At 36.0% G+C, this 72,089-nt stretch overlaps 1 long non-coding RNA gene across 1 annotated transcript; it reads right to left on the reverse strand.

Annotated features, from left to right (window-relative positions):
* Positions 1-19,046: 19,046 nt before the first annotated feature.
* LOC139702118 (uncharacterized) lies at positions 19,047-49,946 on the reverse strand. The gene is made up of 3 exons (XR_011704716.1): positions 49,734-49,946; positions 26,187-26,291; positions 19,047-19,148 (listed from the first exon to the last, which is right to left on the reverse strand). It is a non-coding gene; the product is annotated as an uncharacterized lncRNA (long non-coding RNA).
* Positions 49,947-72,089: the final 22,143 nt, after the last annotated feature.

A 72,089-nucleotide genomic window follows, 5' to 3' on the forward strand; every position in this document is an offset into this window, starting at 1 on the left:
TAAACTCTCCATACCCCGACATGCCTCAGTCTTTCCAAAATGAGGGGGTCCTTTAATTCCTTTATTACTTTACTGTTTTTGTGTAGGGAATGTTCTGGTTTGTGACTCCAGCCACTCCTGTGGCTGTGGCGCTGGGGATTTCGTCCTTATTTTATTATATTTGATCTCCTGAGACCCCAATCTGTTTTGAGCATCCAGTATTAAGTTCCAGTTAAGTCCTCTCTATTGAAATCTTGTATACTTCAACCAACATATTCTCAACCTGCTTCCAAACACCAAAGGAAATTAAATCAGTATTTGAAAGGGATCTCTGCATGCTTATGGTTACTGAAGCATTATTCACAATAGCTAAGATATAAAATCACATAAGTGCCCATCAATGGATGATTGGATAAGGAGACTCTGCAACATCTAATATGTTGCTAATTCCACCATAGTGTAATTTTTATTTCAGATTATGTATTCTTCATCTCTAGTCTTTTTGTGCCTTTGAATATGGCCCATTTTGTCCTCATCATGCTGGCTGCCTCTACCTACTTGAACATATGACATACTGGTAATAACTATCATAATGAGTTTTCTTCTGGTTTCATTATGTTATTTCTTATTCTATTTTTGTTGATTGATATTTCTACTTCTCTTCATTCTTGGTAATAATCTATTATATTTTTGGTACTGTGAATTTGATATTGTCAAATCCTGGATTTCATTGAGTTCCCTTAAATAGCATTGTTTTATTTTAACATGCAGCTAAATTTAATTAGTTGGTATTTCCAAAAATAGTTTTAAAGATATTTAGGGTAGGTCTACTGGAGTCTTACTCCAAGTCTAAATGACTCCCATTAAAATATCAATACCTTTCTAGAACCCTCGTGTGGTGTAGGAGCCAGTTCTTAGCCCAAATATTTTTATGTTCTTGTTCTGGCTTTCTCTATGTGGAAACATAACATTCCCAGCTTTTATGACTTCTAGAAATGACTATCTATTGCTGTTTAGTGGTTTTTCCTCCAGCTTGGGTGATTTCCTGTAGCACAGGAAAAGTGTAGGTGCAAATCAGTACTTAGGCAAAGACTTAAGGAAGACCTGTCTGCAGTTGTCCACAGCTCCTCTTTCTATGTCCCTCCTCTATAGTGTTCAACAAACAGTAGTTTGCTGACCAGCCTGAACTCTGACATACCTCTCCTTAACTGACAGGCTATGAATGGTTACTCCCTCCCTGCACTGCCTCCAGGGACTGTGTTCAGAGAGCACGCCAGTACAATTACAGGACTTGCTTTATTTCCCTTCTTCTTGGAACTAAAGTTCCATGTCATCCTTTTCCCTCTAAAGATTTTAAAAATATATCTGTACAGTTTTAATTGTTTAAAGTGTATAAATCTGCTCATTGTTATTTCATCTTGACCAAAAGCCAAAGTCCCAAAATTATAAGAATTCAAATACATTAAAAATAAAATTTTTTTATAGATGTTATGGTTATTTACTGGAAACTTCAGAAAATAAATAGAAAAATATTTTAGATCTCATAAGGGAGCTCATTCTGGGAGTTAATTAGATAACAAACTGATGAAACACAAATTTATAATTTTAAAAGATCCCATTCACAAGTCATACCAAAACACAGAACTACAAGTAATCTTAAGAAATGCATAGTAAGAAGCATAAAGAAAGCTATATAATTTTACAGAAGAATATTAAGGGAATATCTTGCTTCCATATGGCAATATCAATAGTATAAAATAAATGTTCTATCTAAATTTATCTATACATTTCGCTCAACACTCAAAACAATAAAACCAAATGATTGCCTTGAGTGTCACCAGAGTGTCACAAAACATTTTGCATTCATTCTGAAGCATATGTGTTAAGAATATGCCCATACTGTTTTACCTGATAAACTTGCATGTCTCAACACAAGTGTTTTTATATTGATGAAACACTATATATATGGCCATTAATGCCAGGAATGAAACTAAATTCTTCCCCTTGCTATTTATCATGATTTGTCATAGGCATAACAAAAGTCATTAGTCAATGAATTAGAGAGGAACCTATAGGTTCAAATGAAAGTTATACATATTGGAAAAGGAAATATAAATAAAAATTTAAAAATAACTATGCAGATTATTTTTTAATAAGGAAAGGAAATCAACTAAAATATTGAAATGACTATCAGCTAAAAGACTATCAGTTATGAAGATAACAACAGCATTAATTTTGGATAGATAATATAATAACCATTTATTTTAGTTTAACATCAAGCAAAGAATATATTATTTAAAAATATACACATAGATAATAGAATATGAATAAAGGTAAGGAGATGATATCACAAAAATCAAGTAACTGATTGTCTCTGGAAGGAAGAATGAGGTCATTCTTCTGGAAGGAAGAATGAAGGAAGAATGGAGGCATATAAATGAATTTTTAGACCATTGAAAATATTATTTCTTGACCCTTGTTAGTAGTTAAATAAATGTATGCTTTATAAATAATATATATATATATATATATATATATATATATATATATATATATATATATATTACTTTATTAGTATGTGCTTTCACATTTAAACACGTTTAATTTTTCAATACAAAGTTAAATATGCATATGTATGTATGTGTGTGTATCTCTCATTCACATCACCATATACATAAAAATGTAAGCTTAAACTTAACAATAAATATGCATAATACAGCTATAAAATATGTGAGAATTTTATGAGACCCCTTGACTAAATAGAGAACTATTTTTTTTAAACAAGAAGCTCAGTATTGCAGAGCTGAAATTTTCACTATATCTGTAAGTTTCATTAAAGGCCTCTGAAAATCTTAAAAGAATTTATAATTGGAAGGGGAAAAAATATTCCAAAACCTATATGGAAGACTGAGAATCAGATGGACATGTTCTATCTTCTATTAAGTTTATTTTTAAACACTATTGACAGAAAAGATATATATGATAGTAATCCATCTACTAGAAAAGTAATACCTTAAATTGATGGAGGAGGCAGAGGAGTTATGGCAGTTATTGGGATTTTTAAAAAAAATCCTAATGAATTAATGACTGGCTTCTAGATTAAAAGAAATCACCATGGGAAAATTATTTTTAGTATTTTAGTAATTTTAGGGTCAGAAAAAATTCTGTAGAATAAAGCATATCTGAAAAGACTGATATATTTTCTACATTAATATTTTAAAATTAAGCTCAACAAAATCACCATAATCAAAATTAAAAGTTGAGCAAGAATCATGTAGTAGAAAAATGTCCTAATTATCCTCTAATACATAAAGAATTCTTCAAAAGAAAGATGAACTGTCAAATAGAAAATGGAGGAAGGACATGAGAAGGCAACTTACAAGTAAAGAATAATAGTCTGTAAATATTAAAGAATAATCTCACTGAATCTAAAATACATAATGTGAAATATTCTTTACCTATAGTGTTGGTATAGATTTAAAATGTTATATTTAGTATTGGCTTGAGTGTGAGGGAATGCATATTTATATATACTGCTGATAAAGGCAGGAATCAGTATTTACAAGAGACAATCTCAGACAATTCATTCTCTTACCTAGCAATTTCAGTTTTGGAGAAGCATATAAAAGAAATAATTGGGCAAATGTAAAACATTCTATATAAGAATGTTCATCACAGCATTATTATATAATGGCTAAAAGATAAGAGATAAATTTTCAACAATTGGGAAATTGTTAAGTGTACACAATAGAATATCATTTTTTCATTAGAAATTATTTATGAAACATATTGTTAAGTGAAAATAGCATGTACTATATAGTCTCACTTATTTTAAGAAAATCATATGCATATACACATTGGAAAGGGTTCAGAAGGCTGAACACCAAATTTTAACAGAATTATATGTACCAGTATTTTGAATGATGCACTCCTTCAGCTTTATAATTTTCCATGTAATATAAAGAATATTCAGAAATACAAATGTCAAAAAAAGATACTGTCCATTTATTAAATTGACAGAAGTTTTTTATTTAATTCAAAATTAGTAGGAAAATAGGCATATACATCATTTCATATACTACTTGTAGAATTATAAACCAATAATTTTCCTAAAAGAAAAATTTCACATCTATCAATAATATTGCCAAAGACATATCAAGGAAAGAAAACTTCAGACCAATATCCCTGATTAACATAGTTGCTAAATTCTTAATAAAATACTGACAAATTACATACAAAAACATATGATCAAGTGGAGTTCATACCAGGGATGCAAGGTTGGTTGAACATATGGAAATCAATAAATGTAATTCATCAATTAATAGGCTTAAAGACAAGAATCACATGATTATCTAGGTAGATGCAGAAAAATCATTTGATAAAATACAGCATGCATTCATTTTCAAAATAGCAGAAAAACTAGAATAGTAAGAACCGTACCTCAACATTGTAAAAGCTATTGATGTTAAACCCAAGGTCAGTATCATGTAAATGCAGAAAAATTGAAAGCATTCCCTCTAAAACTGGAACAAGAAAGGGATTCCCTCTTCTATTCAACACAGTCCTTGAAACTCTAGCCAGAGCAATTATGTGAAAGAAAGAAATTAAAGAGATATGAATAAGAGCTTAAACTATACATATTTGGAAATGACATGATTCTATATTTAGAAGACCCAAAAATCTCCACCAGTAAACTTTTAGGAAAATTCAGCAAATTCAGCAAAGTAGCATGATATAAAATGAACATGCATAAATCAATTGTGTTCCTATATACCAATGATGAATTGACTAAAAGATAAATTAGGAAAACTATCTCATTCACAATAGCCTCATAAAAATTAAAATACTTGGTAACAAATCTAAGAAAAGAGATTAAAGACCTCTACAATGAAAACTATACAAATAAAGAAATTGAAGAAGACCTTAGATGATGGAAAGCTCTCCCATGCCCTTGGATAGGCAGAATTAATATTGTCAAAATGGCCATGCTACCAAAGGCACTACACTTATTTAATGCAATTTCTATTAAAATTCCAATGACATTCTTCATAGAAATAGAAAAAGCAGTTATGAAATTTATTTGAAAAAATAAGAGGCCCAGAACAGCCAACAAAATCCTGAGCAAGAAAAGCCAAGCAGGAGGCATTACAATTCCAGACCTTAAATTATACTAAAGAGCCATAATGACAAAAAGAGTATGGTATTGATACCAAAATAGACATGAAGACCAATGGGACATAATGGAAGACACAGAGACAAACACACACAAATACAGTTTTTTTGATACTAGACAAAGGTACCATAAACATACATTGGAGAAAAGATAACCTCTTCAACAAATGGTGAGGTAATACTGGAAATCCATATGTAGCAGAATGAAATTGAACTCATATCTCTCACCTTGCACAAAACTCAACTCAAAGTGAATCAAAGACTTAGGCATTAGACCAGAGACCATGTGCCTAATATAAGAAAAAGTAGGTCCAATTCTCTATCATGTCAGCTTAGAAACCAACTTCCTTAACATGACTCCAAAGCACAAGAAGTAAAATCAAGCATCAATAAATGAAATGGTATCAAACTAAAAAAACCTTCTTCACAGCAAAGGCAATAATCAAGAATGTGAAGAGGAAGCCTAAAGAATGGGAGAAAATCCCATTGCCACCTGCACCTCAGATAGAGCATTAATCTACAGGATATACAAAGAACCCCACAAACTTAATGCCAAAAAAATAAAATAAAATAAAATAACCCAATCAATAAGTGGGCAAAGGAATGGAACAGTCACTTCACAGAAGAAATATGATTGGATTGGTCAACAAATATGGAAAAATGTTCAACTTTTCTAGCAGTTAGAGAAATGTAAATTAAAACCACACAGAGATTCCATCTCACTCCAGTCAGAATGGCAATTATCAAAAAACAAAAAACAAAAAAACAAGCAACAATGAAGGTTGGCAAAGATGCAAGGGGAAAAGTACACTCATATGTTGTTGGTGGAACTGCAAATTGGTTCAACCGCTATGGAAGCAGTATGGAGATTCCTCAGAAAACTTGGAATGGAACCACCATATGACCCATTTATATACTTAAAAGATTTAAAATCAGTATACTACAGTGATGCAAGCCACATCAATGTTTATAGTAGCTCAATTCACAATAGCTAAGATATGGTGCAAAACTAGGTACCCTTGAACAGATGAATGGGTAAAAAAAAATGTGGCAGTTGTACAAAATGAAATATTACTCACCCTTAAAGGTAAATGCAATTATGGGATTTGCCTGTAAATGGATGGAACTGGAGAATATCAAACTAAGTGAAATAAACCAATTGCCCAAAAAACAAAGGCCAAATGTTCTCTCTGATATGCATCTGGTAACACACAATAAAGTAGTGGTGGGGGGGGGGTCAGAATATAAGTTCATTCAATCAGACAAAGGAAAATGAAGGGAAGGAAGTAGGTAAGGAAATAGGAAAGACAGTAGAATGAATCACATATAACTTTCCTATGTCATATGTGAATACATGACCAGTGTAACTCCACATCATTTTCAACCCCAAGAATGGGATCCTAGTTAAAATAAGTAATATTCCTTGTACAATAATATGTCAAAATGCATTCTACTGTCATGTGTATCTAAAAAGAACACATTTAAAAAGTGAAAAAAATAATGCTGAATTTAATATAAAAATTACCAGTTGTATTTAATGGAGTTTGGTTAAGTAAATAATGTAAGAGCCATTCAATGTAAATTTATGCAGCCATTAAAACTGATGATTCATATTTATCCTATCAACATGGGATTACATGTGAAAAATATCATACACAAAAGAGTAAGTTTATGGTATCTAACTATAATTGGATATATAAGTATCTCAATCTTAAAGATGTTTGCACAGTAATTTTCTCTAGGATGTGGACACAAGTGACTGTAACTAAAAATTTTTTGTTTAGACTGTAAAATGAAATATTTATGTTAAAAATAATAATTGCATGTGAAAATCTTACCTATCATCTGCAACTTCCTCTTTGTTCTACTAACAGTGCTAGTCTTGAGTTCAGATTGACATCCAACACCCAAGATTTATTTAGCTTTAAGAAAAAAAATGGGGGAAGGGGAGAAAACAAGGAAACTGAGTAGGATACAAAGCAACAGCAAAAAAAGAGGTGCAGTATCTCTCAGGCAGTATGTCCTGGACATTCAACATTCACTCATGTAATTTTTTGACTCAACATACAAGGCTCATTGTGTGAGATCTCCAGATTTCATACCTAACCCTGTGGTTTGCTCATGTGCATAGCTAGCATTCATTTTTGAGTGCAGATCCATCTTATCAATACCAGCCTCTCATTTCTAAATAAACATCTGGACAATGACATACAGGTGTTTCATCTGACACATAACTCTTAGGGGATGTTCATTCATCTTGGATCTAGTAGAGTTCAACATTTAACAATTTATTGAGTTAATATTCAAGAGGGATTCAAACCCTTATATGTCCCTGGAGCTAGAGAAAAAGCCATAGGGCCAACAATTTGTCTTTTCCTTCTAATGTCATTGAAGTCATTTGAAAAAAAAAATCAGATTTCACTCTTTTCCACATGCCTCACATTCTAGGATGTGCTTAGATTCTGCAGCCATACTTAAGTGGCCAAGAGGTTTTCATGTGGCACACTCTCCAGGAATACCTTTCCCTCCTGTCATTAGCTTGAGTTCCAGCTGACATCTAACCTCTGTGAACCTACCCCATTAAACAGAACACTTCCAACTGCATGTTCCTGTAGTTCTCTGCTCAGACTTTATATGAGAGACTATTTCATATTTTATACTAGTATCAATCTCACAAACCTGGCATATAACTCCACCAATGTTTATTTCATAAATAATGAAGATAACAGCAAAAATAATTACATAAATCCAAGCAATAATGTGCATACACAATAAGGAGTGATTTCAGAAGGATATTGATGGTTCATTGTGTTGTTTTGTATGCATACACAAACAGATTTTCTTACACTCATCTTCACAGTTATGAGTTCTTAAAAGACCCTCAGAGTAATTGTGAAAGATACATTACCTTCCAAGACTTCAAACTCACTTAAGCTAAAGCATAGTAAAAAAAAAAAAAAAAAAAAATACAGAGCAAAACAAAACAAATTCACAATTCATTTGTGTTCTTAGGCTGTGGTTCTACAATCATTATTTGGCCAAGGTTCTATTCTGATTGGAATGAATATTGCAAAATTTGGTCCAGAGAAGGGGAATATTTAGCTGGGGTCTGGAGACTCATGTAATGAAGCAAATGGTGGAGGGATCAGAAATAGGTCGTTATTTTTTGTTTTTAAGCCCTGGCAAATATTCTAATAGTAATATAGTAATGTTATTTCTCTAAACAAAATTTATGATTATGGATCACCTTGGTTTATGTTAGGAACTACTGACCACAGTCCCTGCCAGCCAGTGCTCATACATTCAAAAACACAGTAACAACTGAGAGAAATCTTCAAACTATTTGTTACACAGTGATACTGCCTCTGGCTAGGACAGAAGCAAGTTGCTCTCAGGGGAAATCGCTGATGTTACTCTTTTAATTTGCAAATCACATTTCTCTGAATGATGATGAGATTTTAAATAACCTAGATAAAGCAGATCCCAGCCTACTAAGCTGAAAAATACAAGAGAAGCAAACAAAAAGACTTTTGAGCCTTTTTTTATCTAGTCATGTAATTGAAAAATCCGTTATCCCCCAAAGCATCTTGCAAGTGTAATATCAAAGATACAGGTACTGATTTAAAATGCCATCTAACCTGATTCCCAGTCTAATCCATCCAGGGTTTGACCTTGTGCCACCCAGAACTGAAAGGTAAGTTAAAGGTGGATGATGGCTAAGCATAATGAAGAAATATGCTTTTTAAAAACTCTCCAATTGTAACAGATGTTTCATATGATATGGCTCATTTATTTTGTCTATTGAACTGGAAGATATAAGAGTGTTGAAATATTTTACCTTTAGAATAATAAACAGCTTAGGCAGAACTTTTACATGCATATTATTATTTGTATCATATCCACAAAATGCATATTACACTGAAACCAATTAAACCACAATGGGAAGTAGTCACATTTATGAAATGACAAAATATATCAAGAGACTATTGAGTCCATCTGTCTAAACCTTTGTCGAATGATCTTTGACATAATACCATAAGTAAATCTGCCTGATTTAAATAAGAGACAAAGAGGTACAGAAAATTAAGGATAACAAAGAAAATGTTCTTTGCTTAAAGTTGAACTCTATATTACTCAGCTTTCCATCAATGCAATAAAATACATGAGAAAGTTAGCTTATGAAGAAAAGAGAGCTTTATTTTGGCTCACAATTTGAGAGCTTCCAGTCTGTGTTCAACGGACCTCATTGCTTTGGGCCTGTGGTGAGACAGCATTCCATGGTAGGACGATGTGGCAGAGAAAAACTGCTCATCTCATCTACCAGGAAGCAAAAAGAAAGTGGAAGAGTCAGGGGATCCAACAATCCACTTGTAGGGTATACTCCCAATTCCCAGAAGATCTTCCACTATGCCCAACATTCTAAAGGTTCCAATATCTCCTCAAAGTACCACTTAGACCAAAACTTTTGCACATAAACCTTTGGAGCCATTCAAAATCCAAATTATAGCAAGCTGCATATGCCAGGCACAGCACAACTGTAGCTCATTTATTCTTATAAATAAACAAAAATGAAAATGTATGGACCTGAGGCTCCAATTTTATCATAAAGAAGCCATTCATGATTGTCCATTTTTCATAGATTTAAGGAGATAGATTCAGACACAATCAACTATTCCATGATACCTGACATGTACTTATGATCTTTGTCAGGTAAGATTATTAGATGCTCACTTTCTCTGTTTACACCCTAAACAAACTGTAGGAAAGTTTGACAGCATGCTGTCTGTCCTACATTTGACCAATATTGTCTTGTAAAGCAGATTGTTTCCCTACTGGGAAGAAACACTTTCTACAGTTACCTGTACAATATTTACATGACATATCTTAATCAAAAGTGCCCTTTTCAATATGGTTGGTGCTTTGTTGGCTCTGTTCTGGGAAGAAACATTCCTCAGGTAGAAGCCTCCTCTCCCTTTTCCCAGATTCTCTTCTTAGTCCTGGCATATGTTCAGGTGAAAAGGACAATTGCTTAGCTTCTGTTAGTCTTCATACGGTTTTTCAGCTCTTCAAATACAAAACCCCTGTCATTTTCCTAGCCACTTAAACCAGAAATCACAATTTTCCAACTAATGAGAGGGGACTCTTTGTAGATCCCAAAGTTCTGCTTCATTTAATCACATTACATGGGTTTTCTTATTTTCCTTACTGACTTTTTGCTATAGATGTGGAAAATTATGTCTCTGGAAGAAAGAACAAGTAAGATGGTTGGAGTGTATGCATATGTGTGTGTACGTGAATGCTGATGTATATAAAAATGACTCTGTAACAAACTCACAAACACTGACAATCTTGCTTTCCCAAAATTTCCTACCACTCTCTGGCATTTTCTGGGAACCAGAAACTCCACTCTTCCTACTTTGTGTTCCCTGTATCTGGAATAGCCCTTTTGGAATAATAGAATTCCAAAATTCAGAAATGGCTCTGCATTTATTTGTTTAAGAATCAGTCACTAACTGAAACAGGGAACTGAGAGACATAGCTCTCAAATATAAAAATCAATTTATGTATGATTGCTTCTATAAATGCAGGGTATGTTGCCTGAAGACAAAAATGTGGTTCTGTATTTAAATGAACAATACATTGTCTAGCTCCCACCCTCTCTGTTTTCTCTTGTATTCCAACAAATTTCATAGATTCAGTCTGACCTAGCTTAAACCTTTACTAAAATTACACTTCTGCCCCTTCGGATCTCAGTGTCAAAGGTCTGAAAAAGATGAAGAAGCACCAGTATAGGAAAGAACATGGAGCTACCCAATGGGCTAAGAGACTGTGTTGAGTACAAGAAGTAGAAGGAAATTCCAGGCCATTTCCATATTAGATATGTGGGAGAAAGGGAGCTGATCCTTTTCTTACATCCAAAATATTGTGAGAACATCAGCATCCATCCTCAACATCCACATAAAGAAATATGTGGTATTAAAACTGCTCTTTCTCAAAAAAAAAAAAGAAAGAAAGAAAGAAAGAAGGAAAGGAAAGGAAAGAAAAAAGAGATAAAAATAAAGAAAGAAAGAAGTTTCTTCTCTATGAAAACTATATCTCAAGTAAAAAGCTTGGTTGTGTCAAAGAGAGAAATAGGATTATGGAGAATTTTGAAGACAATATTTATTCCAGAGGTAATTTTGGAAAAGTGGAGGCATTGAAGAAGATAAAAAATCAGGGGAGTAGAGATAAAACAATATTAAACTCAATTTAATAACACTTTGTTTAACAGATTGTGTTTTTTAAAAAGATTTAGATAAAAGACAAGGAATTTGATCCAAAGAACATTGGAGTCAACTGAGAAATGGCAGCAGCGAAAGGAGGCCCCAGATAATACTGTGTTGCAAGAGCTGACGGACGCATGTCAAGGGAGGAGAAAACTCTAAGTAGAGTTCATTGTCCAAGCTCTTCTCCATGAGAGTTAGCTTAGTTTCTGGCTTTCCATCCATACCAGTCAGGGTTTAACCAGTAGATAGAATCGCATGAGCTATTTCAATCAGGGACAGCTTCATGACCAGGACAGCTTTGTGACCAATACACCTGTCCATACTCAGAAGGGTCCCACACTTGTAGCTTAATATTCTGAGGTCACTGTATTGAAAATATCCACAATTGTACCTTTGAATCATTTTTTTTAAGTGAGGTCCAAAGAGACAATAGGATACATTCCAAGGTGTTAGGACCTGGGGTTACATGTGGTCTCCCCTCTTGCCACTTCCCGACTGGGTTCTTAGTTGCCCATTCATTCCTCCTCACTCCAATACCTCAGAGCCTAACTGGCCTCTCCCCCACACTCTAGCTCAATGACTCCACCACCCTCCACTCCAGTTCTGGTCTGGATACAGAAACAAGAGGGTCAGGGTCAAGTGGTGTGTCCCATCGCTTCACAGGGCAGGGCATGATAGCTTCTAGCGCCTCCCTCAGCTGGCACAGCACAGTTTTACTTTGTGTAGGTGGAGGGCTTGAGGGCTTGGCTGGGTGGGCTGAGCCTCTTACACACCCAAATTTAGATACTGTGTTAGCTTTCCATTATTGTGACAAAATACCTGACAATCAATTTAAAGGTTTATATGACTCAGATTTCCAGAGGTTTCAGTTCATGGTTGCTTGGCCTGTTGCTTTTGGGCAAGGCAGTACATCACAAGGAAGCACATGTCAAAGGAAGCTGCTCACCTCATGACAGTTAGAAAACAGAGAGAGCGAGAGGAAGAAAGGGAGAGAGAGGAAGAGAGTGAGAAAAGAAAGCTCTGTGGTTCCAAAATCCCCTCCACAGGCACGCACTCAGTGACCTAACTTCCTATACCAAGGCCCCACATTTTAAGGTTGCACCACCTCTTCATAGTGACATGGGGACTGTGCCTTCAAACATAGGCTTTTGATTGACATTTAAGATCCAAACTATAATAGATAACCTGAGGAGTCACAGGGTTGAGGTCTGAAAGCCAGGCACCTGCTGTGGGTTGGGTGGCATGCCCATAAAAAGGGTGTCACCAGGCTTGGATTTGCCATACTTCTCTGGATGACAAGTGTCATAATTATCTTGATAGTAAGGGGGAGAACCCTGAAGCCATAAAGCACAGCAGGTCCCTGGTAGGTCCTGGACTCCTGTGAAAGTTGGCACTCATCCTGTAAGTTCACCATGGCTTCTTCCAATCAGCTCAGTCCTAGAGATATCTGCTCTTCCTCTTTCCAGTCTTCTTGAGTCTCATTTGAGTTTCTTTTTTGGTCAGCACCAGATATCATCCAGAAGTGAGCCATAAAAAAGATGTTGTATAATGTGAGAAAGTCTACACATGAGTTGAATCCTCTGATATTTATAGTTAAAACTGGCATTATGTAATAGAAAGATGAACAGGAACATTTATGCTAATATTTTAAATTTGAATTTCATTTTTTAAAATGGAAAACTTTATTTTTTAAGATTTAAATTTTTAAAAAATTTTAAGTACTATTTAAGTACTATTTTTACACCATGTGACAAAGAAGACATCATGACAAATTGAGAAGAGACACCAAAGATATCTTAGTATGTACTTTTAATGGCACTTTTAACATACTTTTTAAATAAAAGGATCTATATTAGTCTCCAGATTATGTAGTTGGCCCTGATTTTAAGAGAGAATTTGATGTAAAGAATTGTCACCTACACATTGAAGAACTGAAAATGTAAAAAAGGAATAAGATTATCACAAAAGTGGTAACTATAGGCAGCAGTAACTACCTTTATGGAGGGAAGAACATAAGCAAGAGACTGAAGTTATCAAAATGTAGAAGCTTATGCTGAGAAAGCAGCACTTCTCAGTTGGAGCTGGACAGCTCTGCTCCAAGATGGAACCTCATATTCTGGAAATGATATGGGTCATTAACAACCAACACACCACCCCCAACTAGATACTTAACTTGCTGCTTCTTACATTCTCTTGCAACTCTTCTCAGTCTCCTTGTTCTGACAAGGTGTGGAAAATAAAGAGAATAGAACAGAAACAAACAAAAACAACCAAACCCTGAAGATCTTAAGTGTGAAGATAAAAAAAGGTAACCATTGTATGAGGTGGTCCAGCCTGCACTATGTAAAGTTCCCATCCCTGTTTTTTTCTGAATGACCTAAACCTGATTTCCTACTTTCAAATACAATTTCTTGTGATGTGTAATACTGTGATTAATACTGGGACTGAATTTTATAATTGGAGCATGGTTATTGCTAAAACTCTCACAGCAAACTTAAGAGAGTTCTTGGAAAATTCTTAAGTAACTGGGAACCTGGCTCTGGGAATTTGGTCCATATTATATTGATAAACTATATTCCTTATACTCATAAAACTTATACTATGATTAGAAATTTAGAAATACAAGTAGAAAGGGATTTTAGTTAGAACAGACTTAATACTCTGAATGACACCAGAACAACATCTTAACATGTTTTGCCTTCTTGCAAATTCACAACTAGCCACTTGGGGGAAGGCTTAAAGAGGTCATGCGCCTGAACTGAGGATGTACCTCAGCTCATCTCAATGTGTCCTTAGAGAATAATTAATCCCAATTTTCTTGCAACTGGCATTTTAACTTCAGCAATGTACTTCATCAGCACCTGACTATTAAAACCCTGCGGGGTGACACTCCCATGGTGTCAATTCTTCTTTGAAATAAATATATCTCCTCCTATCTTCAAAATCAGCAATGGACACAGTCATATCTCTCTCCTTTCCTAAAATGGGTCACAAAAACACATTGCATCTCAAGTGGTCATATTAAACTCTGTTTCCCAAAGCAGACAGGAGAAAACAAGACATTGCCCCCTGAAGGGAAAATTACCCTCTTGAACCACACAGAGGTTCTGTTGGCATTTGTGGGGGCCACACAAACACAAGAGATGAATCTAAGCCATGGCATTTTATGAGAAATTAACAATGTTCTAAACCAGGAATTCTACCTAGAATCAAATATAACGAATCAATTTTTCAGTGTATTTTTTCTCAAAAGAATTTCCCCAAAATAATATTTCATTACACCTTATTATTTCTGGAGATCTTATATAAATTAAATCTAGGTTTATAAGTGAGATATCAATTAACATAAGAATCAATTTAATGGTAATTTAAATAGCTAACTGTTATAATTTTTGCATAATGATGTGGCCTCTGGGCTTGAAGTCCTAATCATGTCTAATTAATTTAAAGGATGTTACTTTTTATTATCATTGAAATTTCTGACAGGTGATAAAACATTTAGGGTTGCCATCACAAACTTTTTACATCAGCTCTACTGTAAGTTGACAAGCCATAGATCATCCCTCTGAAAATGGCTATTTAGGAGAAAAAAAAAACTCAAATACATTTTTAAAGTTACAGCAGGGAACTGCTATTTTACTATGAAAAGGAAAGCAATTCTATTCACTAAAATAATAAAAGAGTTGACATTTTATTTTCATGATCTCAATAGCTATAATCAACCTTCATAAGAAATAATCAATTTCAATTTCAGAAAATAATCTTTACAACCTCTTGAGTTTATATAGTACCTATATTTCCAGAAACATTAACATACTTTCCATTGTCGATATAAAAAGAAAAGCTTGATCTTTTGAGGCTCAGATAGCAAGTAAATCTAACTGCAAGCGGATTAGCTAAAGGGCCTGTCACTTCTTTAAAATAGAACATTAAAATATCTACCATTAAAAGAATTCCCAGAAATGTAAAATAATGTGAAGAAAATTATTCTTTGGAGATTATAGATTCTATGCCTGTAGAAAAACCAAACTCAAAGCACAGAAAGCAAAATAGATAAGTCTAAAGCAGATATAGGGTAACACGCAATTCAAGCAATGATGGAAAGTGGAAGAGTCCAGCCAGCATGACCTCAAGATCTGTACTACAGTGCTGTTCTTTCAAAAGGAAAGAAAAGAATTATTTTACAAATCCCCAGGAGGGATTTTATGTAAGATAAGTACAGTCAGAAAACGGAGTGAGCAGTGAGTAGCTATAATCTGAAGGTCAGTCTGCTGGGCAGCATTTGTGAGGATGAGGGTACAGAGTGGAGGAGGAACCATGAAGGAAGCCCTACACAGAGCAGCAGGACAAAGCCGTTAGGAACACGCACTCAGGCTCTGGCTGCGGCACCTTAGGCAGGTTGTTCAACTTGGTGTGTGCCAGATAACTGTGCTGTAAACTGTGCCTGGTGCAGCACCTACTTGAGTGGTTTTGCAGACGTTTAACAAGTTATTACATAAAAGTGAAGTACTTTAGGAGAGCTGTGTGTGCTTACTATTATTATGTCTTTGACTAATCCATTCAGTATAGTCCAAGAACTTCTGGAAATCTCTGCTTGAAACCTGCAGTAAAAACATGCTTTAAAACCATAAAAACAATGCTCTCTTAACTTTGGAGTCAAATGTGATCTACCTAGATTCAGGCTAAGTCTAGACTCAAACCTGAAAGAAAATAGAAGCAATTTATGGTAGTAACAAAGTGAAAACACTTGGCAGAATATCAGAAGTCCTTGGACTGCCAACTTCCTATTATTGTAAGCCTTTAGGATCACTAAACACACACACACATAAACACACACACACACAAACTCACACACATTCACACACACAAGATATTTGGTGTCACGTCAAAGCAAAGTTCAAATGCCACTTTTACCACTTCCACTTGTTTGACTGTGGACAAGGTAGTCCGCCATTTTTCAGTCACCTCATCCATGAAACAGAAACGATGTTTTAGTGCTGCTATAACAAAGTACCACAAACCAGATACTTCATAAAGACCAGAAATTATTTTCTCACAGGTCTGGAAGCTGTGAAATCCAAGATCAAGGTGCTGGCAGCTTTGGTGTCTGATGAAGGCCCAGTCTATGCTGACAAGAAGGCGCTTGTAGCGGTGTCCTCTGGAGAGAGGGAACACTGTACTTTCACAAAGCAGAGGAGTTGAAGTACAAAAGGTGAGTTCCTAGGCCAGCCCTTTTATAAGGTGCTAATCCATTTGTGAGGGTAGAGCTCTCATGACTTACTTCCCAAAAGGTTCCACCTCTTAACAGCATTAATTTTCAACTTTCAAATCTAGGGGACATTCAAATCATAGTACATGATAATACTTAATTCACAAAACTTTTGTAAATAAATGAGTATATTAAACTCTTATCAGAATATTAGACCTGTCAACCATGAAACCTTGATTACCTTCTTTTCCCTTTTCTGAGTCTCAATTTTATCATCTGTAAAAGAGAAAAGTCAATGCCCAAAGTAAGATAATATTAATGTTGATTATTTTTCTATTTCTTTTGAGGTACTGGAGATTGAATCCAGAGTCTTGTACATGTTAGGTAACCCTCTACCACTGAGCTACATCCCCAGCCAAATTTTTCTAATTTCTCCATTGTCTTTTTGAGACTTTCGCTGCGGAAATGCACATTTATTTGGCCCACAAAGTTATGTTTAAAACAGCAGCTAAACTTAGATTATCCTGTGGGTAGAAAAATTCCAGAAAGCCATCCAAGATGAAAGACAGTTGCAATCATAAAGGAAAATCACAAGAAACAGCCTTTTAGGCTTTAATTATCTCAGAGGACATTGTTTTTCTTCTCAGAAGAATGAAACCCTATGTAACCCGTGACTTGCAAAAAGTATGCTTTCTAGGAAAAACATGGAAAGGAAGCCACAGAGAATATTTTCACCTAAATTATAACTAAGTAGGGATTTGTATAAAAAAAAGTGGAAGAGCAATTAGAATCCAAAAAATAAATAACAATATTATGTACAAGAAATATACTTCTGCTCAGTGTTTGTGGTTCAAGATAAAAAGTTTCGTCTTCACTTTCAGAATTGGACTTTGAACAACTGCATATGAACAAAGTCTAGGCAGAGAACGTTTTATAATTAACGTTTTGCTCAGGATAAGTAATGCCTGACCTGAGGGCTTCTGTAATCCTCTTCAGATCCCCTGGCAGAAAGTTTTAGCTGCCCAGATTTTTTCTGCTGACTCAAGTCAGCCTCACGGGTAGCCACCATTCAACTCTGTCAAACTAATTGACTTCCCCACCAGGGCATGACAAGACCAGAAGTTACCAAAGTAGGGGACTCAAAGGAGATAGTGGGTAAGACTGAAACCACCTTGCTGGGAACCATCCTCTCTCTCCTCCTCTCCAGCTTTATTCACATGGCTTCTACCTCCCTAATAGCCCTCGGGTCTCTGAATTGGGCAACACACCATGTGGGTGCTCAGCAGAGGGGAGAGTACTGAAATGATGTGGCATAGGCTATCACAATTCATGCAGAGGAAAAAGTGCTCACTTCCTAATTCACCCAGAAAAGTGAATGGACTACCATGGCATTACCAATCCTGTTGGTCTGTTATTTAGGACTGCAGTGATTCCTGTTTCAGTAGGCTCCAAAATTGGAAGTTGTCCAAGTTGCTCTATATAAAATTTATTTTGAGAATTTATAAATACTTTAATGCTCAGGCCACATCCCAAACCTGTTAAGTTTGAATCTCTAGGGGCATATTTTAAAAAGCTGTCCAGGTGATTCATATAGGCAGACATGTTTAAGAACCAGAGTTCTTAATGGCTCCTTGCCTCTACTTTATTATCTTCATTGTTATGGTTTAGGTATGAGGTGCCCCTCCCAAAAGCTCATGTGTGAGACAATGCAAGAAAGTTTAGAGGTGAAATGATTGGGTTATGACAGCCTTAACCTAATTAGTGCATTAATTCTCTAATAGAGATTAACTAGGTGGTAATCATGGGTAAGTAGGGTGTGGCTGGAGGAGGTGGGTAGCTGGGGAACATGAATCTGAGGTTTATATTTTATCCCTGGTAAGCAAGAGGTTCTCTCTGCTTCCTGGTTGTCCTGAGCTGTTTCCCTCACCACACTCTTACTCTAGGTGTTCTGCCTCATGCTGGGACCAGAGCAAAGTTACCAGCCATCTATGGACTGAGAGCCCTGAAACCATGAGTGTCAAATGAACTTTTCCTCTTCTAAAATTGTTCTGTCTAGGTCTTTTGGTCACAGCAATGAAAAAACTGACTAAAACACTGGTTTTATGTCCTCCTTGTTATTCAAGAATAAAGAAATTCACTTCCAAAATATCCTTTAGACATCTCGCATTCCCTAGGGCACTGGTCTCAGAGAATGGACTGCAGACCAACAATATAACTTGGCTTGCTTGTTAAAATACAGATTCTAGTCTCAACTTGAGACTTACTAAATCAGACTGGATTAGGGGAAGTAATTTGTATTATTAATATTTATAACAGAAATATTGAAGAATTTTAAATTGGAGAACCAGTAATCTCCAAAATAAAAGGCAAAGATCTCAGCATGGTGAGAAGGTACTCCCTGGTGCAATCCTTACCTGCCATTTCTGCTCTGTTTTGCTGAACCTTCTCCACTTGGCTCTCTTCTCAACATCCAGTGTTCTACCAAACCCAAGGTTTTCCTCTCAACTGGTTACTCCCTTCACCTGGAATATATTTAGGCAAATTACTTAAGTTCTCTGAACATGTGTTCTCATCTGTAAAATGCGGATTATAATTGGAGTTTTTTGAAGATTAATATGAATAATTAATTTAAAATTGTCTAGCTTTGGGTCTGGTTCAAAGCAAATGCTTACTATCATCCATTCATTAATTCTAGGACTTGTAATGGTAGAAAGTCTGTGTGAACTCTGCTATATGATGCTAAAGAAGCTCAGACTGCAGAACCTCTGCCTGAACACAAGAATGACAATCCTACTACACTAGAGTAAGCATATTTGCAATATGAAAAAAAAAGTGGGGGGAGAAATTGCTGTACTCAGGATTTCACAGGCCACCCATCAAATGTACTAAAAAAATAAAATAAAATAATCCCTCCCCAAAAAATGGGATGCCTGATCTCCTTAGCTCCAAGGCAGCTTATTCAAGAGTGAAGTTTTAAGACTGAATAAATAAATGCCCATATTAAACACTAGGTTAAATTCAGTCTCTGGCCTAAAGGTCCTTGCAATCTAAAGGAAACAGCATACACCGATGGACACGTGCACAAGGGGGAATTTATAAAGTTATTTTTTCAAAGCTTTGTTATTTTCTCACTGCATTCAATATTATTGACTGATAAGGAGAAAGTGACAAGGGGAAATTTTCTCCTGGTCCTTATGTATCCCACATATTTATTTAGTTTTCATTTCACACACATCAACACTAATTTATCATTGTATCTATTGTTTTGTATTCCTGTAATCAATCACTGAATCTGAGTTTCTTGTTGTTTTTGATGATGATGATGACGATGACGACAAGGAGGAGAGCTGATTTTGAGCATTTATTAGGTGCCAGACACCTAAGTCCTTTCAATATGTTATATAATCTATAGGACATCAGTTTGAGATAAATATGCATTTTGTCTGGTCAGAAATGGGAAACAAAGATAAGTTATTGAACTTGTCTTAGGCTTTTGTGCTGAAGGCTACTACCTGTTTAGCCCTAAGATCCAAGCTCCTAACTATAATATAATTTACATCACTTCTAGCAATACTGGTTTGATTATTTCCATCCAAAAAACTGCTTTAAGTATAGGCAACTCCTAATCACCAGAGGAAATCACTTCCTTAACATGTGAAGACCTGACATTTGCCAAAGGCCATAGATCTGCCCCTGGCTAGCTTTGGTCTAGATATCAGTACACACCAGGTAGGCTGCTTCTTCCCAAAGCCCTCCAATAACCCATCACAGTCTGCTCAAAAGAAATACAGTTCCCATTCCCCTTTGGGTGTCTTTAAATTGGATTGAGAAGTTGGTTTGGAATTGCTCAGAATAGGAGTTACAGTTGGCAATACCATGGCAATACCCCTTCATATTTAGTGAATTATTATATATAAATTTTAAGAAGCTCTTCAAACCCCTGAAAAGCAAGAATATGATGGGATCTTACTTATTTTGTCTTACATCTTACATTACTATTCTCTGAGAAGCCCATAAAAATGGCCATAGAACTGACAATTTTTTTCAAACAAATTAATTTCAAAGAATTTTCTTTGCACTTCCTATTTATTCAACATGAAGACTGAGAAGTCCAAGTTGACTAAGCTGTGGCATTTTAAATAGCTTAAAATTTAGCAAAGAGTTATGTTTATACAATTAACCATACCTAATGTGATAATTTCTTTTTAAAAAATATTTATTCTTAAGTTTTAGGTGGACACAATATCTTTATTTTACATTTATGTGGTGCTGAAGATTGAACCCAGTGCCTCATGCATGCTATGTGAGCACTCTACCACTGAGCCACAACCCCAGCCCCTAATGTGATAATTTCTATAATGATGCATAAGACAATGTCTATAATATCACAGTAAAAAAGGAAATTCCCAAGAAGTAATTTCCAAGATTATAAACAATAACATATTAATAACTTATAATAATGACTTACATGAGATGAGTTTTTATTTTATTTTTAGAATATCAGTATGATTTTGTCTTGTAAAGGTGAGAATAGAGTATCTGAGGTAGAGGAATAAAACAATTCAGGTTTGTTCTGATAATCCAAAGGGTTACACTGGAAACAATGGGTAAATGTTGTAAGGAACAGGAAATGTAAGAGATTGTCAACACAATTATTAGCAATAAGGCAGAGGTTGATGGTTCATCACTTGGTAGTAATGTTGTAGGGAAAATTCAAATATCAGATGATAATTGATGAGATAAATTCATAAAATTTATAAGCCCAAATTTTGCTAAGTGCTACATCAAAGGAACATGCAAAATCCCAATCTTCAAGGGAACACCCAATTTTTCATGACTCTTAGATTCATAATATTGTACATCACACTCCAACTTAGGAAAGACAATTTTCTCATATTATCACACCTTGAGTTCCCTGGACTATTTATTATCCATTTCCTTAGGCAAGAGAACACAAATACCAGCAACCCAAAACAGAGAGTTTCACAGCTGAGAACAATTTACATCAAAATAAAAATAAAACAACAACTGAAAAAGAAAGCGCCCTATAATCCAATCCTGCTCAGTTCCTCTATTTGGATTCTTTTGGCTACTTGATCACTTTAGAATATATATTACGTAAATGTAGCATTATTTTCATGGTCTTGTAATATACACCATTCTCATGAGAAGAGGCATTGCTTTCTTTCTTGTTCAGCTTTTTGTTAAAATGCCTACTCTAGCTTACCATTCAGAAGCTGATAATCATTTAAAGACCCTGAATGCTTGGTCTGTAGTATTTCCTGATTAGGAATTTCTAAGATTACTAACAATAACATATTAAAAACTTGTAATAATAACTTATATGAGATAAAAGAGTTTTTATTTTATTTTTAAAATATCAGTATCATTTTTGTCTTGTAAAGGTGAGGATAAATTATCTGGTTGATTACTGAGCAGAATGAGGTTTACGTCATTTCTGTGAAGAAAGAATCTTGAATCCATGAGTTTATAATCTGGATTGACACTAGAGCTTTCAGGAGAGGGACTGGAAGATGTGGCCACCTCTACCCTTCCCATATCAGAATAACAGAACCTGAGCACTGTTTTAAGTATATTTACAACCTTTGAATTCTGTCTTCCTAGAGGCCTTTTTAAGCTACACACTGATAACCCATCATTTTTATTTATTTTCTTCTACTTGTTCTAGAACTATTGGTTTACTTAGTCTTGTTTGTTTATTTGTTTATTTAATTTTCATTTGTCCAAATAAGAACAATTACATATTGATATTTCAGAAAAAAATATATTATTCTACCAACCTTATTCTAATTATTAGAATCAACAAAATAAATCATACCCTAAATTAATTACTGTTATTTTAATGACAATTATCAAATTTTTGCACTTTATATCATCTCTTATGTAAATATCATTTAGGAACCATCATCTTCCACAAAATCAACCTTTTCCAATTAATAATAATAATAATAATAATAATATTTACTTGTATATTCAGTAGTATCATATTTTAAAATAATTATATCTAATAGTAAATCATGAGCCTGATTTCTCACAATTTGACTAGTAGAATCCATTTCAGTTAGCAACTTTGTCAATCTTGCCCTGACATTTAAAACCTGTCCTTGCTTTCACTCACTTAACTCCTTTATAAAATCCCATTTCAATGATAAAGGTATCGGAAGAATGGAAAAAAAAAATGATGAGAGATATCTACAGAGTGCTTGAAGTTGAGAGGCAGATAGATTCACAACCTCTCAGAAGCAACTCTGCATTTGTGGATGTGGCGATGAGGAACCAGCAAATCAGCCAATTCATGCCTTAATGCCCTGAAAAAAAAAAAAAAAAAAAAACAGGACTTTGAGATGCTCTGTTTCAGGAAGGTGTAAGCAGGACCAACAAGTAGATTAGTTGAAATTTCACATAAAGAAACTGGAATATTAGATACCTTCATTCATCCAATAGAGTGGGTTCAACATGTGGAGAGTCACCCTGTTAAACCAGAAGGAGTTTGGGCAGAAACAGGAGCACTGAGGGAGCTAAATGGCTAAGTGAAAATTTTTACATCCTGATGTTGAGAATGCTAGCCTCTTCTCCCTTGGCCCTGAACCTACAGTCATTCTTATTCTTCTCAGGTGAAACTTCATGGGATGTCTCTTTGAGAAAACTGACCTCTCTAAAGGAAAAGACCTAATAATAACCACTCTGTCACTTAATAATGAGCTCTCTGTGTAATGACCCCAATATTCCCATTTCTGCTTACTCCTTTGTGCTTCACACTTTACTATGAACAGGCATGGATGCATACATAAGCATTTGAGGAAGAGACCAAAATAAACGCATAAGGGGAAAAATGAAAAAAATAAAAAAGAAAGAAAATGGACAAAAGAAACAGAAGAAAACTTCAAAACAAAAAATGTAAGAGTCTCAAAGAAAAGGAAAGATATTGCATTTATGAAACAAGAATAGGAAGTCTTAAACAGAAACAGTTAAAGCCATTATGGAAAGCAGTATGGAAAGTTCCTCAAAAAATTAACCATAGAATTACCATGATATCCAGTAATCATACTATAAGGGAAATGAAATAAATATGTTGAAGACACCTGCATTCCCATCTGCAGCACTATTCACAGTAGCCAAGAAATGGCGACAACCTAAGCATCCATCAGCTGATGATTGGACAAAGAAAATGTGTCACATGTAAACAATGGAATAAAAAGAACAAAATCCTGTCATTTGTGACTCTGTGGATGGAACTGGAAACCATCATGTTAAATGAAACAAGCCAGGCACAGAAAGATAAATACCACATGATCCCACTCATACGTGGAATCTAGAAAAGTTATCTCACAGGGATTGAGAGTAGACTGATGGTTACTGGAGTACCAGGGAGTATGGGTGATAGAAAGTTTGATCAATGGGATACTAAGGTACAGTTAGATAGGAGCAAGAAGTTCTGGCTTGCTAATACCCAGCAAGGTAACTATAGATAATAATAATAATAATGTACTGTACCTTTCAAAAAGGATTTTGAAAGTTTTTTTTAAATATCTTTATTTTGTTCATTTATTTTTGGTGCTGAGGATCAAACCCAGTGCTTCACATGTGTGAGACAAGTGCTCTGATAATGAGCCACAACCCCAGCCCTGAAAGGTTTTACCATTAAAAAATTATAAAAGTTTGAGGATATATACATTTAATCTGAAATAAACTTTGCATACATGTGTTAAAACATTACAGAGTAAACTTTCAATGTGTACAATTTTATGTGTCAGTTAAAATATAAATTCAAACAATAAAAATCATTGGCCTTGAGGTATAGCTCAGCAGTGGGGCACTTGCTTAGCAAACAAAAGGCCTTGGGTTTAATCCCCAGCACTAGAAAAAATAATAATAAAATAGGAGAAACACTCAAAAATTCTGAAAGGAGTTTTTGAAATTAAAAAAATAGAAATAAAAGCAGAAAATAAGGATGGAGAAATCTCAAAGAAAGTAAGACAAAGCAAAAATCTAGAGATTTTCTTTAAAATATTTATTTTATTTTATTTTATTTAGCTTAAAACAACACGAATGCATTATTTCATGGTGTCCCTGAGTGAGAATTCTGAAATGAAAGAACAGAAAAACAGGAGGAATAAAATGGCTGAAGAAAAGGGGAAAAAATTTCTAGAGCTTAAGCTTTGAAAATGAAGACCCTACTGAGTGAATATCATGATGATACATTCATACACACATATGTTGAGCCACATTATTATGACGTTATGACATTTCAGAAAACTAAGGATAAAAAGAACTTAAAACTAATGACAAAAAACTTACAATTAATTTCTAATGAGAAAAAAATACAAAATGCTCTAAGAATTAGAATGGCATCTGACATTTCAATAGCAACATTGGCAATTAGAAGACAATATAAAAATACCTTCACAATTCTGAGGAAAAGTTTTTCTGTTTTAGACTTTACTTTCCAGCCAGATTCTAACCAAATATGAGGGTAGAAATAAATATTTTTTACAGAAGTTAAAGGTCTAAAATATATACTACTTGCCACAGGCATCATTTTCCAGGAAGCTACTGGAAGATATGCTCCAGAGAAACAAGGGGGAAAGAAAGACTATTATATGAGAAAAGAAATACACACATAGGATGCTTGGTGTATATCTATATGTCACAATGATAATACTAAGCATTGTATTAACCAAAGATTTGATCTAATCATTATAAGAAGAAGGTAGAGAAAGTATTAATGGAATAGTAAAAATAGCTAAATCCTACGCTCCCCTAACAAGAAATTTAAAACAACCTCTAAAACTAAAAAGCATATAGACAGCCATATTAATGTATTACTCAGAAATATGAAGGTTATACCAAAAGGAAGAGTGAAAAAAGTTAAAATTAATACTTCTTGAATAGGGATCAGAGTTAAGGGGAGTGCCAAATTTGATTGCTATTTTTTTTAAGTAAATTTCTATAGAAAAGTATCCTGCTAATTGCCCACTAAAAAACAACATCAGCAACTCAGTAGTGAGACACAGAAAAAAATAACTTTTTTTTAACCTTAGAAATGGATTTTAGTAAAGATATTTTAAATATCTAGATATATTTTTATTAAAGTTGAGGAAACTATGTTCACTGTCTCTCTTTCTTTAATATCATACTAGGGATTTTAGGCAATCCCATAAGAAAAATAAGTAAATATTATAGAGATGGTTAAGGAAAAGATAATCTTTTTTCATTTTTAGTAGATGACAATATTGTCTATGTAGAAATTCAATAGAAAGTCTAATTAAATCTTTGAAATAAAGGAGATAATTTATGATTTCTGAATAAAATGTCAGCACTGAGAAATTTTCTGTCTCATGGCCTTGATACTCACTATTTCCTCTGCCAGAAGGGACCTTCCCACAGGATACCTGGGGAACTTTCTTCCTTATGGCATTCATGCTTCTGCTCAGAGAGACCTTTTCTGAATTGTCATGATCCCAAGATCATGTATTTTTCCCATTGTACCATGATTTTTATTAGTAGTATATATGCATGCCTGTTATTAGACATCTTACCTCACGGCACTATAAGCTCCTAGAGGGAGAGATGTTGTGTCTTGTTGATTGCTGTATCCTCAACAACTGCTATAGTGGTTGACACAGAGCTGAGGCTAAATCAACCTATGACAAATGAAATACATGACTTAATGATGAGCATACAACATGGATGCCAGCAATAACTGATTAGAAATAGAATAGTCACAAAATTGATTATGCAAAATCAAAAAACTTGACCCAACAATATATTTAGTATAGATGTTTAATGTCTTTATGGAGAGATTAAATTTGTTTTGAAAATTTTTACCAAATTTCTAATTAAGTAACAGAATGTGTCATGCTCATCTCTCATGTTCAGGAACAAGCATTGCATGAAATTCCAATGTAAATCCTTTTGGGATCTTTCATGTAACCTGCCAAAATAATTTAAGATTCATTCAGGAGGCATAAAGAACTAAAATATGTAAGATATTCTCTATTAAAAACAGAGGTAGTACCCTGTATGGTCAGATAAGAAATATGTGTTAAAGACAGAAAATTAAAACAGTGGAGTAATGTGTAAATATATAAATAGAGTAGGACAGAATGTTGAAAAACAGGACCACCTTTGAAAGAGATTATGTTCTTCCAATCTGGGGAAAAGAATGGATTTCGTCAATATGTGGCTTTGAGAACAAGATGGCTTTCCAAAATATAAAGTAAAAAATCTTTGTTTTAGCTTGAATGCCCTTAATAGCAGACCCAGGATAAGAATTTGAGTGCAAGTTATAGTTATTTGGCAGGGAACTTTTTGAAGTTCAAGTAGAAGAAAGTCAGAAGGGTACAGAGAAAAGTCTATAAATGGTATGTGAATGAATAGATTACTGAAAACATGTGTCACATTCCTCAGCATTGTTCCCCAGAGGCTGGGAAAATGTCGCATTTATCCACGGAGTCCTTTGCTTTTGGTTGCCCCAGAAACATTACTTCCTCACACCTGCTTAGGACCCAGGTCCCTTTCTTGTGTCCAAGACAGCTCCCCAGGCAAAGAGGAGATGCAGAGACCATGACAGAGGCAACTTGCAAGAAGCCTCTGTGGCTCAGAGGGCTCAAGTAGATTAGGACGCTGGTTGGGGTATCAGTAGCATTGACAACACACACCACAAACAGCAAACCCAAAGTAAGGTTCAGAGATATAAAAAGATCTAGATGTGGAAAATATAACTTTTAAAACCATTGGAAGAAAATATTGGAGAATATGTTTAAGAAATCATAGCAGGAAGAATTTCTTAACACATCAAAACACAAATGATAAAATATTATATTGCTAAACTTAATAACATAAAAATGTAAAACATTTGAATAATTAAAGATATAATGAGAAGAATGAATGTGCAAAAAAACAGATTAAACAAAGGTAAAGCATTTGCATTTCTAATATTACAAAAATCCTCCAAAATGACAAAAAAAAAAAAGCTGACCTGATAGCTTTGGCTAAATTTTATGCCCAAAAATGTACATAAAATTCACAGCTCAGAAACAGTCATTTTTAAAGCACTCAATCACATAAGTTGTATTTGTCATGATAGGCTAGATAACTACCTCAAACAGTCTTTCAACCTTACTAAGTACATACAGCAAAGGTCTATTTCTCACTAATATTCCACATCCCCTTGCAAATCCATTAGGGTTCTCTTCAAGGCCCCAGCTACTAAAGCAGCCAACACTGCAAATATTACCAGTCACTACAGCAGAGGGAAAGAGTGTCCTGGAGGGCTTCTCTTCAGAAATAATTTTCTGGCCAAAACTAGTGACACAACCCACCAAATCAAAAGATGTACATTCAGACATATTTCGTGAACAACCTAAATGAATATCACCTATTTATCAGGGAAAATTCACATCAAAAAGTCAACTATTATTTCATGCCTACGGCATTGATAAACATGTTACAGTGGGGCAATATTTATGCTCATGAAGATGCAGGGAAACAGTGGCTCACATACTAGAGGTGAGAGTACAATACAGTGTGACATTTCTGGAGAACACTTCATCAGTGTCTAATAAAGGTAACAATGTACAACGCACACACCTGAAACCTAGAAATTCTACTTCTAAGAACATTATGTAGAAATCTCAAGTATTTATATAAAAAGGTACAAGGAGATTATTGTGACATTGTTTTTTATATAGTAAAAATTTAGAAATACCTTTATTGTCCATTCATGGATTATTAAAAAGTCCTATAATACTCATGTGGTAGAATAATATTCAATGGTAAAATAAACAGCATCAATCAATAGAGATCTCAACCCTATAATAATAAGGTTAAGAAGCAAACAGAACAGTACTGTGTATCTTTAGATACCAATTATGTAAATTAAAAATATATATATAAAACAGTTCAATATATGGTTGATGCATATATTTGTGGTAAAGGGTAAAATCATGAGTTGAATACACAGAAAGAAAAGAGGGCTTAAGAGGGGAGTGTAAAGGACTTTGACCTTATCTATAATAGTTCTACTGTATTACCTGTTTAGCTCATAAGGCTGTCCTGAATCAAATATGACTACACAACAATGTTGTCTCAAATGAGGGCGACATATCATTCACACAGGTGCTGTAAAAAGACCCTCTGTACCTGTTTGTTTTGCTTGGGTATAGTTTGGTTCAGGCTTTTGATTTTGGTCTTCAAAATTTAAAGTAAAATGAAAGGCAGAACAATAATGATAGAATCCTAGTCTCAGGAATGAGAGTACAAAAAAAAAAAAAAAAAAAATCAGGAGGCAAAGAAGTGGACATAAGAAAGAAGAACTGCTTAGGTAGATAAAAACCAATGGAGACCTGCTCTAAGATACAAAGGCCTGAGAGCTGATCTGAGACAATTTCTGCCACAATTACAACTCCCTGGTAATTAGCATAATTTTATCATCTCCCTATTTATCTTGAGCCATCAAACCATGGCCACTTAGAGTGTTCTGGATGTTTATTTTTTAGGAATCGACCTTGATGTCCTGAGCAGAGGGCACAACTATGAAAATCAAAAGCAATTACAAACTATTTAGTGGTTAGCATGAGCTTTGCAGTCCCAGAGTCTGCAGAATGAATCCAGCTCAGCCACTTCATGGCTGAGCAATTTCAAGATGGCTTTTGCCCTTTGTAAGTATTAGTAATAATACTGTTTCTATATTATTATTATTTAGGGATGATAATATTTTCTAATTTATCATATTGTACAAATTAAAATTGATCATTCTTTCAAAGCTTCTTGCACAGTGCCTCACTCAAAGTTAATAGTACAATAACAGAGATTGTTTTTATTTCAGTTCATCTAGTGAAACCATTGTCTTTTCCAACATTTTGTGTAATCTGAGAACATGACCAATATTATCAGGCAATGTTTTGGGATAAACATTTTGGAATCTCAAATATATCATTGATCTGTGTCTGCTAATTTGTTCACATTTGAGTAGTGAATTGGATTGTCTGATGTTTTAGTCAGCTTTTAAGCTGCTGGGACTAAAAAGACTTGAACAGCACAATTTTAGAGGAGAAAAATGTATTTGGAGATTCATGTTTTCAAAGGTCTTAGTCCATAAACAGTCAGAGCTCAAGGTGAGATAGAACATCATGGTGGAAGAGTGTAGTGGAGGGAAGTGGCTCACATGATGATCAGGAAGCAAAGAGAGAGACTCCACTCACCAGAATCAAAATATATACCCCAAAGACATGCCCCCAAGGACCAATCTTCTGCAGCTACACCCTATTCACTTACTTCCCATTCAGTTAATCCCATCATGAAATTCATTCATTGGTTGTGTTAAGGCTCTCATAATCCAATCTTTTGTGAACCTTCTTGCGTTATCTCACATATGAGCTTTTGGGGGACACCTAATATTTAAACCATAACACACGATCAGTACTCTTAGCAATTGCTTCCACAATTACAAATGCACAATCCATCCACAAGATTTTAAAAGGACCTGACACACAGGAACAAAGTGACTCCACCCTGTGGCCATAACTGGAGGGCCAATCAAAGCAAATATAGGCAGAATGTGAGAAGATAAGAAAAGAATCAGACACTCCATGAATGAAAAACAACCCAAAGTGGAAGACTTTTGAATTCTTGACCTCAATTCATTCCCTAAGTTCAGTTGTATTCTTATATTTGAGTTCCATGTGAGACACCAAATTCCCTATATCCACTCATATTCTTACTTTTAGTATTTTGAGCTGGTTTTCTGTTATATATCACCCACAGAGTTCTGGTTAATACAAAGTGAATGCAACCCAGATAATTAGAGCTACTTTCCTACTTGTTCATGGCTTGCAAATAATAGAAAGATGGCTTTCCACTCACTAACAGAGACTGGAAAATACATTCCATTTATTTACAAAGCTATGTTATACATGTAGCTCATGAGTTGAGCATAATTGGAAAATTTAAGAGAAGATTCAGAAAATAACCTATAAATGAGTAAGGAATGTGTCTGTGGATTGTCATCTCATCCAATTCCATTTATTTAGACATCATAAAAGCACTTATAAAATAAGACAGTTCTCCTAGATTGAAAAAAAAGGTAACAGAGAAATGACATGACTTGGCCTAAATACAGTTAAATAATACAAGGAGACAGAATGCAAATGAATATATTTTGTGTGGGGAATAGATACGCTGCTAATTGTGTTCACTTATTATCATAGAAATGACATGTTTTCAGCTTTAGTTATATGCCACCACAGTTAATAATTGAAACACAAACACATGAAACAGTAATTTAGTGGAAGATTTTGTAATTACAAAAGTGTAGTAAGGGTTTGTTTTGTAAACATATGTGAAACTGCTTTGTACATGATGTAATTAGCATGAACATAAAATATAAGAAAAGCTTAAAGAAGAAATTCTGCCATCTTCTTACTAAATCAATCATCAAAATAAAGATATGCAAGACTTCATGGACTTGAGTGTTTTAAAAAATCTCTTCCTTGGGACAAATGAACTATTTAAAAGGTCTTTAAAAATGTAGTTATGTTTTGAAATATACACATAATATTTATTTTACAAATAAAGGCTACATTTCTGTATTTTGAGTGGTCCTGACTGTAATCCCAGACTACATTTAGCTTCTCTGGTGAGCTTGGCAGAGCAAAATGGTATCTAAATCAGACACTGCCTTCAAATTCCTGTTCTGCCATTAACTCTGTTTGGTCATGGACAAGGTCCTTACTGTCTATCAGCCTTTGTTTTCCCATTTATAGAACAAAAATAGATGAAGAAGGAATCATTTAGATAATGTATACTTTTGGGAAACAACAACAACAAAAAAAGCGTGCTCCCTTGGTTCCCACAAACATATTAGGTTCTCAATAAATTAGTAGTTATTATCAAGCATAAATATTCCTTCTGAATAATTATATCTCATGCCTAGAGGCAACATGTTTTGATTCATTAATTTATAATAGTAATGAAGTCTGTATCTGAATCCAGCTGATTTTTCTTGTCCTTACAAACTCAAAACACCAAAGGTGTATATACCTTACAGTTTAGTCTACTAGACTCCAGGCTAAGATCCTTCCCTCCTTCCTTCCTTCCTTCCTTCCTTCCTTCCTTCCTTCCTTCCTTCCTTTTTGGTATCAGCAATTGAACTCAAAAGCACTTAACCACTGAGCCACATCCCCAGCCTTTTTTTTTTTTTTTTTGATTTTATTTTGTGATGGGATCTCACTGAGTTGCTTAGCACCTTGCTAAGTTGCTCAGGCTGCCTTTGAACTCAGGATCCTTCTGCCTCAGCCTCCTGAGGGATTACAGGTGTGCGACACGGCACCTGGCTCAGGATAAACTTCTTAACAATTATCTCATTGAATTCCCACAACGATTCCATCCAATGATCATTATTTATTCCACTTTATTAATGAATAAAATAAAATAGGTGGATAACTTATCTATAATCAACACAATAACTGATGGAGCCAGAAGTTGAAACCAGGTAATCTGAAAATCAAACAATTATAAAAATGTATTCTATTCTCTTTATACTAGTGGTAATCACTTCATAACACACACTAGGACCACTCAAAAATATAAATTTATGTTCATATGAAATAACATGATCTGGAGCAGTGATGTTTGCCTTAAAAATAATGAGGGGGTGATGGAAGAGGGAGAAGAAAGAAAGATATTTTGAAATTGAGATTCATTGGAGTAATTTGAAGATGAAAAAAGGTAGAAGGTAGTATTGGATATGGTTATCTTCATTCTGTGTGGCCCAAAAATGGTGGGATCTAATTTCTAAAAAAACAAGTCTAAATACTTAGCCATACAGTGACCTGGGTTTGCCTTTGAGACTGTAGAGGATTGGTGGGGCAGTCAGGCTAGTAACTTATTTGCCTGTCCTTACTGCAAGGCAAGAGCCAAGCTGGACTCTGCCATCCCTGGCCTAGCCCAATAATGCCCAAAGATAACAAGCCTAACGAGCAACACATGAATCAAGGTAACAGCGCCTGTGAACCATCTATGTGTTATCTCAGTAGGAGAACACAGAGGAAAGGAAAAGCGTCAAGGACAGTAGATGATTTTTTTAGCTAATCCAAGCAGAGCTTGCTATTATTTTCTAAGAGACGAATATTAGCAAAGGAATGTTTGGGGAACCTGAAAAACTCTTCATTTGCTTTGGTGGGCACATGCACACATCTTAACTGTGAAAAGCGCAGAAATCCCTATCTCCCAGCTCTACATTTCCGAACATGCTCAACAAAGGGTGCACTCAGATGAAACATCAGTTAGCTGTTTCTTTCATTGGGAATGTGCTTATTAACTGTTCAAATAGTTTGTAGACATAACAGCCCCAGGAGTGAATGTGGCTTTGTATTTACAAGGTAGCCATTTGTTGTTATTTATAGTTCTTTTAATTTTTACCTTTTTATATTTAAATGTTCTTCCAAAGGTTATGATTAAAATAGGCTCTACTTAAGAGAGGGAAAATTTCCTTTAATGTGCATTTTTTCCCTTAAAGGTTTTCAAGCTTCAGAATGAATCCAGGGGTGCCCAATTTGTTTCTTTGTCAATTTTATGGACATTTATGATTTGTTTCCAAGACAAACAATCAGAGCATCATTATGCAAAACTAAGACAGAAGCCTCTTTCAGTGCAGGTCATCATTCTAAACAGATTGCTCCCTTTAATCTTTTAGCTAAATTGTTCAAAATAAGAGAAATAAAGGGGACCAACCTTTATTTAAAGTGTTAACAGTACAAGACTCTGCTGGTGGATGGAAATTTATTTTCATATGCAAATCTTAAACCAGTAATATCAGAATTATAGTAGGGCTGACAGTATAGTGAAGAGATGACTTTCATGTTATATGCATTTGCTTTTGCATCAGAACGTTCAATTATCATCCATATACTCTTAAACATGTTACTTATAATCTCACTTTTCTTATTTTAAAAATATGCAAAATATAAGTACATATGGTAAAAAACAGTATAAAAATTGCATGAAGGAATGAAAGTACAGCTCTTAATACAATGCCTACTATGTTTACCTTTTTTTTTTCTTTTTTCCTTTTCATCTTTCGGTACCGGGGATTGAACCCAGAGGTGCTTTACATTGAGCTATATCCCTGGTCCTTTTTGTTTGTTTGTTTGTTTGGAGACATAGACATAGTCTTGCTAAATTTCTGAGGCCAGCCTCAAACTTGAAATCCTCCTACTTCAGCCTCCCAAGTCACTGGGATTATAGGCTTGCCCCACAGTGGTGCCTGGCCTTACTAATTTTTTTTACTAGTAATGAACTGAGAGATGAAAACTGAGGCCTAAGACTCATTCAGCCAATAAATAACTGTATCATTTTTATTCCAAAAACTAAATATCATAGTAGGATTGGAGGTAAGCAAATGGGCAAAATATGATACAGGAGAACAATAACATTTAGAGTAGAGACAGGAAATTCGGTCTTTTATTTTCCCTAGAAATTACCATGCCAAGTGCAAAATGGTCACATCAGGTTGTTGTTACAAATACTAGAAATTTATTCAAAGAGTCATGACTCCAAAAATACTTCCATACACACAAAAGAAACCCATATCACTGCTGAGAATATTTTCTTGAAAGAAAGAGAGTCAAGGGCAGAAGGAGCAAAATTCCCCCACCCTGTGTTCCCACCAAATACTCACCCCATTCCACTGGTGAAAAAAAAATGGCTCCTCTTTACCAACTCAGTATCAGTCATGGAAACAGCTCTTTGTAGTCAATAGTCCTTCAATAAGCTAGCATGCAGAAAGGATCTACAAAGGCCAATTTCCATGAAGAAACCAAATCCAGTAAAATACATTATCTTCCCTCATGGTCTGCACACATCTACATCAGAGTAACTTTCAGATATTCTCCTAATCTTTCAGCCATCATTAGGACCAAAATGTATGCAATGAGAAAAACCACCAGTATACCCTTTGAAATGCACAGTAGTATTTATGGAAAGTCTGATGTTGTCTGTTTAACATCTAAGGAAATTATTTGAGATATTAAATAGAGTCATTGAGAAACCAGTTAGATTTTTTAAATTATCTGACTATTTTTAAAGACAAGAACTTGAATAATCCCATCATATCTCTGCATTCAGATTTTATCTAGTTTATCATCCACAGCAACAGCATCCATGACGAGCAACACTGCAGAAATAGAGTTGGCCACAGTTTTTTTTTTTTTTGAAGCTACAAATCATTGATACTTTTCAAATGAATACATTTGTCAAGCAATACAATTTGATGGTAGGTATGTGCATACCCAGTACATGTGTATGACAAATAGAAATAAAGTAATATTTCTACCAGTTGGGGACCAAAAATCTCTGCTGAAGGAAGAGGTGAAAAAATAAAGAGGAGGAGTGCTAAGGGAGAGATGCATTAGCTAACCTTCAAGAGGTGCCCAGTGACCCCTTCCTCCTGATAGTCACATTTCTGTCTAGGGTCTTATTATATAATACCAGGATTGGTACATGATGGTTTGTCATTTCTGAGGTTGGTTTATAAATGATACCACAGCTTCCATATTTTTTTGCATCCTATAATATGAATATCATAATATTTTTTTGAATTTTAAGTTGTCATATATGACAATAGAATGCATTACAATTCCATCTTAATGATCCCCCTCTCCTCTCTCTCCTTTTCCTTCTCTCTCTCTCTCTCTCTCTCTCTCTCTCTCTCTCTCTCTCTTGCTCTCTTTCTCTCCCCTTGATTTGAGGAAAGCCATGTGGTGAACAACCAGCCCTATGAAAATGACCACATGATAGAGAGCTGAAGCCTCATACCAAAGTCACATAAGTGAGCTTGGAAACAGATCCTCCTTTTGTTGTGGTGTGAACTGATAAATATAATCAATAAGAGTGTAAGTTAATATAAGATTTTGATAAGTGAGATAAGATAATTATAAAGCAAGAACTGTCATAGACAGGCCTAAGACTCCACTTTTTTTCTGCCTTATAAATAAAAATACTGTTACAAAAGATGCTTCTGAGAAACTAAAATGAAAGCTGTTTTCTTATAATATATTGTTTTCTGTACTTTGTACCCCCCAAACTGTACTCAAACCCAGGATATGGTGGTCTTGGTGACCCAAGACTTTATAGTAGATTCCCACCCCGGCTAACCACCTGCTTGAACTCAGGATATGATTGTCTAACACCTGCTCAGACCCAAGATGTGGTTAACTGAGTTGCAAGCTGATTGCTTTTTTTTTTTTTTTTGCTTCTGTAAATTGCTTGCTTGCTAGCTAACTGGAAAATTCCAGCCTTGCTTAGGTCCCACTAAACTTCTGTGATTGACTTGCTTGCATGACGCTAAGGAAAGCCCAGGAGTTGTGGTTTTCGTCTTTAAGTTCCCAGGATACAGGCCAGGAAATTGCTGTTCTCTCACAGAGCTTCAGTCTCTATGGGTGGGTGACAGTTCCTGGCCAGGTAAATGAAGCTCTCTTTGATTTGAATTTAGACATACAGTGTTTTCTGAAGTGGTTCCCCATAATACTTCCCCAGTTGAGCCTTCAGATAAGTACAACCCTGACTAACAGCTTGACTTCAACCTTGTGAGACAACCTGTGTCAGAACAACCCAGCTCAGCTTCTCTAAGATTCCTTACCCTCACAAATTGTTGGAGATGATAAATGTTTGATGCTTCAAGTTACAAAGGTCTGGAATAATTTGTTGTATGAAGGCAGATAACTAATACAAGAGAGGAGAGGAAGAGAAACTAAAAGATGAGAAGATTATACTAAGATATTCCATTTAAGAGTGGAAATTGTAAAAATTATTTGCTTACGTTTCCTCTTTCATTCTTATTTTCTTACTGAATTCCAATCATATATATTCTGACCTAAGTGGTAACTGATTTCTGACACAATCTTTGCCTACACTAAGACAAACAACTGTGGAGAATAACAATGAGAGTTATTTATCAGAGAGAAGATATATAACTTGTGTGTGTGTGTATCTGTGTATGTGTGTGCATACATAAGTATAGGTACATGCAGATCTATGTGTATGTCTCCTTCTCAAATTTGGAAATGTAAAGTAAAATCCATTTCACAAAGAAACACAAAATTTTACAGGAAATTCCTCCACAGAACCCTAGGAAACTTTAATTGAGATCAATTAGACACCCCTGCTCAGACATAAATTTCATTTCTGTGAATGTGAATTTCTTGAGTGAATTGATCATTGGGGTTGGGGGATTAGGAAAAGGTAAAAAGGTACAGTATATGCAGTCAGTAAGCTGGAAGGCTATCACACTTCATTTAGAAAGATGAAAAGCCATGTGAACCCTAGACCAGGAGACCTGTGTGTGGGCCACCAAACCTCATTTGAATATTCTCACTGCCATCTATGGGATTGATTGCAGTGTCTTCATGGTTTAAATGTCAAAGTTAAATAAAATGATCTTAAAGTGCCTATCTAAATCAAGGGCCTATGCTTTTGTATGAATGGAGAGGCAAGCGAGGTCAGAGTGCAGAAAATTAACAGGAAAATGGAGAGATCCCTTCTACATATAAGAGAAAATGCACTATGTATTAAGGAAAGACGTGCCCTCCACACTCACCTTTAATAGATTTTGTACTGCATAAGAAACTTAAGGCTGTTATTTTTTTATTTCATTATAGTATTTAGTTTAGCTCTTCTCTGTGTGCCCAGTCATGCAAGGTCCCACAATGGATGTATAACAATCATAGGCAAGTTTCCTTTACCCAAGAAAATCTTAATCTCTTTTGGAAGCCACGTCTTCAGGAATAAGAGAATCTTACCATTCAGTATGCAATATATTGCCTCAGTGCAATTTATAAAAGGTCATAGAAGAGATTATTGGTGATGGCACCATAGAAAAAAATAATCTAGGTCTGAGCATGGTGGTACATGCCTGTAATCCTAACAACTCGGGAAGCTGAGGTAGGAGGATCCCAAATTCAAAGCCAGCCTCAGCAATTTAGTGAGGCCCTAAGCAACTTAGTGAGAAATTGTCTTGAAATAAAAATAAAATTTAAGGGCTGGGGTACCTTAGTATGGTACATTTTTCACTATTAAACACTATCTTCTCAAGTTTTAGTTCCTCTTCCTTTCTTGTATTAGTTATCTGCTGTCATGTAACAAATTATTTCCAAAACTTTATAACTTGAAGCATCAAACATTTATTATCTCAGTTACCATTTCCTCTGCCCTCAGTGGAATCCCTACTATCTCTCAGTGGCTCAGTGTTTAAACACTCCTGATACCAAAAGAAAAAGAAAAAAGTAACATAAGTAGCCTCTGAAAAATGAGTTGAACTTGGAGTGAAAGAGGATAGAAAGTATATTTTGGGTTAATATGGCTTTGCTCTACCTGACATTTCTGCTTACAAGAGGCAAAGTTTCTGTGGGATGAATGTCAAGTTCCTCCATCATGATATAAAGAAGCTAGGAGCATTTTGCAAATGATAAGCATTTCAGCTGGTGGAAGGGCCAGGAGGTCCAGGAGGCTCCACATCATTCCTCTTCATCTTTGTTTTCATTCCACTCTTCTGTTATTATTGTCAGTACTAATAATAGTAGCACCCGTTCCCATTTGTTGATCACCTCCAATATACTCTATGTGTGTATTTCACTTAATTCCCCAAATTACCTTGATGTGTAGGTTTTATTGCCCTCTTTCTGCAGAGTAGAAAACCGAGGGATAGAAGCATTGAATCACTTGCCCCCAAACTACATGATAGTAATTTCACATCACCAACTGATTCCATGGCTCATGCCTTCCTTCCAGTCTGAAGACCTTTTCAATGTTATTTCTTTCTCCCCTATGTCTGTTTCTGTCAACCAGTTCCACCAAGAACAAAAAAGTGAAAACAAACCAGGTGGTGGAGAGTGTGGTCAGGTGATCAACGACTCAAGCATATCCAACATATCCCACCCTAGCTGGCCCTAAAATGGCAGCCAGAAAAGAAGCTGGTTAGAATGGAAGAAAGGTTTCTTTTTCATTTTTTAAGGTGGAATGAGAAAACAGGCATCAGCCTCAGGCCTTTTCATAGGGCTAACTAAAGAGTAGGAATTCTGCAGAGCTGTGGGGTCTGGAAACTTCACCTGCAGCCACAGTCTCCCAACTCATCAAAGGGAGTAAAGCAGGCCGAGACCCCCAGTGGCTATATGCCCAGGATGTGAAGGGACAGACTTCCATAATTGGGGTTTCCTTAAAAATATGGAACATTTTTCACTATTAAACACTATCTTCAAAATCCTAGGGCAATGTTCCAAGAGCTTTGATTCACCCTGAAATGATTTGGTTCTCAGAATGTTTCAATTTCTGGATTTAGCAACTCTGAGCTGTGGTGCAGAAAAAATATATTTTGAAAAATCCTTGAAGCTAAGGGCTCAGAAGAGCCAAGTAGCCAGTCAGAAATTGCAAAATATTCCATTTCATTACTTTTTTAGCATGAGGATATCTGCATGATGTGCATCTAAACAAAAGCAGGACAAATCCCACAAATTAGATATCAAGATTCAACCTTTTCCATGCATACAATTTTTAACATAAAATGAAGCTTCTGTTGGTGTTTTATAATTACCATTTTCTGCATGATCCATATGATCTGCATTCTCATTGTACATATATTCATGCCAGAGCAGTTCCTGGTACATACCAAGTGCTCAATAAATAATAAATGTTAGTAGCTCTTTACTATTAAAATAAGTCTTTTTTTGCAGCAAAGAAACATTAGTTCTTACTAAGCAGTGGAGAAGAAATATGCTTTTTCTTTGGGGGGGGGGGCAAATTTTAACTCTGTAATTGAAAAATTGAGTTGATTTTACTCATCTATTCAAAATTCCTCTTTTCCACTTTATAATCAACTCATTACCCTTGTGGCAGTGTCTCTATCACTTACCAAAACAGCTGTCTCAAAAGGCACTAACAATGTACAACTTGAAAAATCCGATCTGTGACTCAGACATAGAACATAAGTATTAGAAAATGCTCCTTAAGCATCCCTCTTCATTCACAAACCAGTGATCCCCACTACTACCACCAGCTCACTGGACAGTTGGGCCTTAATTCACTCTTCCCAGTCTAACCTCTCCTTTCAGTTACCACTTCCTCTGCCCTCGATGGACTCCCCACTATCTTTCACTAACTAGGCAACCAATTACAGTAGTTGCCTAACTGATCTCCAGTCTTTCTCCTTTCCAATACATACAAATATTACCTCCAATATTATTTTTTGCAAACATAAAACCAATGTGCCTTTCCTGCTGGGAAGCTTTCAGATGACCTCCTTTACAGATTCCATAGTGTCCCACCTGCTCAACTTACTTAACATGGCCTTTACCTACCTATCTCCACTTAACTGTCAGTCTGCAGAAATTTTTCTTTCTGTTTTTATAAAATAACCTTATACACTTACTTTGATGTCTAGGTGGTTGGTTGGCTTGAATCTCTCAGGAAGGCCTTGCTGTGTTTCCCCATCCCCCTCCCCTCTTGTGAATGTATGTTATTTTAGTTTAAATTCCAAGTCGTCTTCTTTCAAGAAGCTTTCCCAAATTCTTTCCATTATAATCTCCACATACACTTTCACAATTGTCCTCTTTCTCTCCTCTCATAGCATTTCATTTATTATTACAGTGTCTGTCTCCTTTTAATAATATTCTTAAATAAGCTTGAATCAGAGACCACACTGTCATTAGCCTTCAAGGCAAGAACCAAAACACACTCCTTCCACAATATCCATTGCTGTATCTGGAACTACGGTTTCTCATGAAATATTAATGAATTAAAATAAGCTTGTATTATTAAAACTGAAGGTCAAAATTTGAAAAATGTGGATCCCCTCTCAAGTTGAAGTTCCATTGCATAAGGTAACCTGCTTGTCATCTATATTTTTTGTGTCTCTTGCAACCATCACAAAATTGGCCAAATAATAAATATACAAATATTTGTTGAATAAATGGCTGACTGAATGAAAAATGAAAAATTAAATAAAATGAGAACCTAATATAAATCATAGAATGACTTAAAATAAATATGAATTGTCTCAATTTTATCCATTCATGTACATCCTAAATCAAAATTTAATAATTTCCCTGCAAAAAAAAAAAAAAAAAAGTCTAATTAAGAAAAATAATGCCAAAAGGAGTACTCAGAGTGGTTTGTTTTTAAAACTTTATTTGCTGGTAATTGCACCAAAAAACCCTGAAAATCTATTGGCAGCTCAGAGAATGAAGAAAGCAGATATATTGTGGTCCTTTCTAGGTGGTAGAAGCCTGGGTCTCTCAGGAAACAAAGACATGTATCAGGGGGCCAGTTTCAGAAACCAATATTTGGCATCACTTCACTGAAGGAAGAGGAAGCTCATCCAGCTGCTCTCCTGAGAAAGAAGACCTCTGAGAATAAGTTGAGAGCAAGAATAGAGTATGCAGCCGTATCAATGCACCATATATACACCTCCTGGCATCCTTCCCTAAAAGCACCTAGTGTAATGCTCAGCACAGAGAGAGATAAAAGTGCTGTTGATTATTTGCCTAGCCCTGTTCTATGTGGCCAAGAAAGGTGGGCAGCCACTGGAAAGGATTCAAAAAATGTCTTTCACTGCCTGAAACTGTAGGAATGATTCCCTGGAGAAACACAGATGTTCAGTCCACAACTGCCCAAATTTTACTATGAGGAAGGTATGAATCACTTCTTACATTTCTTACTTTTGTTTCTTCCCACCTACCAAAGCCATTTCAGTTGGCCTAAGTGTTTAAGATTCTGAAGATTAGTGGATATTTTAAAAAGTCCTTCCCTTGGTGATCAGGGTGGCATTCAGTTTGCATACAGCTTTGATATGAAAGTTTTAAGGTAGGAAAAAAATTAAAGAAATAATCACAAAGACATGTCAGGATGGAATGGATGGGAAAGGAAAGAGTGTACAATTATTAGGTAAACAGAATATTTTTGCATTATTCTTTCACACAGGAAGCCTCTAATATAATAAATCATTTAGCTGAAAAAATTATAATTTATCTCTTCTTATTTTTTCAATTTCTTAGAAATACCAAATACATAAGTTGCAGGAACATGTTTGTGAGTAATTAAGTGATATTTCTCTATTTCATCTGTATTCCATATTCCAAACAATATTTTTGCTTATTTTCCTCTAGACAATAAAAAGTTTGTTTCCTCCTCTTCCCCTCTTCTTCTTGCCTGCTTAAAACAGAGTTGAAGATGAATACAGTGATAATATCCATGCCAAAAAAGGTGATCCTGTAACAAGGTCAACACAACTATCAGGAGTAAATCTTCAACTTAACATTTTCACTATTAAGATGCACTGGTGATGAATAAGGTCATACCCCATGCTACCCACAGCACTGTAGACAGACTCCTAAAAACCTATCACTTTGTTCTAAGATATGTCTCTTCCTCTATCTCTCTCTTTTACCAAGGCTGCTTCTTGGCAAGATTTCCTTTCCTTAAATCAAAATTTCACCTTTCAGGGAACAGGCAACAAAAGAATTGGGAAATATTTTAATTGCAACCTGCCCAATTTCATATCCAAAAGGAAACTCAAAAACAGAATAAAGAGGCTCTTAATCTCTTTGATCCTAGTTACAGTTCCAGGGACTGTTTATTTCTGCTCTAATATTATGAAATGCCACAAAATTAAAGCACATAATAGCATGTGGGCCTACACAAAAGTTAAATTTTCACTTTGATCAGAAGAATCTGCATGCATATTAAATAATATATATTCTGTGATTTCTTGATAGGTAAGAAGACAACAGGGAGTGTGGAAAGGTGCCACAAATGTCTGCCTTAATGAAGGTGATCAGAATGACAGGAGGTTCTGGGTTTTGGAATAGGGCAGTGAAACTTACTTCACTGTCTATGAGAAACTCCTATAACTTGATGGGAGAAGTTGCTGCAAAGGACATCACTTGTAGGGGATAAAGGTGGTGGAAGGATGATAGATCAAGACCAAGAATAAGGCACACATCTGAGCAGAGCCCCAGGAAGCCCTTCACAGTTAAGGCCCTCCAAGTGCATCTGAAAATTCTTTCTGGTAATGACACAGTACATGCCCTGCCTATTTTCCAGAACTCATGAAGCAATTAGATCCATAAAGATGGCAGATTGTTAAGAGCCAAATGTAAGTTATAGGCTATGAATAAGAAAAGTATGTAATGTATTATTTACCCTAAAACCCTTTTGAGAGAGAAAAGAAATGTTAATCAGATAGAAGTTCAAGACAACAGACAAATCTGGGGCTGTAGAAATAATCAAAGTATATGACCACTCTAGTAACAAGGACCATAGTCATCAGACAGGAAAAAGCAATGAAAGCAATGGGATCCTGAGAAAAATGGGAAAACTTCATGTTTTATAAAGGGGCTAGGATTTGAGCTAGATCTTTGAAAGACAAGTGAAACTGGGAGAAGAAGAAGCAAATGATTCAGATAAGATTAAGACCTGGCAATGCCAAAAATGGGTTTCATCTTGTGTGTCAATTCAATTTGAATAGCTGCTGAGAGCCAATACCTGTTCTCAGTGATAAATTGTGACATAATCAGCAAGTTACACTGGCCATGGATGCAGGAAGAGAACACAGCATCCCACCTGCTATTTATAATAGTCGTTGTCCTCTAGTTGGTTTGACCTATTGGCATTATTAGGCTTAGGATAATCTAAAAAACATTAAACTTGATTTCATGTAAGCCACTTGTTGATGTTGTATGATTATTAAAACAAGAATCAGCCAAAGGTATTCTTTGGTGGTAGGAGAGAAACCATTAAGAAAAGCCCATCCAAAATGACCCATATTGCATTTGAAAAATTAAATTCAACGGTAAAACATTCCTAGAAAGACAAAAAGTAGTTGGGGGAGAGGGCACAGGCTGGCATATGATGTTAAAATATTAATACTGGTAAACATTCATTTGTTTAGATTTAATATAAAGCATAGAAAATAGATTGTAGAAATAGGCAGGAAACTCTGCCCCTAAGGTAAAATGCAGTTTTATAGTTATGAAAATTTAATTTGACTGCTTTCTCAATAATTGCTCATATTTGTAGCAGCAGCATGCCAGCAAGATAACGGTCAATCAAACGGACATCACCCTGTAAATGCTCTTAAAAATCCTGCACTGTGTTTCCTGATGGGAGAGTGGTGTTGCTTCCAATTGTTAAAAGATGCCCAGATGAAAAGCAAAATAAGAAATTGGACAGTAGGAAATCTTTATATATTACCATTTCCCTCCCTTTTCTCAAGTTAAATTCCTGTTGGAAGCTGGAAATATTTTTTTCCTTGTGAAAATGGAAAATCTGTCACATCATAAACCAAACCTTGAGCACAGAATGTGTGAGGTTCTCTTTTTAAAATTCTGTTTGTGGCCAGGAAAAATTAGGACATGCTACAAATATGGGCTGGGCAAATATTTCTTTCATAGGTGAGTGAAGGACAGCAAAAGGTCCCTCAATGCATGAAAAATCTCCCTGAATCCTGGGTGAAGAACAGCAGCAGAGAGATTCCTCTCTGTCTCTGTCTTGCCTGGAGCCTTCTCTAATTCCTCTCTTCCTTTTGTTCTTTCTCCTTCCCTATTTCCCACACTCTTCATGACCGTTGAGAAAATGCCATTAATAACTGGTACAAAGAATCGTGCTCGGTGCATGGAGATAAACTGGGGATGACAAAATATCAACTTCCTGCTGCTCAATTGAAAGCCCTATCTGTACAACTGGTAATTACTTTTAATTTAATTAGGACTCCTGGTATTGTTTCTATCTCATAGATTACATTATAACATGTAATGTGTTAAAGCAACAAGACAAATTGAGGCGAGAAAACACAGAAAATATTACCTTTTTTGTCTATAAATAATACCACAGTTTAACTCTTTAAAAAAGCCCTCAAGTAGCTTTACTATGGGCTAATTATTATTTTCCATATTCCTTTGGCTTGAGTAAGCAAAAATCTTATATAATCTAATGAAAAGCTACATCTCATGGGATTTTTGAAAAGAATTTTTTCTTAACTCTACATTTTTCTCCTTTCTTCTCTCATGCAGAACAAATAAATGATTTATGCCTTTGCACACTGAAACAAAATTCACAGAACTAGAAAGAACAATCATTGGCACTAGAGAGAGAGTTTAAACTTGGGGATGTAAGAGCTGCTTGGGAAGGCACCATTTTTAGACAGAAACACAGCCAGTAAGTCAAGAAAACCTATTTAAGGTATTTGCTGATTCAAAGGTATACGAGGGATTCGTTCTTTTGTGAAAGATAAACACTTAATTTGGGTTTCCATATGGAATTCACAAATGCATCATTAACTACAAAATAAAATCACTCAATGATCCTCTCAATAATTAAATTATATAATATAAAGTAATATAATAAGGGGTGATCATTAGGACCCTGACAATTAATCTGCTCATTTGTTAAACTACAGAAAAGATCATGGAGTAAAGGAGAGGAGTGGGAGAGAGAGAGAGAGAAGGAACACGAACTGTGGAGTTACCAATGCAAGGAGACAGATGCCTCCTTTGGAAGAGTCCCCACACTCAGCTTGCAGTTGCTGTCCAAATAAAAAGTCTGAATAAATGGCAAGTTAAAATATGATTGGAAATTCCTCTAGTAATATTTGATCTTTTTGTCTAGTTAATTAGACCCAGATATTTGTAAGTTAGATTTATTGGCTTAACAAAAACTTACTCTGAAAATTTCACCACCCACAGAAAACAAACAGACCACCCCCTTGAAAAGATTGCCCTTTTCTAAGAGAAGAGCTACGTGCTCACTGATCATATTAGTGCCAAAAGACCTTAAATGTTATCTGGCCAAAAAAAGCCTCATTTTATACGTGGTAAGACCAAATTTTCGAAAAGGGATTTAGAATATGTATCTCAACAAGACGGAGCAAGGATGAATTGCAGTTCTCTGCTTGTTTAATTCAGAGTCATTTTCCCTATATGACATTGCTATTTTTCATGGAACTAACTAGACTTCAAACAAGTAAACTTCAGAGGCTTAACAAAAGTTTTATGAAATTAAATAATATCTATTTTTGATCTTTTTTTTTTTCCTTTTTGCTAGTCCAAGATATAAAAACACTTTAGTTACGTGGCTGGCTGAGCTGATTATCATAGGATCTGTTTCTAGAACAATGCCTCTTTGGCAGCCTCGGATCAACAGCCTGGTATAGAAGGGACAGCTGTTGCCCTATTTGCAGCCCAAGAAATCAGCACTGGCAGCCAGTTTCTGCAAGACAGAAGACTTTTGGCAAAATGGCAGTGTTCTCTTACAAAAATAGCAAACCATCATCTGGGTAAATTCAGGAAAGCTTATGACTTCTGGCACAGTGAAATTTTACAGTGCTGATGGCAAGTTAATACTACATTGGGACAAAGATCTAGATAAAGGACAATTTAGACTTAAGAAGATGTGAAGAGTGTTGGGTGATATTTTTAAAAATTCCTTAGGCAAATGATGACATTTCCTTCAAAAAATATTCAAACAGCTCTTATTAAATATACAACTGCAAAAATGGTGTGTTTAAAAGTATAATAATATTTTAAAATAAGGCAAAATAGCTATACAGATACTTCTGGGGAAGCTGCATACCATTTTACTAAGAAGGAGATTGGGAAGTGGGAGTAAGAGGGATGGAGAGGAGTGGGATTAGAGACAGAGCACAGTTCAGTATTGCTTTCGAAAGAATAGCATTGTGACTTTGATGCCCCACAGATCTGGGGACAAAATAAATATAACAAGTACTCTCATGAAGCTGAAAGACAGCAAAGTTGAATATGTAATGCTGGAGGTAAAATGATGCTTATTAATTTATAAAAGTCATTGTCATAATAACTGAGAAGAAAGACCTCATAGAACATGATTCTCATAAAGTCCCACAAAGGTTTATGGAACTAGAACCTAACTTGGAAATACATCCTAATTTCTTCATGTGAGATTGTGTACAAGTTATGCCAAGGATGAAAATGAAAGCCTCTCTATGTTTCTTGTTGCTACTTGGGAACTCAGTGAAGTTTTCACTCCTCATGTTCTAGGAAAGGGAAAAAGATTCCCCACTGAGAAATCAAGAGTGATATTAACCTACAGTGAAGCAAAGCAGAGATGTATAAAGTCACTCAAAGGAGAAAAAAAAAATGACTCCAAAGTCAGCAGAGCTGGACTGTGTCCTGTTTGAATAAACAAACATATCTGAAAAAGAAAATATCAACTATTAGACAGTCGGTCAGCAAAGAAAGCACACAAAAGGAGAGTCGTAGAGGCAAACATTGGCAGTGCCTACTTAAGCTCTGTCCAAGAGAAAGGGAGCTTTTGGATGTCAGTCCATCCTCTCCAGATGGATTGAAACACCATCTCTTGCATGGAGATGAATGCGTGGAGTTAAAAAATCAAAGGATTTGGCAGACTTTCGGTTCCATTAGCAGTACAGTCCCTACCCTGAAATGGATGCATCAGAATTCTTTATCTTGATTTATTAAAAGATTCACCTTATCTCCACATCTTCTTCCTCTTCCTTTTCTATCTTCACCACATGACCTTCTGACACACATTCAGAATGCCTGGAGGGATAGAATATGTGATATACCAATCAGGGGTTCCCATTTGTATGACTATTATTTTTCTTCCACTCTCCTCTGGCTTTTTATTGATCTACTTTCTTTATAAGTATAAAAACTTTTGAAAAGCCAAGACTGTGATAGGAATGTTTGGAAGAACAATGGTGGTTTAATCTGTGTTTGGTGAAAATAACCCAGTCTTTCCTATATATCCTCATATCAATTTATGTCATTCAAGACCCTATAATGGTTCCCTACCACCTAACATAGATTAGAATCATAGTGCCAAAGACACTGATAATCATCCAGTGTGAAGCATCACTCTGTGAAAGAAGACACTGAGGTATAGACAAGCCAAATGACTTCCTGTTAAGAGTTCTGATCAGACTAGAACACAAGCCATTGTTCATTTGGTGGCTGATATGGCTGCCCTCAGAGCCCATTTTATGGAGAAGAAACCAAGCTGAGGTCAGGGCAGGTCTTTGTGTGAGGTGATACAAGTTGACATTGAACCTGCCTTCTAAACTTCTAAATCAGGAAAATAAAATGATCTTTTCTTCAGCATTCCAAAGGTAGGTCGATTTCTCTCTCTCTCTCTCTCTCTCTCTCTCTCTCTCTCTCTCTCTCTGATAAAAGTAGGAATTTGACCACGGAACCCCTATTGTGAACCAGGCAGGGTGATGCCTAGCACCAGAAAATTACTGATTGGTTGAAAAGACTGGGATCAAAGAAGGTTTAAGTGGAGAAAGGCTCAGCAAGAGCATTGAAGGAAAAAATTCTAGGGCTAAACATGGACACACTCAAACATGCTGCCTGGAACCATTACCAAGCCTCACTTAACGGAGAAAGAACGCTGTGAGCTCAATTGTCTCCTACAGGGGAAAACTAAGAGCTCCAAGGAGAATTGCTGGGAGCATGGGAAGAAATAGACCCATCTAAGGAGTGGGATGTGGCTGAGACTTTAAAGCCAAATTAGTAGTTGATCATGGGAGAGAAGATCATACGTTAAAGCCAAAGTACATTTTAATCCTCATGAGTTCACAGTAGAGACACAACACAACCTAATGAAAACCAAGTTTTGAGTTAGAGTAATATTCAAGAATATATTCTAAATATACCACATGAGGACAACAATCCATATATATGACTTCCAGGAATATCTGTAGATGATGTTAATTTAGTTCTGACTACACAGATACATTGACATAAATACAAACAGTCCAGATTCATCTCTACTGGATGGGATACTGTTGAGAAAAACCTGCTGGCATTCATTATAACAAAGAATGATTTATTCTATCACATGGTGCTTTGTTATGACATAGTTCTAAAGAGTTCTACAGTAAACACACAGAATTCCTAACATTGCGGGTCCTCTGCACCCCAGGCCACTCTTTCATTCTTTCAGAGAACACTCATTCCCCAAATCAAGAAGTTATTCCTCTAGCTTCAGCTTCTCCATAGCAGGCACCCACTGTCCTGGCATTCCTTATATGTTCATGTACTACTTACTGATTTATGCTATTTTTTGTTACATTTTTAAAAAGTTGTTTTGTCCACTGAGTCAGTGTCACCAAGTTAAATTCAAATTTTCCTAAGACTCCCGTGTCAAATGCAAGAGCTTTAATGATCTTATCTCACAACTCAAATCATGTTTATTTTCTGTCCCTCTGACCAATCGGATTACCTTCGGAAAAAGCTGTGATCCTAAGAAATAGCCTCTTTATTTCCTTCCACCATGGCAAAGCCACTTCTGAGATTGGCCTTCTTATGCATAGATGTTGCTCCAATTCACCGCAGTACCAAGCTCCCTACTGAATTACAGCCTACTGGCCTTGCTCATTCATGTTACCAGCCAGGCCTTGTGGGCATTTGAGTTTGTGATCCTTGGTCTCTTAGACAGAGCAATGATTTTCAAACTGTGCTCCTCTGAAAGTACAGCCAATTGGCACACATTCATCACCTTACCAGTAACAAAAAAAGAAAAGAAAAAGAAAAACACTAACAATGATTGTCTTGCTAAGAGCTGTCTTTTATGTAAAGGGAAAGAAGCTTGCTTCAGTTTCAAAAGCATTATTACTCTCAATATTTTGCATTGACTTCTATCATCTGATTTAGGTTAACAAGGGCAAAAATAAGGATAATTAAACTAGTGATAATAAAACAACAATAGCAAAAACAACTAACAACTGCTGATTCTTTTTTGTGTATGAGATCCTAAGTATTTTCTAACTCATTTAATCCTTTTGAGAACCATATAAGGTAGTATTATAATTATCCACACTTCACAGATGAGGAAACTGCATATAACATATTGCAATTTAAATTGATCTACAAGTACTAGGCTGTTCTAAGCAGGCTACTGGTTATTCATACCCTAACAAGAGAATGATTCCCCTGTGAATTACCATAGTCATATGTTTATCCCTTATCAATAAGCTCAGATAATATTCTGAAAAAAAAAAGAACGTTTTGATAGCTGGCATTGGAAGAAGAGCTTAAACCTACCTGTTCCTGTTGCTCTGAGACCTCACACACTTTCTTCTTTATGGCTGAAATTTATGGTCCCAAATGTGGTAGATTGCCAAATGGCCACAGTTTTTCTTCCCTACGTCTGTGTCTTTAGCAAAGCAACCTTGCCCCTTTTCCTAATAAGAGGTAAAATCCATTTATTTTCACTTCTTCAATCTGAGATGTGATTGTGACTTTGGCCTGTAGAATAAGGGACAAGTGCCAGTATGCCAGTGCTGAGTCCAGACCTCAAAAGACTTTGCATGATTCCGCTCGTTCTCTTGGAACACATTCCAGTGCCATGAGAATAAGGCTCAGCTAAGTGTCTACATGAGGAGAGACCTGTGTCCTAGTAACCCCCAAAACCCTAACCAGGAGCTAGCCAAATGAATGAGGCCATCTTTGACCTTCCCCAGCCAGTCTCTGCCAGCCAACTGCAGACTCATAAATAAGCTCAGCTGCAATCAGCTAACCCTGGCCCAGATCAGCAGAACCATAAACTTATATACAAAACAAGTACTTATTTTAATAAGCCTCTTAGTTTGGGGGTGTTTTATGTACAGTGTTAGAATAGCAATAGAAAACTGATACAGCAACCTACAGTTTCAGTACCATCACTGCCTTAGGATCAACTTTTATCCTGAATAGATGAGTATGTGGAGCTGCCAGTTAACCATGACTCTGGGTGACTAATCACACTTAAACTAGTTTAGCACCAACCTTGGTCGAAATTAGACCTCTGATCTTCCCTGGGTTTAAGTTCCTTTCTTTGTAAAATTAGCTAACCTGTTGCTCTAGGTCTGAGAACCAAGTCTGCCATTTTCCACAGCTCAGGAGCAGAATCTGATTGGAATCACACAGAGTTGCAAACTGAAGCCAAGTTAATCTCAATGCACCATCTGCCCTCTTGAATTTCAGTGTGTCTTCTCCTCCTGAATTCACTGTCATAAATTTTCCCATGTTTCCCAGCCATTTGACATGGGGAAGAACTGCTTTGCTGGGTTGCTTATTGCCTTCAATTTTGTTCTGTGGACACAATGCCCTACAGGCACTGAAGCAGGAGAGATTAATCTTTATAGCCTGCCCTGCCCATGACACTCACTCCACCTGTATCATCTCATTATGTTCCTTCTCAGTCCTGTCCCAATGATTCACAGGAATTATGTAATTCTCCTTAAGAAAGATAGCTCTGGGTAGGGAATAAGCTGTTGAGACAAAAAAGAAAGAAAGCTCCAGGGTGACAAATAACCTATTTTGTAATTTTCTAGAATTCCTCAAGAACCTTGTTTTATTCATCTCTGTACATATGTAAAATAATTCTTTGTGCATGTTTTATATTAAATAACCTTTTAAAAATAAAATTGGCCAGTAAGTCATCTTATGTGAAGGAGAACATCTTCTGCCAAAGAGTATCATATTTTCTTTGTAAAACAAAAATGAGACACACAAACTAGGGCTTCTACCTGGAAAATTACAAAGATCTACAATTAGCTTAGAATTTTCTAGAGACTTACGTGCAGAATCTTAAAAAGTTGAACTCAAGACAGGTGCAGTGGCAAAAGCTTATAATCCCAGTGGCTCAGGAAGCTGAGGCAGGAAGATCTCATGTTCAAAGCTAGCCTCAGCAGCTTAGTGAGACCCTAAGCAACTTTGTGAAATCCTGTCACAAAATAAAAAAATACAATGGGCTGGGATGTGGTTTAGTGATTGAGTGGTGCCCTTGAATTCAATCCCTAGTACCAAAAAAAAAAAAAAAAAGTTGAACTCAAGAGAAGCACAGAGTAGGACAGTGGTTACCTGGAGCTGGGAAAAAAGGGGAGACGCGTGGAAGGAGAGATGTTGGTAAAATGGTACAAAAGAATATCAATTATACAAGAGAAATTAAGTTGAAGAGATTTATTGTATAACATAGGGATCATAGTTAAGAATAATGAATACTTGGATATTATTACGAGATTAGGTCTTAAATGTTCTGACAACAAAACAGTAATAAGTATATAAATGACATGTTAATTTTGCCAGATTTAACCATTTCACGTGGTGCACACACACACGCACACGCATGCACATACACATATCTCAAAACATCACATTGTACACTAAATAGATGCAATTGTTATTTGTCAACTATACTCTGATGAAATAAAATAAATATGTTAAAGTCTTCGGATTATTCAATTTCAACAAAAATTAAATGTAAACAAAACAAAATCAAGGAAGAAAGAATCTTTAAGTCACTTGCAAAACAATACATATTTTCTTTTATTCTTTCAATACAAAGATGAATAGGGCATTATTTCCACCAATCAGAAACTCACAAATAATATAGGGGAGTGAGATTAAAAACAACTATAAAATTAAATGTTTCTAACTTAATCAAGTTTCTCATCATCTTTTGCCAGCCAAATAGGAACAATAAGAATTGTTTCACAGAATAGTTGCCATGATTAAAGGAAACTTCATGTTTGAAAATCATGAAAATCACTTAGTTGGTATTACTAGAGTAGGTTTTAAGTGTGGCTGTGGAGATGAAATGCTTAAAAATAAGAAAGAAATAGGTGTATTTCCAAGTTTAGTTCAGAAATTTAACTTGGAACTTCCCTTGGATATTTATTTTGTCATCTTGTTTATTATAGCTTTCACTAGTCATGAAATAGTCATGAGATTAGAAATGTGCTGCCTTGTCTTATTTCTCTGGAACAGGTTTTATAAATGTAGAGACATATTACTTGGACAATTCTGCAACCTCACATTTCTACAAATACATTTATAAAACTTAATTAGGAACAATATATACAGTTTGGCAGGTAGTTACTGAAACAGCTCTATAGTTTTATGAAATATATTAGATTTGGTACACAAATAATGTAATCATTTAATGGGTCAATTTCAATTACACTTTTCCACTTGGCACCCTGGAAATCGATTTCTTTAACATAGAGACATTAGTCTTTTTCATGTTCCTACATATATTTTGGTCTCATAAATAGAATTGAAGCTAAATTTAATAAATCTTTTCTTCATTTTCAGCCAATGTCATCCATTTGATGGATATTAATGACAAAGCAGCTTATGTCTATCACAAAAATTAGAACAAGATACTTTGTTGTATGTTCATGATATTTTGAGAGGACTTTGAGATTCATTAGAGTACTAATCAACTGCAAACTTATTAAAAAGTGTGAAAATTCTTCTCAAAGGAGGCCCACATAAGACCTTCTTCAACACTTCCATCAGTTTATAAAATGAGAGCTGGGTGTGGCTGAGTATTTGCCATGAATAAGTTTTAATTAGGGTCTTGGGTAATGAAACAGTAAAAACTATAAAGTGTTTTTGTTTTTCACTCAGTTTCAACCCTTTCAAAACCAGGATGCAGCTTTCTCTCTCTCTTTATTTTTATTTATTTATTTATTTATTTATTTTTTTTTTGCACTATGGTGTGAGGCTTTGGAAACAGGGAATAATGAAGAGGAGGCTACTCATGAGTTAAATATGGACAGGTTGTGTTAAGTTCCACCAAAGAACTATGCAGTTTGTCTTTTTCAGAACACCCAGGGAAAGAGGCATTAGTCAAGGTTCCATACTCAACAAAGGAAAAGAAAAAAGAGAAACATGTTTACTTTGGCTTTTCATTTTCATCTTTATGAGTGTGTGTGTAAGAAAAAAAAGAGACTCTTTTTTGCTCTCAGACATATTCTGACATTGGAGGTAAATGCTCATAAAAGAGGCTTGGTCCAACCCCAGGAAATCATTTGGGGGTAATTACCACTTGGCACTAAAGCAACATTAAACAAGCTTGCCTTTTTCTACTGAAAGATGAAATAGTCAAGCATGGCTTTCATTGGATGCCAAAGTGGACTTTCCTTGATCATGCAGGTTTTTATGTTGGTCTAAATTCAGATAGTTGGGGTGGCAACTCGGGAGGTAAGAATATAGCCTTGATAACAAAGTAGAGAATATTAATTTAACTGGTATTTTGCAATAATGCTGTGTTTGCCATAGTATGGGAATACCTGCCTTCTCTGAAGAAGACCAAATACAAAATTAAAAGTAGAATATTGACATGTCAGTTGAATTAACCACATGTATTGAAACTTACATGTGTGTGAGAGACAAACACATGTATGGCTCTTTATATGCTCATTGTTCACTAATTTGAATATATATATATATATATATATATATATATATATATATGCATATATATTAATTTATTATATTAACACACAAATATGTTAATTTTTGGACGTTCATGGATCTTTATTTTATTCATATATTTATATGTGGTGAAGAGAATCGAACCCAGTGCCTCACACATGCTAGGCAAGTGCTCTAGCACTGAGCCACAACCCCAGCCAGGGCTGGGGATATAGCTCAGTTAGTAGAGTGTTTGCCTTGCATGCCTGAGGCCCTGGGTTCAATCCCCAACACACACACAAAGAATCCATATATGTTTCCTCCCTTGAAATAGGTTTCTGGGTACTTTTTGGTTATTTGTAAATGTAACTCTTAGGACACTAATAGAATCAAAGTTGAGCTAAGTAGATAAAAGTAACAGGGGGTCCCAAAAAGTGATCAGAAAAAGACATATACTCTAAAGGCAAGAAGCATATGAACAGAGGTGGAAAGCCAGCTAAGGTTACATGTTTTTCAAATGTACACAAAAACCCAAAGAAATCGTGAGACTGTGCTTTGCAGCAAGTCCAGCTTGAGGATGGCAGAGACTGAATCTCTGAAAGGTCAAGTATTCAAAATCAGATGCAGCTAAACAAGGAAAACACTATCTGTTGCTTGCTATTTGCCAGGGAAGGGCTTCACAAAACCCAGAAGCTATGTGCAACACAGGAAGATGTATGCTTATGTAAGCTCGCATGCTTGTGCCTATGAGGAAATTGTTGTATCTAGAGATTTCCTTCTCTGGGTCCACAGCACCACTCCCTTCCTCTCCACCTGCCCCCATCCAGATATGCGTCTTTCCCTTTCCTGCTCTTTGAAAAATGATGTTTAGGCAACATAGCTGGTCAGTAACCAGGAATGGGTAAAGAAGCTTGGAAACTCGTTTGATTTCATCATTAACTTTTTGAATGGGTACAGGTGAAGCTATGATTAGATTTTCAATTACAGTACCCTCATTTTCAAGTATTTAAAAATAACTCAGCCCAATTTTTTTTTAAATTGATTGAACTGGAGCTTGCCAATCAGTCATAGACAACTGTCAACCTCCAAATACACAAACAGCTACAACAACAATGAAAACAATATCAAAGTTGGGAGAGAAACATATAAACCCACAGGTAATTTTTTTAAAGCTTTTTTATTCTGAAAAAAAATCATTTGAGGAATGCAAGCCAATGAATTTTTGTCAGTTCTGTATAATCATTTTTACTTGTCACTTTGCAAAGACCCCAAATAAGGGAAAATATTCAATTTCTGCACTTGCAAATAACTTACCCTCACAGATGTGCGCACCCCCCCAACACACACACACACAGGCACACACACCACTCCTCTCTCTTCATATAAATCCATCAGAATTCAATGGCCTTTTAGAGGTTGTTTAAGACATATACTCAAAGTCAAAATGGGTGTTTTGTGTTGGTCTGGTCTCTAAGGAAAATCCAAATAACTTCACAAAACCTCATGAAATATCGTTTTTTCCTCTTTTTTTCAGCTTTAGATTCAAGGCTATTTAAGACTCTCCCCAATTTGCCAATTCATGGCTGTAGAATTATCTGAAAGCATAGTCTCTTTTCAAAGCATTCAGTAAGTTACATGGGAGTTCAGCAGGGGAGCCCCTGGTGGGGATGCCTCCTTGGACCTGCAGCACAATGCTGCTATTTTTCTTTCTTCCCAGGCTCCTTAGAGGAGGAACTGGTCTCTTGACCCATCCTATGACTTCCAGATTCCAATTTCCTAAAGCACTACAGCCTCTTATTATTGCATGTGAAAGATTTAAAGTATTACTTTTCCTCATGCCAAGGAACACAATGATGCTTTCAATAAAGTTAAGATCTATGTGAGCTATTACTGTTTACAAGCATATTCGTTATACAGACTGGTATTTCTGTCATTTGGAAGGTCATTTGTTAAATAATCATCCTTCGTAATGGAGGTGTAAATACTCACCCAAAACAAAGCTAATAAATTGGGGAACAGAAGGAAAAAATAGGACAGGAAGTTGGTAGAGTAAAACTTTATTAAATTGTCTGACGCTCAAATAGAATTCATTATATTATGTCTTAGGTTAGATCAAATGCTGCTGTTCATTATTGGTGAAGAAAAAACTTGCTATGAAAATAAGACTAGAACGGTGCTTGGGAGGAAGGAGAACAGGCAGGTATATTGCACCTACCTACAAAACTTCTGAAAACCTGAGTCTCCTAAAATAGAAGGCTTTTGCTACTTGCTACTCACTCAATAATACTCTTGCACAAGGTATTGGGATCCAGTGAAACAAGGTGTAGAGTATTTGGAATCTATTGAAACAAGGTAAAGAACAGCTTTTAAGGGGTTAAAATTCAGTTGACTCTAATATACCATGGGCCTAAATGGATTCTGATATTCAGATGCAGGCAAAAATTATCTCTGTCACTGATTTAAAAGGAATTTCAAGAGAAGTCAGTTTGAGTATTAAGTAGAAAGTAATACTACTGCATTTAAACATACAGAATATGTAACACTATATATGTACACATATGCACATGTACACACAATGACACATAGAGACAAAAATAAATAAATGCCCTCAATGTACTCTAATCCCTCTAGAAATTATTAGGAGCTTCTCTGCTGCTTTGGTTTCCCTCCACATAAAAATAGATTACTATAATTTTCAGACGACACTGTATTTGTCAGTGTTCAGCCCAATTAAAAAAAAAAAGAAAGAAAGAAAAAGAAAGGCAAATTCCTAAATAACTCCCTGTATAAAGAATGTCTGCCTACTGGGCGCGGTGGCACACACCTGAAATCCCAGAGTCTCAGGAGGCTGAGGCAGGCACTCAGTCAGACCCTGTCTCTAAATAAAAAACAAAATAGGGCTGGGGATGTGGCTCAGTGGGCAAGTGACCCTGATACCAAAAAAAAAGTCTGCCTGGGTTAGTCCAACCCTCTCTGTTGACTAAGGAGTGTCATGCCATTTTGGTACTCCATAAAAATGTGATTATGGAAGTTTGAAGATTCTTTCTAATGCCTCTCATGTCATTGTTGATGTGATTTTTTTAAACCTAAATTTGAAACCAGGTATGTTTTCATAAAAAATAACTATCAGCTTTTTTTTACAACTTTTAAATTCATATTTTTTTTAATTTTTAAGACTCTAGATTGCCCAGTGTAACAAGTGAAAATATTACAGTGAATACTTAGTTTATTTCAATGCTTTCATAATTGCTCTATTTAGTTCTCTGATTTTTGTGTAGAAGTAGGGGAGCAAGTGATTCTTAAGTGTTTTTAGGAGGTGGGGTTTACAATACACTGGAGAAGCACATGCATTGTTCCTAGCCACGGGTGCAATCCTGGGCCAAGAGTCTGCTTGCTCCACAGGTCTTGTGGTGGCAAAACGTTTCATCTCACTTTTGTTATTTACTATGATGCCTGTGTTATCTTCAAAATAAGGAAACACACAATCTTTTCTCCTATAAGATTCTCTGTGTTGAATTAGCATGGATTGGGTGCACCTTCTTTTTGAGCTCTGGCCATTGCCATGTCACCCACCTTGCACTGGGAAGTCTGTGCAACTGTCCCTGGATCCTCCTCACAGTGATAATATATGCAGATTTGGGGGGCCTATGTTGCCAGCACAATTACAGCTCTCACTGGAAGATCATGGGAAATCCAGAATTTCATACCTTAAAACCTTTATATCCAGGCTTCATCTTTAATGCAGTAAAGGAACAGAGAGGAAATGAATACAAAGAACACTGGGATAGGGATTTGGACTAGTGCCAACTCTATCACATCTTAGTTCTCTAACAAAACAGATAACCCAATCAATAAATTGGCAAATGACCTGAACTGATAACTCAAAAAAAGTACAATGGTCAACATGATATGAAAAAATATTCAACTTCTTTAGACGTCAGGGAAATGCAACTCAAAACTACACTGAAATTCCATCTCACACCAGTTAGAATGGCAGTCATGAAGAATACAACTAACATTAAGCTAGCGAAGATATGAGGGAAAAGGAACACTTACTTATACACTGTTGGTAGGAATATAAATTAATATAGCTACTATGGAAATCAGTTTGCAGGTTTTTCCAAAAGCTAATGACCATATGACCCAGCTATATAACTCTTTTGTATTTATCCAAAAGAAATAAAGTCAGCATACTTTAGAGATGCCTGTATGACCATGTTTATCTCAGCACAATTCTCTATAACCAAATTGACCAAACTGAGATCCAAATAGATAATTGTCTATGTATTAATGGATAAAGAAAATGTGGTATATATAAACAGTGGAGTTTAATACAGCCATGAATAAGGATAAAATTTGCAGGAAAATGAGTGAAAATGAAGACTAAAAGTTTTAGTGAAATATGTCAGATTCAAACAAGAATCTTATGCTTTCTCTTATATGTGGAAGCTAGATGGGGGGGGGGGGAAAGAAGCAAAAAAAGGGGGTTGCCATCATAAAAGTAAAAGGGGAACCATCCGAGTAGAGGAAGAGGATCAGAATGAGGGAGGCTGGAAGGGTTGGGAAGATACTGAAAATTGATCAAATTACATATTTATATATAAATGTGCCATAATAAAATACACCATTCTGTATAAATAATATGCTTCAGTTTTAAAAATATGTATGTTTTTTAAAAAGTGAGTGATGTGGAGAAACAAAAACACATAGACTCCACCTTTTGGCGAGAGTGGCATTGACATCCAGCACTCAGAAGTTCTGGAATCTGGTCCTCAACAGTACAAGTTACAAGTCCATGACAGAGGTGTTCGCTGACCACCTCGGGGGTGTAGTTTCAGCATTACTGCTGAAAAAAAAAAAAAAAGCCCACCACTCTGGCCCTCTCAGATTTGTGAGCTAAATATTTTTCTCTAATAAACTCTCTCTGCCTGTAAGAAAAAGAAAATTATTTAACATGTTCATAAATCTAGTTGGGTTAGAAACTCATGGTAATAAGAGAAACAGCTACAATTTCTTAAACAGCCACACTGTGCCAACACCCTCATAAGCACTTGACATAAATTAACTATTTTATGCATATTTTATAAATGAGGATGCAGAAACTCAGAGAACTTAAAATATCATTCATCTCAGATAACTAGTAATTGGCAAAACCAGCATTAAGCTCAGGTCTGTAACACTCTAGACTTTTTGTGATTCTCATTGTGACGATATCTCTTTCCTATCTTCACATCATTTCTACTCCTCCTAAAGGGATGAAAATAATGAACTTTGTAGTAGAGTGTCCTCATCTTTCTCCTACCCAGGATCTATTTTCCAGTTTATGAATTATCAATGCCTTTCATTGATCTTTCTCTTTTATAATATTTACTTTTCATTTATGCAATGGCTTATTAGTAAGTTTTCTGAACCATGAAATGGGGAGGACTGAAGTTTGAAATGAGCGAATATTCTTATTCAAAATTGTAAAACAATTCTAAAATAAGAGAAGTCTGAAGGCAAGGTCTAGAGTGAGCTCTGTTTCTGGACTCCTGCCCTTGGTCCCTTTCCTTAGATACAGAGAGTTTATTATTGCTTTTGGTGTGCCAGATTCATCTTAATTAGTGCATGCACATACACGCTCATTTACTGTGTGTTAGACATTATTCTAAGAACTTTACTAATATTAATCTATTTAATCTTTATACTAACCCAGTATAGCAGGTACTATTATCCTCATTTTTCAAATGAGAAAACTGAAATTCAGAAGAGAATGTTTTGCCCAATATTGCACAGCCATCTATTGGCAGAACTGGAATTTGAATGGATGCATTCTGGCCCCAAAGTCAGGTTAACACTTAGTTAAAGCATAAAATAAAACATAAAACTGATAATTCACTGACATCCTCTTCTCAGAATACATAACCGATGAATCCTCCTGGCCTCATACTGAGGGTCATGGTGATGGCATTTTTGCCATCATGTAATGTGTAGGAGTAATGTTCATGTCACATTCACTGTTTTTAGAAAATGGATGATACACCGAAGACAATATCATCTGCTCATCATTTGCTCAGGTGGATCTTACCTGTTCCATGATGCACTACATAAGAGAAGGGAAACATCTGACATCAGCATCACCATGTTTCTTTCTGGCTTTAATATTCTTCCATTGTGCCCATAAAAATTCAGGCTGATAGCTTCAACACGGGATGAAGAGTTCATCTAATTCATCCTTTTATTTCTAGTATTTAGAACAGTTCTTGGCTCATAGTAGAAGCTCAATAAATATTGATTTGAAATGATGAATAAAATTAGGTGATAATCAAATAAAGGTTATCATTCTTAAACTTACTCTTGTGGTTTTTCATGTGAGATGAATTAATCTCTCTCAATTATTCACCAGAAATAAAATTCTATAATGTTTAATGAGTCAGAAGTCATATCATATACTGCCAAACTCTTGTACCATTTTTCCCTGTCCCTGGAATTTTCTTGGTTATTGCTGACATTTTACCTATTATAATATTCTCCACAAAGAAAACAGAATAGACAATCTGCTGTTAATAACTCTTGAAGTGAATCAATTTATTGTCATAGTAACCAAAATTTACAAAACAGATCAATTAAGAAAAGATTTAAATTCAAGCTAGGAAGTGAATGTTCCTAAAAAAAATAAGGTAAATTCTTCTATTTTTCAAAAAAGAACAAAGATAAGTTTCTTTCTGCCTCAGACAGATTTTCCAAAGAGTACAACCTATCCAGAGTCCAAATAGGATATAGGAGGTTAAGACAGATGAAGAGATGATAATAATACTCATGTATCCAGCAAATGAGTTGATTAGAGTTCCTTCTCTGTCCCACGCCTGTTAGAGTCTGTAAACAAGTCAAAATAACACCTGGCATTTTGCCAGGGGAATGTTAGAGTTCGTAAACAAGTCTGGATGGTGCCTGGCAAAATGCCAGAGGGAGTGGTTTGAGAAGTAACAAAAGTGAGCCATTAAGTGTGGAGATTCCTTATTGGTTGACTGATGTATCTAGTTTATGCTAATTAGATAAGCTGTGTGGAATGTATAAATACTGCTCCTATCCTGCAATAAACGGCTTCCACTCCTGCTGTATCAAGGTACACAAGTTATTCGTCACCCCCTGGTTATTTTGCCCGGCCGGCCGGCCTTCGGCACACGCCTGCTTAATTCCCACTCATCTTCAGACATGGAATCATCCTTCAGATTCCAGAAAAGCCCTCCTTGTTGGAGGAGAGCCACTTATCAAAGCACGGCACTGTGTATATCTTTTCTTATGTCATTTGTCCATTTGTGCTCATACTCTGATTTTATGGTAACTCAATTAATGTTTGTCTGCCCCCTAGAAAGTGAGTTCTATGAGTGCAATGGCTGGATCTGACCTTCTCACGGTATACCCAGAGATATCACAGGAGCTAAAAAACATAAGTACTCAAAACATATTTGTTGGAAACATGGCCAAGAGTGTCCTCAGCAATGTTTATACAGCACAGGCAGTACCAATGTAGTATTTTTCCTCGTGTGTCCTTAAAAAAGAAACAAACAAACAAGAAACGTGGAGGGCAAAAATGATAAAATGCCTGTAAACAGAAGAAATTCCACTACAAGCTAAAGTACTATGGTCCAGTTATATAGTCAAGCTACACTGAGAAGCTTTATCTGAGGATGGAATTTAGATGTCTAAAGTGCCTAAAATGATAGTACTCATGTTTTAGGTGGGCTTTTATTAAAAACTGACGACTTCACCATGTTCTAGAAAGCAGTCATCCCAGAGTGATGCATAGGAGAGTCTCCATCATGACACATTCCCAACCTATACCAGACTGTGAGTAATCCCATTAATCACCAGTCATTCCAAACTTTTCTCTATCTCTTAAAAAAGCCAATTGTCCATAAAGTTAATTAGAGTGTGAGTGACTTTGTTGTAAGGAGATCCTTGGATCTGATTTAATTCCTCAGGAAACACAACTGCTTTACAGAAACAAATCATTCATATCACACTGCCCAATCAATGATGATGCACAGGTGTGTCAAAATGATTTAGTGGATAATGGCAACCCTGAGGTGGGTTCCCACAGCACCCATAGGAAAGGCCAGAATTTTATTCAGAAGGGAGCTTTGTTTTCATTCCTAACACGTTAATCCAAAATATTTGTCAAATTTATTTACTTCTAACATAAAATAATTTCCTTGGAAGGTTGGATACTCAATGGGAAGGCAAGAGAAATGACTCAGAAAGGAGCAAGCCTCGACAGACCTCTTATTGAGCGAAAAATGAAGAGAAAGTTTTTTAATTGTAATTTTATTTCTTCTTCCATCCCACTTTGCCTGAAGCTCAAAGTCCAGACAGAGCCCATTGATTTATCTTGGGCCACATGCCCTTACGGATTAGGGAAAGGCAAAGTGGTCTGATTTCTAGTATCACAAAGAGCACACCATGGGTGAGAAGAAATTCCCAAATGGAAATCCTATTGGTGTTGCCAAAAGAAAGATACATGAATGTTGACGGTCATCACCAGAAAATCCAAACATATGCCCAGTCAAAAAAAAAAAAAAACAGAAGAATGTTGTTCTAGTGCTTCTTTGTTACTCTCTTTACATGGTCTTTTTGGTCAAACCCCAACTCCTTTCTCCTGACTTTATTGAGTGAATCAATGGGAGGAGATTAATTTCCATTCTGTCATTTTGACCATGACCTTACTTCTGGGCCTCCCCTCCTATCCGTTGTGGGTGATGCTTTCACTGTGTTTCCTGAACCTCTTTCCATATAGACAGATTTCTCAGAATTATGAACTGAATCTCTCTCTCCAATATTCTGAATATCCACATGCTACCTAAGAACTGTTCTCTACTCTGGAGGATTCCCTGAAACTGACTGAAATAAGAGTTGAGATTTACACATACTCCCATTGCCTATGGACACTGTGTCTAATGACTAATGATTTATAACCCCAACATTTTATAAGGTATATTACTAACATATCATCAACAAATAAGATCCATTAGTGGTATTTCCATGCCTGCTATTGCTCCCTGGTGAATAAACCTGAATAAATTATTTTGAGCTCAACTCCCCATGACTACATGAGTTATGTCTAATTACATCCAATATTGTAGGTCTGGGGTTGTGGCTCAGTGGCAGAGTGCTTATTTAGCACATGTAAGGCAGCAGGTTCAAGCCTCAGCACCACATAACAAATAAAATAAAGGCATTCTGTCCATCTACAACTACAAAAAAATTTTTAAAATAATAAATAAATAAATCCAATCCTGTTAAATTTCTATCTTAACAGGCATCAGTCTATTGTTCTATTTGGTAATGTTCTCCAAGATACTGATTCTATCACCATTTGTATTAATCCTTCATTCAAGTCTCTTGTCACCGTCAAATCACCATTTGATGAGAAATTAGCTAAGATAAGAGAGAAAGAACCCAGTTGCACCATTACAGGCTTCTCTTTAGTCTGGCCTTCATCTTCTGGTAAATTCTAGCCTGGATGCAGCCTTTCAATCAATGTAAGCTCCCTCTAACCATATTATCATATTTTCTAACCTTATCCCTGAAATATCATAAGCGATATTCCAAAGCACTATGCCTAAAGTTTCCCTCATCATTTCCTATGATTTCAGGAGTATATTTGAAAATAACAGCAATAAGAAGAATTTGAGGTTGTTTGGGTATGATTTCTAATTTTCACTGATTTGTTTCTAAATGTCATGAATAATATATTTAATAATTCATTCCAGTGTTTCCCTAGGTATTGAATGGTATATATCGAATCCATGTTCTTCCCTTTAATATATAGAATCCAAACTCTTTGAAAACTTAGAATAAGTCCTCTATCATTTCTTCCATTTTTCATCATTCTTTTGACTTCAACTTAAACTCCTCTTGAAATCTTTAGAATGAAGTCATTTAAGGCCAGGAGACTCATTTCATGAGTTTGTGTAATATTTAAGTACTACAACACTCACAACCAGCATAAACCTGGAAGAAAACAATAGAATCTTGGGATGCAGGCAGCTCTACCTGTGGGTTTGCCCAGCATGTAGGAGAACACTAGAAAGAGCATAGGAACTGTAGGCCTTCGGTGGGCTATAGTCTTCAGCCAGGATGTTTTTAAAACAGGATGAAGATTGCCATTAATCTGGCATGTCATAAGGCAGAGGTCAGTTAGGAGAACTTCTTCTATAACTTTCAAATATTTCTTTTTCTGATTCTTAGCAGTTTTCATAAGCCTCAGCATTTTTAAATGTTGTTCTACAATGCAATGGAATTCTTGCAGGGCTCTTCTATCCTGTCATTTTCCTTCTGCGCTATGGGTACTTAAAGATGGAGACTTTCTTATCGCCAGCACCCCATCTTCCTTAAAACTGTCCTCCTTATCATATCATCAGATTTCCAGTATTGGTAAATGAACTTAACCCTATTTAATTAAACCACTCTTGGTTGCAGGTTAATTATGTACAAGTCACTGGGCCTCTTTTCTTTGAGCAGCTTCCATTTCTGATCTTTAGACAATGGAAATACTTAAATGTCTTTTATTCATTTTTTACAATTTATTGTTCTAGTCAGTTTTTTTACTGCTATGACCAAAAGACCTTACAATAATAATTTTAGAGGAGGAAATATTAATTTTGGGGCTTGCAGTTTAGAGGTCTTAGTCCATAGATGGCAACTGAATTCCTTGGGGCTCAAGGTGAGGCTGAACATCATGGAGGAAGAGTTTGGTGGAATAAAGCAACTGGGAACATGGCACCAGGAAGCAGAAAGAGCTCTGCTCACCAGGGACAAAATATAAACCCCAAAGGCATGCCCCCAGGGACCCACCTCCTCACATCCTACCTGTCTACAGTTACCACCCAGGTAATCCTTATCAGGGGATTAATTTACTGCTTGGGTTAAAGCTCTCACAATCCAATCATTTCATCTCTAAACCTTGCATTGTTTCACACGTGAGTTTTGGGGAGACATCTCACATCCAGACCATAATATTTATCATCCTTAAACATGATATACATCTGGCCATTCTCTTCTCATTTTCCTCTCTTAATATTCTGGTAAAGAATCTTTTGGTCTCAAGTGCTGGAAGTTTCTATTGGTTTAGTGAGAAAGAATAGGCAGTGTGTGTGTGGCCTTTTGGGGTACAGAGGAACAGCAACACCTTCTTCATTCTGTAGCTGAAAGTCCAGGGATAGGACTAGGACTTCCCACAGGGACTTACGTCAGATTTTCACAGTGTCATCAGGCCTCTAGCTCTACCTCCCTGCAGCTCCTCAGCTTTAACATCAGATCTCTAAGTCCACATCAACAGAGGCTGGCTCCCTCTGTTACTGTAAGTTGAACCTCACTCAGTGAGGTAAGTTCCAAGAGCCCCGGGATTTTATCTTGTTTTGTTTATGCCTCTTTATGCCCAGTATCCAGCCTGAAGTCTGACACAAGGTAAGTGCTCATTAAACATTTTTGAAGGAATGAGTGCACCCTGAGACATGCCCTAGACTAAGTGCTTTGCAGCTCCTTCAAATTGTAGATGAATTTCACACTAGAACTTTGCGACTTAAAAATAAATGTCATTTTAAAACATTACTCTGAATCAAATTGTATTTTCTTCAAGCCCCCAACATTTCAGCTGATGAGGATTTCAATTTTAATCATTGGGGTGCCCCTCACCCCTGTTTTGTACCATGTAGAAATATTGAACATAAGCAATGCCAGACAATTGGGCAAGAAGCAGCTTCTCTCACTCATGGTTGGTACATTCTCAAATGTCTTGGTTCACAGAACACAGTAGAGCATTTGCCAATGCTATCTGTCTCAGCCAACACCGTTCCAGGTGGAACCTTAGGATCTGACTTCCTGACTATTAATTCCATCTCTCCACCTACACTCTATCTGAGGCTCTTTATGCCACTGGCCTTGGCTCTCCCATCCCAGGCTGAGGAAACATAAGCTGTGCCCCAAGTATCACCACTTCTAACACCTGCACTCAAAGTTCTCCCGTATGTCTCTCCTCAATGAGCCATTCCCGGGCAAATAAGGAACTAATTCAAATTACTCATTTTTAAAATTACTATCTTATTCTTACATTTTATGAGTTGGTGGTATATAGAAGCAGTTCCTCAAAATGAGGGCAAAAAAGAAAATTGGCCTCTCTGGCCACTCACTCACTCTCTACTCAGCAAGTTGGTGCATGAGTTCATCTGTTTCCTGCATGTTCTCCACATTCTGGGTCAGAGCAAAGTGTGAAATGGTCTCCTGCTCCCATTTTTTTTTTTTTTGGTCTATATGTGTTTTTTTTTCCCCTGCTCTCAATAGAGGGGGTGAGATTAAGCACATCCACTCAATTAACTTGGGGAAAAAAAAAAAAAAAAAACTTGTCAAGTGTTCTCTTCACCCAGAATGCATGACAGTGCTAATGTGCTTCAGTCCAACTGCAAGAATTTGACTGGTAGCTTGGCTTCCTTATGTCATATTTTTCTCCACTAGTCCTTTAGCTAGTGGAAGCTCTCCCAAGCTCTGTTTTACCCCTCTGATGATGTATGAGTATCACCTACTGTTATGATACCACATACAGTAAGAGAACCTGTGTTCTTAATCACAGGGCTAGCCACAAAATCACTGGACCTTTGTTTTCCAGAAAATAACTTGACATGATCTTCTCTCCCCTAGCAGTGGTTCTTAACTCAAAAAAAAAAAAAATCTGCCTCTACACCTTTAAGTCAAATAGACAGTATATGAAGCCACTGGCTAATGATACCCAAAATATCTTAAACATTAATTTAGAAAGCAATCGGAGTCTCAGCTGTTGGTTGTAAGGTCTGGACAGGTTTACAAAGCCATGGGGAAGTAGGCAGCAATCTGGTCAATTCAGGTCAAGGTAGCAGCTGTGTAAACTATTGTGTATGAGCCACCCACACTATCTAAATGAGCTGGATAATCTGTTCAAACCGGGGTCAAGTTAGGTACAGACTTGGCTGACATGCCTGCTGGAAACAAAACAGAAGAGAAAAAATAATGATGCCCGTGTTCACAGAATTGGTTTGGAATATGTTAGACTGTCTTAGAGGCCACCATTGGTGGTGATCTCTCCTTCCCCTTGTTCTGGAAAGGCTTCGAGAAAAGTTTTTTTCATATTATTCCAATACTTATAATATGGCCTAGAAAAAAGTGCAGAGGAAGACAAAAATTAGATAGATAACATTATAAGTTCAATCCAAATTTTAGAAACTCAGTCTCCTTTGGTACCAAGGAGATATCTGCTCTGTCCTATAGCTCACTATGGTTTCCTCTGTTCTAGTTCTATGTTCATCAGTATGCTTTTTAAAGATTATTTTATTTTTAAACATAGAAAAATCCTTTGGGGTGAATACCAGCAACTTCAGTAATACTTTGCATCTGAGGTTTCTATTAAAGGTTGCCTAGCACCTTTTTAAAAGAAAGAAAGTTCCTGGGTGCTGCTGTTCAGAACTGTAGTCCCCTTAGATAAGACACCCTTTTTCATTAGTTCATTTCTTCCACCTTCTTGGTTTAGAAAAGTATGAATAGTCTTCAGCCTCCCTCTAAAATCCATTCAAAATTGCAACTAAATTTGAAGTTTAAAATAAGACAATCCTTACAGGGAAAATCAGTCACTTATCAGTAGAGTTCCATGCAGCTCATTGGAAATTCAGAATTTGGAACACAAATTTAGAATATTGAACATGGCATTATTCATTGCTTGGCACGGAGTCATGCAAGGCAGTTAGCCAAATAAGCTATCTCTCTACTTACAGGTGAAACAACGGTTTGGAGAATCTTAAAAATTTGAAAACATTCATAAATCAAAATAGGAGGTTTTCTAAGGGAGAAGTGAATACTCTGCCAAGTTAAGCAAACTAAAGAAGAAAACAAGTCGGCCGTTAAAACGGTTTTCATGGCAGACACTTACACTTCTTCAAACAATATCAATTAGTGTCTTTAGAAAAAGACTTCCCAAAGATGATATTTCAATCAGCATATTTTCTAGTTGCAAAAGAGCTTTCTTTCATTGTCTCAGGCTGCAGAAAATATGACAATGAATAGTGGTAGCATTGCTGCTAGAGGTAGAGCTTATGCATTGAGTCCAGTGTAACTGAATCCATGGAATGATCTAAAAATTATAGGACTTCTCGGACCTCTAAAGAAAACTGTTTCCCATCCATCACCAACAGGACTTCTTAATGGGTGGATATTCTCAGTTTCCACGTGTACTTTCCTTTTTATCAAAATAAATGTATTTTTAGGAATAGCTAAATTTTCTCAGGTCTATTGCCAACTTGTTATGAAGCTTTATCAAGAAAATAAATAAAAAGATATGGAATCCTAAAGGAGATAAAAATAGAAGACAAATTCTTCTTTGCTGAGTCAGTTACTGAACTATCCTATGTTTCAGAAAAACCAGGTGGGAAATTATATCAAGAGAATTAGTTTCCTCTATAATGAAGAAAAGGAACTGGGACGCTACACCAAGAAGATGCATGAGCCTAGGCCTGGGGAGACTTTTAAAGGTTTGATGAATGGAAACCTACAGAGCTACAGTTAGGGGAAAGAAGAGAGATAATTGAGACATGTGGTGTGAGTTATGAATGAACCCCTTCAAAATTTGAAAGATGTAGGTAAAAGCTCAGTCTTTTGTTTGCTGTATCTGTTTCTTTGAATGCCCTTTCATGTAGTCTGGGTGATGTTGTGTACTGGGTTTTATTCAGGTTACAACCGTGCTAACAAGCTAACTCTCTCCTGTCCAAAGATAGTTCTGTTTCTGTATCCTCAAGAGATTGTCCAAAAAATAAAGGCACAAATATTCTCCTGCAATGACAGGAACACTAACTGCAGCAGAGTCACAATGCTTAGCCTTGCAAGTTCATTATCTGAGCACACCACTGACATGGCTTTTGACTGAGGGAGCGGTTACCACAATCTTTTTAATCTTTCTGGAAGATCACAATGGTGGTGGCATTTTGAAAATATTGTAGCATTCACTCAAAATCATTCAATATTAGAGATAAAACAAGGCTTTTCTAAATCATCTGGTTAGGACTCCATATGTTCTTTTAGTGAAAAACAAAACAAAACTCCTATCTGAGAAAAAATGCTGCTCAGCATGGATATCATACTTTTTACTTTCTTTCTTTTTTTTTTCCTTTAAAGGAGATAGAAATTAGCTGTTAGTACAATTCAGCTTAGTCACAACCTCTCTGAAGTTGCTGCCTGTGTCAGGGGGTAGCCTTCTTTCCTATTCAGCAGTGTTCACTGCAGACTTTCATCTCCATGATCCATCCGTGTTGCTTGACCTGGAGCTGCCCTTCACCTAATCCACCCTGGGTGATGATTCTCCAGGACACAGGAAATCCTGAGATTTCCCTTGCTATCCCTTCTCAAAAATCCCTTTACTTCTCTTGGTTTGGATCATCTTTCTTTCTTTATTAGATCCTTGGTGAAACACATCATCCAATAGCTTCCTAAGAAATGGTAGTAAGAAACTAAGTTTTTGAGACTTTGCTTGATTCAACTTGTTTTTATTCCATCTTGAGAATTGATTGACAGCTCTGATGAGTGTAGATTTCTAGATGATAATTATTTTCCACCATAATTTTGAAGATACTGGCCTAATGTTATTGGGCTCCTAGGGTTGATATTGAAAGGGCTGAAATCAGTTTTATTTCTGTTCCTTTCTCTACCATGTGACCATGATACATTAATCTGCAGGTTTCTATCTGGAATTTGTTGGAATTTGCTCTTTATCTCTTCCATTCTGAATTTCATAGAATAATGTGCTGGGCATTTTGTATTTTTGTGGGTCCTTTCACATGATGGGCATTTTTACTTAGTAATCTTATTTTTACTTTTTATCTAGAAATTACTATCCTTTGTTTCTTGGAAACTTTATTTTATCACTTATTAGTTTCTTCCCTACCATTTTCTTTGTGTATTCTATAGTAACTTCCTTTTCTCTCTCTTTTTTTTTTAATTATTAGAACTTCCTAGAGCAATCCTCTAATTTTATGTCCCCTTCTCCTCTATTTTTATGTTTCAAATGTTTGTTCTTTCTTCTAGAAGATTTGCTCAAATATATCATTCAACCCTTACATTTAACTTTCAATATCTGCTTTTACATTTTTTAAATTTTAAGAGCTTTTCAAAAATACTCTAAATGATATTTAAAGCATTCTAAGTGCATGTTACGTATGTAGTATCTTCCTTTACCTCTCATGGGATACAAATATTAGTTTCTCTGAAGTTTCTTTATCTCCTTGTATCCTTTTCGTATCCTCTGATCCATTTTTCCTGTTTGTTGGGTTGCTGTCTTTTATTATACCAGGTAATCTTCAGGTCCATTCCACTCTTAGAAAGCATTAAAATGCTCCTTGGAATACATTTCTGTACATGGATGAGGCTTGTCAAATAGTGGGCTTTGTAGGGGAAACTGGGTCAAGGGTATTTGCCAGACTGCTAGTATCATAAGGAAATCTCTTATGTCCATTCTTGTATACCATTTCTCTTGGGTGAGTCAGTTTCTTCAAAGAAAAATCCTTCCCCCTCTCATCTGGATAGGAAAAAGCGAGACTCCCCATGCTCAGGAAGATGAACATGGAAAACAGTGTTGGGGCAGCTTTTTTTAGTATGACACATCATCCATTTCCATGTACCACTTACCTTCCCTTTACTTTGCCCAGCACAGATTCCAGATCCTCTGTGATGAATCCTCTGCAGAAATTAAACCTCCAGTCTTTTTCATGAGTGGAGAAGGAAGTTTGAAGATACCGCTAATTCAATGTAAAGTCATGCAGCCTCTATTCTCACTTGCAGAAGTAGCACACTTCCCATCCCTGACTCTCAGAAGTACATAAATGAGATACATAGTGTCTCTTTTGGCTTTTCACTCCACCTTTCCAAACCCTTAGCTGTCAACCTTTTGTGTTCACCCAGGTCTCTTACCATTTACTTAACTGCTTTCCAACTTCCAACTTTCTGACATCATCAGCTATCAACTCTCCTCACAATCTCTTTTTCTAATGTTTTTATGCCCTTCTTTTCTCACCATATAATGAGGTTTGTCTAGAAAGTGAAAATAAACCCAAGTGGTCAATCTGCCAACTTAAACTGGAAGTTCACGATAGCTTTTCAACAAGTCTGTCCTCTTACTATAATAGCTACTTCAAGTCAATAGCTTTGCCATGGTCTCAGTGAAGTGCTTGGCATCTGTGAGAAGCTCAGTTGTGGTCATGTAATTTTGTAAAGTCCTCCCTGACATTGCTGTTAATGACAAATGCCTTTGTGGGTACTGGTGAAAATGCAGATGAGACAGTATTTGTAGAGATGCTTCCTCAACTATAAAGCTTTTTAGTCATCCTCACAGGTAAAACTAAACTATGTGTTCCAAATAGCTGAATTTGATCTTAGCATGCTTTCCTTCAGGTCTGCCACTTTTCTAGTGTCCTTCTTTCAGAATCTTCATTGCCACTTCATTTCGTTTTGTTTAACTAACTCTTTAAATTCTCTTGTCTCAGTTTATTAATAATCATGGTAAGAATACCACTAAATTTAGTGAGTACTTAAAGCCAGAAGATATATTATTAGGTCTTTCTATATACCACCATGAGTCACTAACAATGTTTAATATATTCTGAGATATGCATCCTTAGGTGATCTTTTTACTGTTGTGCCATTATAGAGCATACCTGCACAAACTAAGCTGGCTACAGTATGATTAGGCAACATGGTCTTAAGGGACCACCACTGCATATGCCATTCCTCCTGGACCTAACTGTTGCTAATGCAGTGCATGCCCATATTAGCTCATGCACTGCATATGGTAGAAATTTCCATCACCCCCATTCTGCAGATATGAGAACTGAGCTTCTCACAGATGCCAACTTTCTCTATCCCACTCCTCACCTCCTCACAGAATTCCCCAACCTCTCAGGCTTGACTTATTCACCTCTCCTCTAGTAAATGATTAAAATACACTCTGGAAACAGAGTTCCTTGGGGACATTGCTTAACCTCTTTCTTCTTTGAATCACTATTGGCAAAATTCAGATAACAATAGTTTTTATCTTATATAGTTGTTCAGAAGATTAAATAAGGTGATACATGCAAAGCACCCTGAACAGAACCTTGCTTGTCATGAGTACTACATATATGCTAGCCACTACTGCATGCTCCCAGAGCTCTTGGCAAATTTTTATATCAA

The sequence above is a fragment of the Marmota flaviventris genome, chromosome 15, assembly GCF_047511675.1.
Source record: "Marmota flaviventris isolate mMarFla1 chromosome 15, mMarFla1.hap1, whole genome shotgun sequence".
In the NCBI taxonomy this organism is placed as follows: domain Eukaryota; kingdom Metazoa; phylum Chordata; class Mammalia; order Rodentia; family Sciuridae; genus Marmota; species Marmota flaviventris.